The sequence below is a fragment of the Theropithecus gelada genome, chromosome 3 (assembly GCF_003255815.1).
Source record: "Theropithecus gelada isolate Dixy chromosome 3, Tgel_1.0, whole genome shotgun sequence".
In the NCBI taxonomy this organism is placed as follows: Eukaryota; Metazoa; Chordata; class Mammalia; order Primates; family Cercopithecidae; genus Theropithecus; species Theropithecus gelada.
In genome coordinates, this window is record NC_037670.1 from 159,172,295 (window position 1) to 159,244,383 (window position 72,089).

The following is a 72,089-nucleotide window of genomic DNA, read 5'->3' on the forward strand; positions in this document are numbered from 1 at the left end:
ACGAACCACTACGTAGGATAGCTTCTAAGTTAAGAAGGGAATCTCCCAGGTGGTCCGGCAAACATAACATTCCTTATCTTTCCCGCCCACCCGAAAGTTCTAACACATATGCTTCAAACCCTCGTTGGTAGTTCAAGCCTGCTTAGAAGCTTTTAAGGCCTCGTGCCAGACTTCCGGTGTTTTCATAGATTTCTCTTGTTCAGTTATTGTCGCCTCCGAATTTGTCATTCTCTCATTCCACTCCAGCCTCCCCTCCTCTGTGCAATAAGCTTTTAGGGCATTCCATTCATGACTTTTCTTCCCACCTAAAATACTGTCAGCAAACTGCCTAACGGAAATCCCTATAAAAGCGGTAAGACAAAGTAAGGATATGTTACTGCCTATAAATCGAGCACTTCAAAGGCATTTGTTTTAATCACGACTTAAGACTTTCATCCACGAGTAATTCGTGCGAAAGGAGCTTCTTCTGGGAGGATAGCGCGGCTTCGTCTTCAGGTTTCAATCCCTAAATTTCCCATAAGTAAAAGAAACATCACTTCCTCTCTTGCAAGAGTCCGCTGACACCCGTCTTCACCCGCAGGTGTTTCTCCTAACACTTTAAACGCTTTCTAGAACCTCAAACCGCTAAGACGCTCCCCGGACCCGAGGTTTTGCACCAGCGACGCTGCAGGGTTTGTTTTTCTACTTCCCTAGGCACAAGCCTGCCCGTTGGCGTCGAAGCCAACTCCTTACTGGTTCAGGTATGTGCTCGTCTCTGTAGCGAACCAATCAGAACCCCACTTCTTACTCCTGGGATTTGGTAAACGGAAGAGACCTCTCCGGTCCCGGGTGTAGGCAGGGACCGTGGATGAGTGACAGTTCGACTTTCCAATACGCAGAGCCCTAGGACCTGCCCACGTCTGGTTCGGGGGTTAGAAAAGAGCGTCGATGCCGGCGGCAGTGATGAGTCCTAGGAGGCGCTGGCTCTTCGGCGGCTCGGAGGAGCGGCTGCTGCTGATGCTGCTACTGGTGGCCCCTTTGCAGGTGAGTGGTTTTGTTTTAGAAAATGTTGCGAATGTTTCCATTTTTTAGTGATGTGATGTTTTATTTTTGGGTGCGGGGAAGGCCAGTTTCTTTGCTTTCTCCGGTTTAGTCGTTGGTGGGAGTCTGGTGCCCACTCCAGCCCTCAAGCTGGGACCCTCACTTATCGCCCCGGTCCCTTTCCCTTGTCCCTTTCTCAGAATGAGCCTCACAGGCAGTCACAGTTCTGTTAACTGAGAGGAGGAGCCCGCTTTGGTAGTGCTGTCCTTATGGCAAGAATATATAGAAGTTGGAGGGAAGAAAAACTCTATCCTGGACGTTTGAGGCACTGTATGGCAGAGCCCTTTCAATAGGAAGATCCCCTGGAAGGAAGCAGGGCGATGCCGCTGTATTTGGGGCTTTGGCAGACCTGGCCCTATCATTTTGTTTGGCAGACAGAAAAACTCAAATGCGGTGAAAAGAGAAGGAGGTGAATATATGCAGTGTTTTCATGTAGGAATCTGGAGCCAATCACAAGTTCTTAGAACCACTAGAAATAAAAACGTAAGTGTATTTTCCTCTTTTCTAAGGGACAGGGGCTGGTATTACACTAGAGAAGGTCAATGAAATGCGTAATTGCAGTTAAGTTCACAGTTAAGCTTTAAAGAATAGTTGGTTATTAGCTAACTTATTATAACTCTCATTCCTCTACTGCCTCCCTTCCAAATTACGGAAGATCTTTGGCTTGTGAGTGGTACTATAATGTTAGCTGACTAAATGCAGACTCTTTCCAAGGAGGGGAAAAAATCAAAAGCTAAGTTTCACCTGTAGGTACTAAAGTTTTTTTTATAGTTAAAGCAGACCTTATGTCAATTTCTCTTTTATTTTATTTTATTTTTTTTGAGACGGAGTCTCGCTCTGTCGCCCTGACTGGAGTGACTGCAGTGGCTCGATCTCGGCTCACTGAAACCTCCGCCTCCCGGGTTCAAGCGATTCTCCTGCCTCAGCCTCCCAAGTGGCTGGGATTAACAAGCATAGGCCACCACGCCCGGCTAATTTTTGTATTTTTAGTAGAGACCGGGTTTCACCATGTTGGCCAGGCTGGTCTCGAACTCCTGACCTCAGGTAATCTGCCCGCCTCGGCCTCCCAAAGTGCTGGGATTACAGGCATGAGCCACTGCGCCTGGCTTTGCCTGCCTGCCTGCCTGCCTGCCTGCCTTCTCTCTCTCCTTTCTTTCTGTCTTTCTGCCTTTCTTTCCTTGCTGTGTTGCTTTCTTTCGTTTTGAGACGAAGTTTCGCACCTGTTGCCCAGGCTGGAGTGCAATGTCACGATCTCGGCTCACCGCAACCTCTGCCTCCCCGATTCAGTCCATTCTCCTGCCTCAGCCTCCCGAGTAGCAGGGATTACAGGCATGCGCCACCACGCCGCGCTAATTTTGTATTTTTAGTAGAGACAGGGTTTCACCATGTTGGCCAGGCTGGTCTCAAATTCCTGACCTCAGGTGATCTGCCCGCCTCAGCCTCCCAAAGTGCTGAGATTACAGGCGTCAGCCACCGGGCCCGGCCTTCTTTTTTTTAAAACTGCCTCCCATAAGTCCAGGGAATAGCGCTTTCTTAGCCATCTTTGTGTTCCGGTAGCACTTCATACACCGCAGATGCTCCCCAGTTGGTGGTGGACTTCAGGGAAGCATAATTCAAACAGTGTCATAGTGGAAGGAGCTCTTAGTTAGAAATCAAGAGCATTGGCTTTAGTCCTGAAGCTGTTACTATTTGTGTGATCTTAAACAAATCATTTCAACTGTGACTCTTAATTTTTGCATTTTTTTTTTTTGAGACGGGGTCTCACTCTGTTGCCCAGGCTGGAGTGCAGTGGCGCGATCTCTGCTCCCTGCAACCTCCACCTCTGCCTCCTGGGTTCAAGCGATCCTACCACCTCGAGTTTTGTATCTTTAGAAAGCAGATGTTGCATTAAATTATATCTGAGGTATAAACTCTGTATTAAAAGTCTGTTTTAAAGTAAAAATGATTAGTACACAAGCAGAGTCTCATTGCAGTAAATTCTGTGCCATCTAGTAGCAAGTAAAAGTTCCCAGCTTCAAGGATATATTCTTGTTTTTTAATTTTTGATTTGTGTGGGTACCTAGTAGGTGTATATATTTATGGGTTACATGAGATATTTTGACATAGGCATGCAGTGCTATTACATCAGAGTAAATAGGGTAGCTGTCACGAAAAGCATTTATCCTTTGTGTTTCTAACAATCCAATTATACTCTTTTTAGTTATTTGAAAATTTACAATTAAATTATTTTTTACTATAGTCACCCTGTTGTGCTAGCAAATACTAGGTCTTATTTATCTTCCTATTTTTGTCCCCATTACAAGAATATACTCTTTTGTGTTCATATTTAAACCAAACCAGATTATTGTAGAAAATTTGGAGCATACAGAAGTATAATGTGGCAGAAAAATGTCACTTAGAAGCAACCACTGTTAGTGTTTGGGTAGAGCTTTTAGTCTTTCTTCCTCTTTTGCCTTCTGTGGTTGGTTGAGATTAAGAGGCACATTTTAAGTAATGATTGGTGCACCTAAATTCACTGGGCCTTCATCTTTGTGTGTCTAGTGCCTGAAGAACAGAGGTCACAAAAATGTTTGAACCGAATGGTTTCTTGAAACATCCTTGGAATAAAATCTGATATGAAAGATGTTTATATAGGTGGCAGAACAAAAAAGGACAAAAAGTATTACTTAATAACAAAACCCTTCTGCTGAAATTTGGCCACAAATATGAGGAAAACATACTGTGTAAAATATAAATTAAATGTTAACCACTTCATTAAAGCATTTGGATGGCAGAATATTAGTACTTGGTAAGCTTCTGAGACTGTATCTTACCATCACCTCCATCCTACAATATTTGATTGCATTCCTCCTTCCACCACCTAATTTAAGCATTTCCCCTCTAATTCCTCCCTTCATTTTACTTTATTCCCAGTTTTTGCTTCTGCTCATATCATCAGCAAGGTAGGCCTGAGATCTGTGCCATTATTTATGAGTTAGTCAAAGTCTGCTCCATTCAACCTCTCACTTTTTGGTAGAGTGCTTTACCATAATCTCATTTAGTCTTCCTAATAGCCCCCTGAGAGCTGTCGTTTCATGATCCTCATCTTTGTAGATATGGAACCTGAGGTTCAAAGAATTTAAATAACTTACTTAAGATCACATAGTAAGTAGCAGAGCTGGGCTCATATCTAGGTTGTTTTTACTTTAGACTTTTAGGATTTGGTGGGAACAATTTGTGTTGATAAAAAGCTACTACCCTGGGGAAGACAATGACCAGAGATAGGAAGGAGGGGTCTGTTATGAGTGGGTGTTGTCCACAATGATGATGCCATGAAGGCTGGAACATGCAACATGCCCTGAGCAAATTCACGTCTCATTACACATGTATATCTCTTTCCCGTGAGTAGGGATCTGCCTGGTATGGCTAGTTATTCTTGTAACAAGCAATCAGTAGGAAATATTAGTAGATGTAAGATTGGTAAATGAGAGGGTTCTAGTGTCTGGAAAATGTGGGTTTAGTGTCTGGAAAAAGTGAGTGGTAACGTTTGCTCCTGGTAAAAAGGTATTCTTATAACTGCAAGTACAGATGAAAAAGTTTCTACAAAGCCTTAGGAAAAGTAATAGACCATGGAACACTTTTAGGTGCAGTTGTGTTTGAACATCTAATAGTGAACTTGATATGGGGGAAGGCATAGTTTGTTAAGACAGTAAAAGCCTTAAGGAACTGAGCCCCAGATTTCATTTCCCTTGAGAACTGTTCCTTTTTAATTTGTTAAGGACATAGTTCTTTTTCTCTGTCCTCAAATAATAGCCCATCTTACTATAAAGTTAGATTCCTATTGCAGTGGGGATTAAAAGTTGCTCAAAGCCACACAGTAAGGGTTTGGACCAAGGAAAACATCATCTGAGTGTCTAGGATAGGAACTGACTATTTAATATTTAAATGTGAGCTTTGAATCTAAGTGACTCTGGTTCTATTTGTCTTATTTTATATAACTTCAACATTACATTGCTGATCAAATTTCTTGCTCAAACATTGGAAATACAAGAAAAACTAGGTTTTTAAGTTGGACTTTACCCTGTAGTTTGTCCTACTTGTCCGTGAGTTGTACCACTAGGGTCTTAGGCATTATTAATTTTCAGAACACGTGAGGAAGGGAGGAAGCAAAGTCCCAGGAGTGTCAGTTTGGAAGACAGGATGAGCCTCAGTTATGGGGTGTACTTATAACAGAGGAGCCTCAGTTATGGGAGAAATATAATGTGAAATTATATTTCACATAATTTCATATGTAGAATTATATAGTTTAATGAAGGAGTAGGAAGCAGCAGCAGATGATCATGCTACATTTGTTGAAAGTACTTAGGGATCTCGAAAATATTAGAGGGGTAACCTTAGTAAATGCAGTGCCTTGCAAGTACATCATTCCCCTATCTACAGTCCCTGTCTTACCAAAAAGAATGCTAATCTTGAGTCATAATTTTATGTTTCAATTTTATGGTGGCATTTATGGAAAGAATATTCTTTGCTTTATAGCTAACTTAGATGGAATTCCTATACATTTATAGTGAAAGGTCTTTGAAAGTTATAAGTCACCTGCAAAGTGTGTTCTTTGCATCACCGATTTGTTTATTGTCAAAGCAATTACATCCCTAGCACCTACTCCTGAGCAAGTATATATTCACCTGAAGTGTGAGGCACTATGGGGCAATTTATGAAGATGTCTCATGGAGTAAAGTGTGTCAAAATGACACATGATATTTTTGAAGGAGATTAACAGGATGAATCCCGTAGTTTTCCCCTATGATTCTATCTTGAACCCATTCCTAAATAATTTAGTTAAGCAAAAGTCAAGTACTCAGACTGATTTAAATGTCCTCAGTATGGCCTTCTATGAGGAATAAAAACAATTATGAATGGGATTCCATTACTCATGGTACTGGCCGTTCTGGCCGAGAATAAAATCTAGTGATTTCATAATGTTGGGATTGTTCTATGACGGGATGCTTAAAGGTTAAAAATGCTGCTGTCATTAGTAGATCTAAGTGTGGGATCCAGCTAGGCCAAGATCGACATATTGAGGCCTTCTGGCCTATACCTTTTTAAAGAAATTTTACATTTTTAATTTTAAATTATGGGTGCATAATAGTTGTATATATTTATAGGTATATGTGATATTTTGGTACAGGTATACAATATGTAATGATCAAATCAGGTTAATTGATTTACCTCATGCGTTTGTCTATTACCTCATGCATTTATCTATTTTTTTTTGTTTTGGGAACGTTCTAATTCCATTATTTTAGTTATTTTTAAAATGCAGTAAATTATTATCACCCTATTGTGCTACTGAATACTAGATCTTATTTGTTCTAACTATAGTTTTGTATCTGTTAACCATCCTCACTTTAACCTCCCTGCTCCTGTTACCTTTCCCTGCCTCTGGCAACCATAATTCTGCTATTGCGATATGTTCAGTTTTCAAAATTGTTAGCTCCCACATGTGATTGAAAACATGTGAAATGAATCTTTCCATGCCTGACTTCTTTCACCTAACCGTATGCTCTCCAGTTCCATCCATGTTGTTGTGAATGACAGGGTTTCATTCTTTTTATGGCTGAATAATATTCCACTGTATACATGTGCCAATTTTTCTTTATCCGTTCATCTGTTAATGGGCACTTAGATTGCTTCCGTATCTTGGCTATTGTGAATAGTGGTGCAATAAACATGGAGTGCAGATATCTCTTCAGTATACTTATTTTCTTTCTTTTGGATGTATACCCAGTGATGGGCTTGCTGGATCATATGTCTACTGCCTGTTTTTGAACAGCCCACAAACTATGCATGGGTTTTACATGTAAAATGGTTGAAATAAATTAATATTTCATGTGCATGAAAATTATATGAAATTCTAATTTCAGTGTCCATATGTAAAGTTTTATTGAAACAGATTTATCCACTTATATATTACATATGGTGGCTTTCAGCTGCAATGGCAGAATGATACGATTGTACCTAATTATGGCAGAGACGAGTGTAGCCTAGAAAGCCTAAAAAATTTGCTATTTGGTGGTTTACAGAAAAAGTTGCTAATATCTGAGCTAAGCTATAGTGTCTTTCACATTTATCTCCTTCATCTCACTTAAACAGCCATTGTCCTGGTCCAAGTCTTTATCCTGTGTTACCAGAATTATTGCAAAAACCTCTCAGCTAGTGTTCATACTCCTGGGTTTTCTGGTCTATCTCTGTATGTAAGTGCTGCCTGATCCTGCTAAAATGCATGCTAACTAAACTTTTAATGATGTCCCAATATGTATAGAAAAACAAGGCCTTTTTTGGGTCATTATTTGTTCTTATCTTTCTAGGCTAGTCTCCTCCTGCTTCTTTGTTATACCCTGTACTTAGAGTGGCCATATAATTTTCCAAATGGGACACTTAAGTGTGAAAGGGGCCCTAGTAGTAATTATGTTGGGGAAACAGGCCTAAGACAATACTGTTCTGTAATAATGATGCATGTGCATCTTTCTCCTAACTACCCTCTCTGTCCTGACCTTGCCAAAAGAATGCTAATCTTGACCCATAACTTCAATTTTATGGTGGCCTTTATGGAAAGAATATTTTTTGCCTATTAGGCAAATCAGGATGTGTGGTTACTCTAGCTATACTCCAACCAGTTTGAATGGGCTCACCATTTTTCCATATGTACCTGCTCCTTTGCCTTCACTCACTGTTCCCCTAGATTGTAATTCCTTTACTGTTTTCTGTAAATCTAAACCTTGCCTTTCCAAATCCAACTTAAAAAGTACTGTGTCCACGAAGCCTTACTCAGAAATATTCTCTCCCTTCCCACCTCTCTTTTACTAATGAAGTGCTTTCTCATAGTGTGAATTACTTTGAGTTTTAGACACACATACACACACACACGTACTGAAGACATAATTCTTGTTGGATTACATATTCCTCATAGGCCTAGCATTGGGCTATCCCTAAACGGGATCTGCAAAATGTTTGAAGAATGAATTAATTGGTCAGGCTAGGGAGACTGAGTATTTGGGGCTTTCAATTTATGAGTCATCCATTTTAATGTGATTAAAGCAGTGAGAAAAGGGTTTCAAAGAACTGAAGACTTAGCCTCAGGTTTCAACGTGATAGTGTAGCAAAATGGTTCAGGGCATAGATATAGACTTCTTGAGACTAAATTCCAGCTCTACCATTTACAGCCTCTGTTATGCTGGGCAAGTTAACCTCTCCTCCTGTTTCTTCATCTGTAAAATGGGAGTAAACATAGTAGCCACTCCATGGAATGGCGGTTGAGGATTCACAGTGCCAGGTAACACTGAAGTAACATTCATAGGTGAGCACTCTGTGAATGTTGGCTACTGTGACTAATATGATCATCTTCGTAGTACTCTCACAGGTAGGTAAGAAAATGCAGAGACCCAAGACCGAGATGTAATCATGGAAGAGCTGGAGGAAATGCTACACCAAAATCTTAGTGGGTTTTTTTCCTTGATCGAAGTAGTCTTTTTTAGAGAAGTCATGGAGAAGATGATCTCCACTTAGTAAGAAGTAACTAACCTGCAGTCTTTTGAGACACCTTTTCAGTAGAGTGGGCAAGGCACAAGTTAAGTGTCAGGAAACAAAAAGGAATGGCTAGAAGGGAAGGTAAATGGACAAAAGGAAGGGGAGGGAGGATAAGATACAGAGTTGTGTAAAAGATGTTTCCTTAGTAAACTTTTTCTTCAAGCCAGATCACACTTTAAAAAGGAAGACACCCTGGGGGATAATTCAATAACCTATATGTTTTTTTTTTAACATGATGTAAATTATTGATTAAAATCAGTACTTAATGTAAGTGCCAGTAACTTTTGCTATGGGATAAATGAGAAACCAGGTGCATGTTGGTGAGCTTTTATGAAAAACAAAACAAAACAAAAAAATAAAGCTTGAGGTTGAAAAGGAATCGTTTTTAATTTGGGGTGGGGAATATATATTTTTAGTAAGATTCCTCTTTATAAGTTGGGGTGACTATTGCCTGGCTTACTTTGTGCCTTGAGGTTTTTCTCAAGAGTACTAATAAGCCGAGCCCTCCTTCATGCTCACCTTGTTTGTTTGCATTTTATGAAATGGCTGCCTGGGTTTGGAAGGACAAGTTGGGACTGGAGATGCCCCTGTGAAGTGAAGCCAAGTAAGCCAAGATCCTCAAACCACGACTCTAATATCTCCAGTGGTGGGTTGAAGGCAGAAGACCAGGGTTGCAATTCCAGTTTGCCATTTACTGGCCATATGTTTTTGGACAAGTCAATCAGAATCTCCATTTTTTTCCTGTGGAGATTATGGCCATCCATGAGTATACTAAACTTATAGTACAAAAGTACAAGGTACAAAACTATAATGGATAATTATTCTTGGCTTCTGTTTTGACATAGATACGCTGGGATTCTTAAGCTAAAGCTTCCTAACATCTTGGCCCTGCCAACTGTTTTTACTGTGGCAGTTACTAAAACTGTCAAGCCTTACTCTCATGAGTACAATCCAGTCATTTCTGTCTGACTTAGATTCAGTCAGCACACCTACCGAGTGCCTCATATGTACCAAGCGATGTGCTAGGTTCTAGAGATACAGCAGTAAGACCTGCCTTGATGCCGCTTACAGTCTTACAGGGTACGTAGCCATTGAACAGGTAATATATCTCAAGAGATCCATCGCAGGTGCACCAAATGTGGTTGAGCGGGATGCTCTAGGAGTAGGTCAGCAGGCCTGACCTACTTCCCAATGAGTGAAGAGCAAGGGAGCGAAGTCTGTCTAAAGCAGGGGTTCTCAAAACATGGTCCTTGGACCAGCCATGTCACCATCACCTGAGGACTTGCTAGAAATGCATATTCACAGTCCCACCCCAGACCTACTAAATCAAGTTCTGAAAGTAGGCTCAAGCAATCTGTTTAATGTGATTTTGATGCACATTAAAGTTTGAGAACCACTGGCCTGGAGGAACTAACATTTAAGCTGAGCTCTAAAGCTGCATGATCTAGTGTGGTAGCCACTGGTCACATGTGGCTATGGAGCACTTGAAATGTGGCTGGTTCACATTGAGATGTGTTTTCATTATAAAATACACACCAGATTCCAAAGACATACTATGAAAAAAATAATGTAAGCTGCCTTATTAATAATTTTTGTATGGATCATGTGTTAGAATTGTATTAGTTCTCATGCTGGTAATAAAGACATATCAGAGACCGGGTAATTTATAAAGGAAAGAGGTTTTAATTGATTCACAGTTCAGCATGGCTGGAGAGGCCTCAGGAAGCTTACAATCATGGTGGAATGGGAAGCAAACATGTTCTTCTTCACATGGTGGCAGCAAGGAGAAATATAAGTGAAGTGGGGGCAAAGCTTATAAAACCATCAGATCTCGTGAGAACTCACTTTCTATCATGAGAACAGCATGAAGGTAACTGTCCCCATAAGTCAATTACCTCCCACTGGGTCCCTCCCATGACACATGGGGATTATGGGAACTACAATTCAAGACGAAATTTGGTTGAGGACACAAAGCCAAACCATATCATTCCACCCTCGCCCCTCCCAAATCTCATGTCCTCACATTTCAAAACATAATCATGCCCTTTCCAACAGTCCCCCACAGTCTTAGCTCATTCCAGCATTAACCCAAAAGTCCAAATCCAAAGTCTCATCTGAGACTAGGCAAGCCCTCTCTGCCTATGAGCCGAGAAAATTGAAAGCAAGTTAGTTACTTCCTAGATACAATGGGGGTACAGGCACTGGGTAAATACACCTGTTCCAAATGGGAGAAATTGGCCAAAACAAAGGGGGTACAGCAGGCCCCATACAAGTCCGAAATCCAATAGAGCAGTCATTACACCTTAAAGTTCCAAAGTGATCTCCTTTGACTCCATGTCTGAATGATAACTTTTGGACCTATAGGATTAAATACAAGATTACAATTTATTCCACCTATTTCTTTTTACTTTTTCATGTGGCTTGTAGAAAATTTAAAACTTCATTGTGCCTCGCATTATATCTTGATTGGACACAACTGATCTAAAGGATGACTAGAGCTTAACCTAAAGCAGGGTGGGACTGAAGTGGCAATGGAGAGAAGAGATGAAGGATGAGTGTTCTGCATGGGGTAGAGTGTGTCCAAAACTACTGAGGCAAGAAAGAACCTGACATGCTCAAGGAAATAAAACCAAAACCTTGCAGGTCACATGAAGGATTCTGAACATTTTCCTAAGACCAATAGGAAGAATTGAGGGTTTAAAATAAGATCAATTTTCAAGGAGTTTAATTGTTAGTTTGCAGTTAATAAATGAGGGCAAGAGAACTTCAACTGAATATAGCAAGACTTTCAACACTGAAGCTCCCCAACTCCCCAGGATGGTGGGGGAGGGGCAATTTGGTCAGCAGAGGAAGCAGGACGCTGCCCATCACCTGACCCTAACCCTAGGGTATGAGGCATGAGCACCCCCTACTAGAGAGAGAAGCAGTGTCACCTGGGAAGAGGTAGTTTTCAGTTCGGTTCTTTTTCAGCACAATTGATGCTCAAAGCTGAGTGGGAGTTTGAGGACAGAGCTAGGAATTCTGCAGGGCACCAGCAAATGGTTTGATGAGGGAGGGCTCTAAAGGTGGGTCAGGGAGAAGGATGCCCAGAGCATTATGGGGATTAGAGGGTCTGTCCTTTGAAAGGCTGTGTTGGAAAATAACAGGAAAGCTGGTTAAGTGGTCCAGATGCTTGGGTTCTGTCTGCTGGGTGGCTGCATCATTTATCTGTCTGCTGTATGCTGTATGGTGGCTGCATCATTTATCTGTGGCCTAGAGGAGGTTTCCCTTTAAGTCAGAGGTCATAAACTAGCAGCTGTGATATAGCCTGCAGAAGAAATGTTTTGTTTCACTCACATTTTACAAATGTACATTAGTTGCTAATATTTAAATCAGATATCAGATAAAAATACTTTTTTTTTTTTTTAATTGGAAGATCTAGAAACCTCAGTTGCTCAGTATCACAGGGCAGTGGGCTGGAGCAAAGTAATAGGTACTCCTTTTATTTTTTACGCGAATTTTTAGGAGGTTTTGAAAGGATTGTTTTAACTTTTTTAAAAAAGATATTTATTTACTTGAAGGTTCTCTGTGGTCTGACTCTGGGTCTTGCATTCACCCTAGTCTTTGGTGTCAGCAATCCCATCTTCTTTTTGTTTTCCAGAAAAGTTCTAAGAACAGTGCTGTTGGCTCAATGAGATGAGGTTATAGGAAAACTTTTACTGTTTACACAAGAGTTGCCTCCTTCAGAGAAGCATGCATGTTCCTTGCAGTTCACGGTGCCCATCACTCCCCATAGTCCAGCTGCACTCTGCTTCACACAGCTGCCCGGCCATTGTAGGAATTTGAGTTTGCAATCCATGCCTCAAACTTTAAATCACACTGGCTACAGCGTTGTGTATTTCTTGGTAAACACTGGGTAAATCAGCTCCAGTGGATGTTGATAGAAGTTTTTATGTTTGCAAGCTAATCCTCAGCAGTTTCTTTGTAAATATGCAGCAGTTAAGTGGGAAAAGTCTGTTGGTAGTACTAGGGAGGAGAGAGGAAAGTGACCTTTTGTTTTCCTGAGATAGATATACTAGTTTAGTACTTTATCATATATTCACCTGCGTAAATGTATTCCTGTGCTTCAGAGTGAGGGAAGGATGTGTATTTGCATAGTTTTTGTGTCTGCAGTACTGTTGCTCTGTTCTGGGGTGTGTGTGTGTGTGTGTATTTTTTCAGTAAAAAGAAAACAGAACTTTCTTTTAATGCAGTAAGCAAATACAGGAGAATAAGAGCACAAAGCTTGGCAGTGGGTGCCTGAGTGTCCATGTTGCTATTGCTACATTGTTTTGTCCCCTTGGTGTAGTTTATAATCAAAAGATGGTGGAAAGGTGCTTCTGTCTACAAAATTTGTCTAACTATGCCCTTCTTTAACTGAAGAGAGAATGGCTTCATTAGCTTATGGAGGCTTCTCACTTGACAAGATAAACTGAGAGTGAAGGTAGAGCAACAGTTGATACCTTCTTTTTTTCTCCATCCCCCTCCTCTGCTACCACTAACAAAACAAAATGATAAATGGTTACAAAGGGTAGCTACAGTTTTTGATAGAGCTCAGGCTTCTACTACTTGGTGGATTGGGGCTTTGTAAAAAAACAATGCAAAAATATCTTCCATTTGCAAATTAACATATACACACCCCTCCGTGTGTGTGCGCATGTGTGTGTGTGTGTGTATTCATCACTTGGTTTCTTGCAGGTGAGGGGCTCTGAAGCTTGAACTTTGTTAGACTCATGACTATTCTGCCCCTGGGCATAGGCAGTCATCTGGCAAAACACTCCCTAGATACCTTTTGTTCCCTTCTCTGTTCTGCCACCCCGATGTCCCTTCTCTGCTAAGGACAGAGACATTGGGCTCCCTCCTGGGGAATTCTCAGCTCTGTGGGATGCTCTCACCTGGGTCCTGAGCCTAGGCTCTTCTGGTTCCCTGGCACTTCCCTGCTCCACATGCACAGCAACCTGGTACTTAGCAAGAAAGGAGAATCATCATCCTAACTGCCGTAGCCTTTCAACTTCAGCCATTCACCACCTAACAGTGTTTCAGTCAAGCATGGATCGCGTGTATGATGGTGACCCTGTGAGATGGCAATGGAGCATCTATAGACATCTGATATGTGGCACTTGACATTGGCATTGCAGATCGAGTAGGGGAAATGATTGATATTCATTAATTGTGCTGGGATACTTGGTTTTCCATATGAAAAAACATACATAAGTAAAATTATGTATACCATCTAGGTTTGTGTAAGTACATTCTATGTTGTTTGCCCGACAAAATCACTTAATGATGCATTTGCCAGAACATATTGCCTTCATTAAGTAACACATGACGGTACTTGCATATCACCTCAATTTGATTTCTTCCCTTAAGTCCTCTGTTTGCCTTCCATTGAAATATAAAGCCTTATTTTAAAGACTGTTTTCCCTCCAGAATCTCTAGGAATTACTAAAGAAAGGTAGAAACTAGATCTAGATTCCTATCAATTTTGCCACTGATTGTTATTTTACTGTGGGTGACTCACAGTTTAAGTGGGACAGAAAATCTCCAGTTAATGGAAGTTGCCATGAGTGGCAGAAGACCAGGCCCTAGTTCTCGTATAATCTTTACAACCCAGTATGCAAAAACACTGGAGCGGAGATGGAGACGCCGGGCATGTAAACCAAGCATGTGTCAGTGCAGATGTGTCCACCACAAGGAGAGAGGGGCAGACCGAGCAGCCATGTCAGCAGATTCTCCGAGGACAGGGTGGGCCCAGCAGATCTTCAGGCCAGCGGCTTAAATGTAAAGAGTTCAGCATAGCTTGAGAGTTGCTGGTCTCCCTTTACTAGATTCTTCCCCTGCTAAGATGTAGCTGGTGTGTGTAGGATATCTGGAGGGTTGGGGAGGAGGAGGCGTGGCCTCTTTATCAGTGTGGTTCCTCTCACTCCTACAGACCAGATCTGTTTGTACAGGCAGCATCCCTCAGCTGCTTGCATTTGATAGCTTATTTTGCATCTGGATTTATTCCTGCTGAAAACTATCTTCAGGCAGGTGCAAGATTATTTAGGTGCATACCATATTTGGTGTTAGTGTCTCTTTAAATCATTTTTAATTTGTCTGACTATTGAACTGATGTATTTTGCATACCTTAGATTTTCTAGTGTGTGATGTAGCCTGTGGCATTGAAGAGCTAGTTGCCACCAGCCAGTGATACATGCCAGATATATGCAGTGGTGCATTGAAATAACATGTTTAATAACTTCTATATTATTTTAATAATATAAGAATGTGATACTGGTAAATACTTCTTTTTCCACCGCAGGAAAACAAAAGTGAAAAGGATGCCTTCAGTGTACAGTCAGCTGCTGGGAGCTGGAAGTTCCCAGCTACTAGTCATTCTTTCAGACGTCTGTAACTCATTATATTAAATCCTTTCTACTGTAAGCATAAATAGCCTTTGTATCTGGCAGAAACACAGCATGCCATTAGAATGAAGTGTTTTGTTATTTTATGTCATACAGTTAACATGCTATCCAAACATCAGAAAATTTAAGTCAACTAGATTCCCTGTAATGAATTATTAATATCTATAGAATATGCCTGTATGTGTCCCAGTGTATGAGTTATCACGTTTCTGACTGTTCAGAGGGATTTCAGTTTCTTTTAGAAATTGGGTGTTGTAAAGCTGTTTCTATTCCTAGGTGGTCAGTTGAATGAAGAATATAACTTAGACTTGTTCTTGTCTTTCTAGATGTATTGCTGTCCTTGAATATTAGCCCATTTGAAAACGCCTGGGAAGTTCAGCCATCAGTATGTCCAAGTACAAACTTATTATGTTAAGACATGGAGAGGGTGCTTGGAATAAGGAGAACCGTTTTTGTAGCTGGGTGGATCAGAAACTCAACAGTGAAGGCATGGAGGAAGCTCGGAACTGTGGGAAGCAACTCAAAGCATTAAACTTTGAGTTTGATCTTGTATTCACATCTGTCCTTAATCGGTCCATTCACACAGCCTGGCTGATCCTAGAAGAGCTAGGGCAGGAATGGGTGCCCGTGGAAAGCTCCTGGCGTCTAAATGAGCGTCACTATGGGGCCTTGATCGGTCTCAACAGGGAGCAAATGGCTTTGAATCATGGTGAAGAACAAGTGAGGCTCTGGAGAAGAAGCTACAATATAACCCCGCCTCCCATTGAGGAGTCTCATCCTTACTACCACGAAATCTACAACAACCGGAGGTATAAAGTATGTGATGTGCCCTTGGATCAACTGCCACGGTCTGAAAGCTTAAAGGATGTTCTGGAAAGACTCCTTCCCTATTGGAATGAAAGGATTGCTCCTGAAGTCTTACGTGGCAAAACCGTTCTGATATCTGCTCATGGAAATAGCAGTAGGGCACTCCTAAAACACCTGGAAGGTACCAGCTTTATATACCACTTATTAGAGGTTGCCAAGTGTGATATCTGGGCCTTAATCTAGAAATTAAGCTAATGATGCCCTAGTTACACAATAGACTTTCCTTCTCTATCCCCCTTTGTCACTTCAGATTTAAGAATCATCTTGTTCTAGAAATCAGCTCTCTTGTGCGTTTTCCATTCCTGTTACCCGAAGCAGCAGTTTTCAGACTTTAGCAAGCATCAGAGTCACCTGGAGAGGTTGGTGTATCACAGACTCTGGGTCCCACCCTGCGAGTTTCGGAAGCAGTAGGTCTGGGGTGCACCCTGAGAATCTGCATTTCTTAGAAGCGTTAGGTGATGCTGATACTGCTGATTGGGGTTCCACACTTTGAGAAGCACTGGTCTAAAGGACTGTATGGCTTGTTGTAGTGAAATGAAAGGAAGCTAGGAAAGGAAGGAATTGTTGAAACGGCCTTGAAAGTAAATTTGAGTTTTTCAAGTTGAGTAAATTATCTAGACTTCAGTTTTGCTCACGTTCTTCCAACTTTAAACAATGATTGCTGTGTTTCCAGACGTAGGTTTCCTGAGCAGTTCTTTTGTTTCACTCCTCTTTTCAGAGCAGGTTTAGTCATTGACTGGAAGAAAGTTAGGGGGAAGGAAACTAAAAGCATAGTTGGTTTATTTATTTATCTTGACTCTCAATTTTTGGAAATCAGCAGCGCCATAATTTTAACTACTTTATGTCATGTTCTAAATGTATACTAAAACATATTGTATTGTTACCTTCTTTTTAAGTAACATGAACCAAATGAACTCTTTTGAGAATTCAGGTTCACCGGTTTTGAGCATCAGTGATTGCACTGTGACACCTTCTGGATTTCTGACTGTTCTGCGGATTTCTCGTTTCCCTCTCTGTCTCCCACTCATCCCAGATGATTGTGCTTTTTGCATGATATGCCCTATCTGGTGTTTTCCTGCCTTTCATCACTGTCAGCAGTTAGCTTACTGGTAATAAATAGAAGACATTTCTCTACCCTTCCTTTTCATTCCGTTTGAATTTTCTATAAGAGGCTGTGACAAATAAAAAGGCTGACCTTGTATGTGAAATAAGTAGAAATAGATTATTAGTTAAAAATGAAGTCATCTTTAGCATGTGATTGTTTTCCCCTGATTTTTATAACATGACCAAGAACTAAATCATTACTTATATAGCTGACATCCATTAGTCATGCAGAGACCTAAAATCTACAGACTATTAGATACTAAAATTTTATTGGCTAGATGTGGCACTTGATATGTGTGTGTGTGCGCGTGCACGCGCACATGCGTATCTTATTTACTCAAGTATATAAAAGTTTCTGTTCTTGTTCAGGATAATTAGATCTTTAACTTCATCATTAGTGATATATAACTTCATCATTAATGGACCATAGTATTTTATTGTTTGAAGAAGAGTTGAGGCTCCTACTAGACAACAAACTGAAATTCAGAATTTCAGAATTTCTGCCAGAGGTGTATTCTATTCAACTGTGCCAACTCCTTTTTTAGAATTGGGACTCAGATTTATTGTGGCCAGGCTTCCTTCCCTCAAGAAAATGCCACTATCTCCTTCAGGATCCTCTGTCTCCACCTTCTTAGCTTGGAAGTCCCCCTTTTAAAAAGTTTCCTACTGTTTAATACCACTGACTCTTCACCTATCTTCAAATTTGTTATAGATCTCTTTAAACTCATTCTACAGCCCACCCACAACTGATTGTACACATCCCCTCCTGCTAGTGCATTGATGATTTAACTGTTTGTTGCTGTTCTTTTTGAGGGAAATAGGAACGTTTAGAAACGGTGGTAAAGAAGACTATAACCATGCTGGGGGCAAAGAGAAAATTACATGTAGAGGTTGTGTTTAGACATAGCAAAACTTACTTTTCTACATTTGAGGGAGGTTTTGAAACTATTAGCAATTTATAAAATTAATTTAATCAAATGGTGTACGTGCTTTGGAAAACAATCTGGCAGTTCCTCAGAAGGGCTAAACACAGAGTTACCATAGGATCCAGCAATCCCACACCTATGCATATAGCTGTATTAGCTTCCCAGTGCTGCCGTAAGAAAGCACCCAAACTGGGTGGGTTAAAACAACAGAAATGTGTTTTCTAGGGGCTGGAAGTCCCAAATCAAGGTGTGAGCAGGGCTGTGCTCTCTCCGATGAATCTAGGAGACAATTCTTCCTTGCCTCGGCTAGCTTCGGTGTTTGTTGGCCATCTTTGATGTTCTGTGGTTTGCAGAAGCATCGCTCCTTGGCATTCTCCTTGGGTGTGTGTTTCTTATCCACATTTCCCCTTTTATAAGGCCACCAATAATATTAGCCCACCCCCTCCCACAAGTGACCTCCATTTTAATGGGATTATTCTCTGTTAAACATTGTATTTCCAAATACGGTCACATTCTGAGGTACTGGAGGTTGGGACTTCAGCATATCTTTTTGAGGGGATCACAGTTCAAACCATCACAATGCCCAAGAGGAACGAAAGCACATGTCCACACAACAACTTGTACCTAAACCTGCAGAGCAGCATTATTCGTAGTAGACGAAAGATGGAACAACCCAAGTGTTCATCAGCTTATAAATGGGGTCTATGGAATATTACTTGGCAATAAAAGGGGAGGTGATGCTGATAACATGCTACCATATGGATGAACATTGAAATAACTCTGTTATGTGAAAGAAGCCAGCCACAAGGGATCACATATTATAGGATTTCATTTATATGAAATATCCAGAATAGGCAAATCTTTAGAAACAGAAGGTAGAGTGGTTGTTGCCTAGAGGGTAGGGAGGATGGAAGATTTTGCAAGTGATTTGCTGATGCGTACAGAGTTTCTTGTTGGGGTGATACAAAATACTCTAAAATTGATTGTAGTGAGGGTTGCACAACTCTGAATATGCTAAGAGCCATTGAGTTGTACACTTTGTGTGGGTGAATTGTATGTGAATTATATCTCATTAAAGCTGGAAAAATAATCAATGGAATTGAAAGGTAAAAGGATTTGTCATTGGCCTAGAAAACCATAGGGGAGGGCAAACATATGGAAGTGAGTACAAAGCTGAAATGCACGGCTGTGGAGTATAGAACACTGGGAAAAATGAAAGTGCAGCTCTGACCGCTGGGGCAGAAGTGGACTTACAGGGCTCGCTGGGAAATAAGCAGGCATTGGTCTTCAGGCAGCTTCCAGTCCTTCATCTAAAGGTCTTTTTTTATTTTATTTTATTTTTTTAAGTTGGAAGTATGAAACTGAATGACCTTTAGAGATTAATGACATTTTCTTTTCTTTTCTTTTTTAGACAAAGTCTCACTGTGTTGCCCAGGCTGGAATGTAGTGATTCGATCTTGGCTCACTGCAGCCTTCGCCTCCTGGGTTCAAGCGATTCTCATGCCTCAGCTTTCTGAGTAGCTAGGATTATAGGCGTGTACCACCACACCTGGCTAATTTTTGTAGCTTTTTAGTAGAGATGGGGTTTCGCCATGTTGGCCAGGCTGTTCTCGAACTCCTGGCCTCAAGCAATCTACCCACCTGAGCCTCCTAAAGTGCTGGGATTATGGTATGAGCCACCGTGCACCTGGCCATTAATGACATTTTAAAGTAGCCTTACATTATAACTCCTATTCCTATTACCATAAACAGGCTTTGTAGAAAATGTTTTTATTTGGGGGATAATTGATGTAAAACAGTGGGGTTGGTGCAGAAAGAGGTAAATTGTAGGCAATGACTTCAGTGGGAAGTATGTGAACACAGAAAAGGACATGGGCTACCGGAGAGGGAGGTCTCTATGAGAGAGGTAGAAAATAAAAACGATGGGGTTGGTGACCAAGGAGGATGGCAGAGAGTTAGAGGGAAAAAATGGCAGAAAAGCCAGAACATGCAGTTAGGATAAGAACATAGCCAAGAAAACTAATAGAGTGGATGTGAGGATCCAGATTTGTCTGCAGGAAAATAGAAGGATAGTTTGTAAGCTTGACTCTCACCCATCCTGGATATGACGACTTTGTTCCTTTCTGGCCTATAGTACCCCCTGGTGGTACTCCAGTTAATACTAACGGAGTTCTTAGATGTTGCTGTAGTTCCCTACTATGACTTAACTCCCACACCTAACATGGAAGAAACTATGTCATGTACATGAAATAGGCTGGATTGGATTTCAGGATCATTGCATAAGTTATTTATTGTCTCTAAATGCCAATCTGCATTAATAAAGTTTCTCTTACAATGTCTACTGAAAAATAAGGTCCCAAGTATTCTATTTCACAACTGTAAGAATTAAGCATAAGTGACTTTCTCAAGATCAGAAGAAATAGTATGTCATCATATTTTTTTCACATCATTTCTGTTAATTTAGTGAGATTCTAGCCCTTTCAAAATTGATTATAGATGTATTAACTCGCCAGAATAGGCGTGTTAGTCTAATATTAGTCCTCTTGTATTGCATGTCTAACTTTCCAGAGCTCAAATTACAGGGGTTTGTGTGCTTGGTTACTTACCAACCTAAAATAAAACATTTGATAGGATTTAGATGCTAACTTTTTGAGACTCCAGAAATTAAGTGAATCTCCCCAACTGTTTAGGGGGAAATAAAGATTTTCTTTTATAGGAAGGACTACTTTGCCAGTTCATGTGTATGTGTTAATGGTGGTAAAAAACAAAAGTTACTATCTTAATTGCCAGTTTATGCTTACTATCAAGTTACATGATCATACATGCCCATTTTGTGATTAATATCTGTTGTCCGAATGTAATTATTAATAGCATCTCCTTTTACTTTCAAAAGTGCCCCAGCCTGGATGATAAATTATGTGGTTACCTCACTATAAAGATGTTGAGCTGGATGTGGTGTCACGCACCTGTAGTCTCAGCTACTAGGGAAGCAGAGCAGGAGGATTGCTTGCACCTAGGTTTAAGATCAGCCTGGACAACATAGTGAGACCCACTTTTAGAAAATAAAAACATGAAAATGAAGATGTTAGCTTTCACTACTGTTAAGAATTGAATCTAGAAATGGGCATAACCAGGGTTTATATTTCTGTAAGCACAAAAGTTGCTAAATTTCCTTTCATTTATTATGAAAGTAAAAACACTTGTGGCTGCATTCATCTGATTCCAAGCCATGCTTTCTAGAGATGTTTATATAAACTCCACCCATACAATATAGGCTCTTTCAAGAGACTGGAGTAAATTTTCCCTATTTTGTCTTTAAACTGCTTGACAAGTTAAAATGTTTTACCTACTGGGAAGGAGTGTGGTAACTGATAGCATCAATGACAGCATACTGTCCTATCAGAAAAATACTTTCTTATTGTTTGAAAACTGTAACTATGGGGTGGGAAGAATTATGACCCCAGTTAAATAACTAATTAGAATATTGGTCTATGCTGAAATCTCAAATTGCTTTAAGATTTTCTACTAAGAGTATGCTAATATTACTCATCTCCTCTTAGGTCTACTCTTAGAGGTATAATCCGTGTACCTCAACAGTAAAGAGTATTGGTTCTGAACATGTTAGCTGTTTCTCAAATATTTGATATTATGACACTATAGGCAGTCATATCCTGACTGATGCTTTCTCCATTTGTGGAAAAGAAGACAGGTGCTGTTGGAGGAAACTGAAGTCTAAAGAGACTCCAGATTCCTTGGCCACGATCATGGTAATTAGTTGGCGTCAAGAACTCTACTCAAAACTCAGTTCACTGAGGCTCCACACACAGTTATCACCTAGGCTTTAAAATTTTTTTCTAAAAGGTAGCCCTTCCCTTGACCTATTCTTCGTTTGGAATACTGTGTTTTAAGAAGCTGAGTCAAGAACATCCATGGCAGGTAAACTATAAAAAGGTAATTTAATGCAACTAATCAAGTCTTAAATTATTACTGCTGTTTTAATGTTGTGGTCTGAATGGCGCACTCTAGCATAGCTATACAAGATGACCTTTCTTGAGTGCATACTGCGTGCCAAGCACAGTTTTAGACATTTTACATACACATGTTGTTTTATGTAGGAACTAGAACATGGCTCTGAACTCACTGGAAAGCTATGGTTCAATGCTGCGTTTTACTTTGCTGTTTAGTATATCCAGGTCATATTTTTTATTTCGTTTGATCAGTCATTGATCAGTAAGCTGTTTTGCTTAAAGAAACTGCTTTAATAAAAAGAAGCAAACTATTGATACACCCATTATCATGGATGAACCTCAGCTGCATTGTGCTAAGTGAAAGAAATTGGGCTAAAACAGCTGTGTATTGTATGATTCCATTTATGTGCCATTTTGGAAAATGTTTTATCGGGAAATAAAACAGATGGGTGGGGAAGGGGTAGGCTGCCAAGGGGCACAAGGAAATTTTAAGGGTTTGATAGAGCTGTTTTATATCTTGACTGGTTATTACATTATTGTATGCAGTTGTCAAAACTCATAGAACTTATATGCTAAAAAGGGTGACTTTTGCTGTATGTAAATTTTACCTCAAAAAGCCTTGCTTTATCCAGTGAACTCACCATTGCCAATTAGGAGAATTAAGTGAAGGTTGCTATATGCACCTATCTTTGCCTTTGAAAACTAACCTGGAGGGCATTTGTTATGCTTTCTCGAGGCTTCAGGAGCCATCTGGTTCTGACTTTATTTAGCACCTAAATCATGGTCATTATAGGGAACTGCCTTTTAAAGTCCTTCTTCATGAGAAGTTATGTTTAAGTTGCTGGACCATGAAGTTTTGTTTGAGAATCTTGCTATTGTTACAGGTTGAAAACTCCTCTAATAAAGTTTTTTAATTTTTTTATCCCAGAGCTATCTCTGCTTATTATCATCAATTTCGTTAGCCTTAATTGGGCCTTCCATCCCCTCCTTTTTCTTCTTGTAACAACCTAGTCTAGGAGCAGGTCAACAAGGACCTCCTGGAGTCAACACAGATGAATGGTACACTGAGAGGCAAGTGATACTGATTCGGAGCTAGATAACACTCTTGTATGAGAATTGCAAACACGGAAACCACATGTCAGTACCTAAGACAGGCTTCTTGGCTGATGGGGATGACCCTTCCCCTGTCAAATGACTTATTTATATAGTATCTCTGCTCATAAATTGTATATGCTTTTGAGATTGCTTTACTTTTAATCTGATGGTAGTTAATGCTTTCAGAAGAAAGAAGTCAAAACAAGACATACAGAATATTATATAGTAAAAAAATGCCTACTTAAGGGACTGCTTTACTGGCTTTTAGAAATATAATTACCTATGATTGTGCTCATAAGTCCAGGTTAAAAAGCAGGGCCCACTTCTGACTGGTTCAGACACACTTCTCACAAAGCGCCACCATGAAAACATCTAATGTCAATCTAAGTATCTGAAAGCATCCTGTACTGTAGCGTTCCAGACAGGCATGTGTTTCATTCTCTGTGGTTGGCATAGTCACTTCCTGTTTGTTTCCTGCTGGCGAGCATCAAAGGAAAAGCCAGGTACCAAAATGAAACACTGGATGTAGTCTGCATCTCGCCAGAGGAAATGGATTGTTTAGTCTGGGTTCAAGCACAGGACGAGGCAGTTTCAAGTTTGGAGTAAGAGTGACACACAAGACACTCTTGCAAGACAGACTTGATCGCTGAAGACCTGTGTGCAGCTGCATATATAGCAAGGCACAGAAGTGGTGAGATAAAATTAGACACTCAGAGAGGAATGGTCAGCTGGGACTAGCTGTGGGGACAGGGACTGATGAGTTGGTCACCTTTGGCATTTTAGTGTGATATTTTCAGAAGCAGCCAATTCAGGCCTCTCTTCTGTGAGGCAAGTAGTTGCCTATTGCTGTGGCTAAGCTTTCTTTTATAATAATTGATTTGTAGAACCCTTTATTTTTTAAACATTATAGGCTATTTTAACTATAAAATTAAACGTAGAATGGATTCTTCTCTCTGCCTTATTCTAAATTAGTCTTTTATTTTATCGTGTTATAATATTCAAATCACCCTAGCCCATCTTTACATATATAGTATTCAGATCTTAAATAATTAAAATTAAAAATAGGTAGATCATCTATGAGATTCAGAATCTCTTGTTTCAGTTCGTATTGGCCATAAAGGAATACAGAACTCTTATCACAGATTGTTTGTCGGTAGGGTTTGAATTGTGACTTACCTGACCAGGAGAGGGAAGTGAAGAACGAGTGGGTCGCACCTTATTTAATGAATGAGTTGACTGGAGTTGTTTCCCTTTTTTTTTCCGATTCCAAAGCATATGCACTACAGAATTGGGGTTTCTTCTTTCTTTTTCGTCCTGTAGCAAATCTTTCTGTCTCTCTGTCCATCTCTTCTGTTTTCTAAAATTCAAAGATTTTGAACACTTTGGAGAAAATCAAAGAACATATAAAGCCATTTAATTTGAATTGTTTATTTTATTGGCACTAGATGTCAACAGCTTTTTCTTCGAGGCTAAGATTCTTTTAATTCTCCTTTTTTTTCTTGGTAAGGTCATGGGGAGCACAATATTTAATCAAGGCTTCAACAGTAAAAGACTAGATTTAATTTGAAAACCCAGAGAGTTAGAATTTATTCAGTTCAGGTATGCACCTAGGGTTCACTACATCAGGTCTTGTTCTTGGTACAAGGGATACTGCACCTATATGTGAATGAGACTCAGGATCCTTTTGTGGAGCTTTTAACCTCTTTCTGCAATTTGTCTATACTGCACCTCTGACAAAGTCCTTAGGGTGTTTTCATATATAGGTTTTATGTTTTAGGATTTTTAATTAACATTTTGTTCTTTTTTTTTTTTTTTTTTTTTTGAGATGGAGTCTGTCTCTGTCACCCAGGTTGGAGTGCAGTGGCGTGATCTCGGCTCACTGCGAGCTCTGCCTCCCGGGTTCACGCCATTTTCCCACCTCAGCCTCCCAAGTACCCGCCACCACGCCCAGCTAATTTTGTTTTTGTATTTTTAGTAGATACGGGGTTTCACTGTGTTAGCCAGGATGGTCTCGATCTCATGACCTCGTGATCGCCTGCCTCTGCCTCCCAAAGTGCTGGGATTACAAGCGTGAGCCACCACACCCAGCCTAACATTTTATTCCTTATAGCCTTTAACCATAAAAGTGTTACTTATAGTTGATCAAACATTTACTAAATCTTGCAGTGGGTAAGGCTCTGTGTTCTAACAACATGGGTGATACAGAAATGGATCAAACATTGTTCCTGTTCTCAAGGAATTTATAATCCTGGTGGGGAAAGTGAGCATTTGCACAAGCACCTCTACCAGGAGGTGCTTTGGTAGATGTACAGTGTACATAACAGTTTGTCTTTGGTTCCTGTTCCTGCTATGGTGACTTAGGGGAGAGGGTTGGTAGGTGCAAATTTGACTTCCTGAAGTTAGTCCTCTACGCAGAAAATAAAGTTGTTTGACTTTCTCCCCAATTTTGACCTTGAGTTACTTCCTGGACTTATTATCCCAAACTTTCATTATTTCTTCCTTAAAATATCCCATTATTTAAATTGACTGCAGTTAGCTCCGAGGTGCTTCTACATGAAGATTCAAGACTTAAAGGCAATGGCAGACCCTTAAAGACAAGGGTAGCTGTAAAGGGAAACACCACTGAGTTCTCGCCCTGCACCTGCTCCTCCACACATTACTGTAGAACACAGTGCCTTGCCCACTGCAAGAATTTAGTAAATGTTTGTTCAACTGTAAGTAACACTGTTATGGTTTGGCTGCTAGAGTCCAGAAATTATTTAGTAATATGGTCCACTAAGTAATGACAACTGTATTTAACTCCACACCACTGCGGAGAGGGGTCGGTACAGGGTGAGAACTCAGTGGTGGTTCCCTTTATAGCCGACCCTGGAACAATATGGATTTGAACTGCATAGGTTCACTTATACATGGGTTTTCTTCCAACAAAACTTGGATCAAAAATACCACACTTGCTAGATGTGAAACCTGTGTAGACGTAGGGCTGACTTCCAGCCTTGAGTGTGAGTGGATTTTGGTACACGTGCAGTCCTGGAACAAATCCCCCACTTATAATGAGAGACGACCATAGAATTGTAGAAAAATCTGAGCCAGTTATCGAGGGATGTGATATCTAGCCACTCATTTTTAACTTTCCTATAATGTTCCAGTGAATGAGTTTATAATAGGATATTATATAAGATAGCACTAATTCAGTTTGGTTTAATATAGTTCAGATGCATTATTCTGGCCTTAGGAGCTCTGCCTGCTTAACTTTCTTAGGATGTTGAATGTAACTTATGCCAAAATTGAGTAATGAGTAATGGCTTCACTGTGGTTTTTCCTAATCTGCTGTTTTAAAATTTTAGTCACTTAAGTCTCATTGACTGATTATTAACCAGTCTGAGTATTTTAAATATTTGTAAGTAATTAGTCTGCTGTGTGAATGGCTTGAGTAGTCATTAAAGTGGAATGTTGATTTTATTTATTTATTGGAAACATTACTATTTTTGTCAAACTCTCCTTCCTTTGTAGTTGAAATATTATAGTTTCGGTGGCCTTTGTTTATTTGGCTCTTTAATTTGGTCCCACATAAAAGGGACCAAACTTGAGAGTGCCGCTGTTAAAGAGGGGACCTGGTGGATCTGGTTAGATCTGAGGCCATGGGCAAACAAGTGAATCCCATGTATGCCCCAGCCCCTTGCTGAAGACCCGGAACTTGTTTCTAAAGTCACAGACAACAACTCCTAAACGTGGCCCATCATGATTGCAGTGTGTTAGCTGGGGATCAGACAAACTTACTCATTCTCTTTACCAGTCATGGGAACACTGGATGCATCAGCAGATGTCCAGTTAGGACCCAGCCTTTCACAAGGGTAGAGCATTCATAGAAACATTCTTCTCTCTCCTCCTCAATAGTCGTGGAAATAACCATGGATAAGTCACCTGACCAGGGTTTAAATCCTGGGGATTTGGTAGTTTAAAAAGTCCATTTTTACTGCCTCAATAGTCCTGTGACTAGAGCAGGTTTATTTAACCTCTCTGGATCTGTGTACTTTTTTTTTTTTTTTTTTTTTTTTTAAAGACAGAGTCTTGCTCTGTCACCCAGACTAGAGTGCAATCTTGGTTCACTACAACCTCTTTCTCCCAGGATCAAGCAATTCTCCTGCCTCAGCCTCCCGAGTAGCTGGGATTACAGGCGTGCACCACTATGCCTGGCTAATTTTTGTATTTTTGGTAGAGACGGGGTTTCGCCATGTTGGCCAGGCTGGTCTTGAACTCCTGACCTCAGGTGATCCGCCCACCTTGGCCTCCCAAAGTGCTGGAATTAGAGGCGTGAACCATCGCACTGGGCCCTGTTTACTATTTTTTAACATCTTTATTGCATTATAATTCATATACCATGCAATTTGCCATTTAAAGTATGCAGTTAAATGACTTTTAGTGTATTCACAAAATTGTAACTCCATTACCACAATCAATATTGGAACATTTTCACTACCCTAAAAAGAAACCCAGCACCCCTTAGCTGTTACTGTCCCCTCAGTCCCTCCCCTATTCCACCCAGCCCTGGGCAACCACTAATCTACTTTCTGTCACTATAGATTCGCCTGTTGTGGACATTACATATAAATGAACTCATGCAATAAGTGGTCCTTTGTGACTGACTTCTTTTATTTAGTAGCATCATGCTTTCAAGGTTCTTCCAAGAACCTTATTGTGGTTTGCATCAGTACTTCATTCCTTTTCATTGCCAAATAATATTCTATTGTATGGATATACCACATTTAATTTATCTGTTCATTAGCTAATGGACATTTGTGTTGTGTTCACTTTTTGGCTATTATGATTAATGCTGCTATGAAGGTTTGTATACAAGTTTTATATAGACTCATGTTTCATTTCTCTTGGGTATATGCTTAGTAGTGGAATTGCTGGGTCATATGGTAGATGTGTGTGTAACAAAAGGAATTGCCAGACTGTTTTCCAAAGAGGCTATAGCCTTTTGCATACCGGATTTTACAGTGTATTATGACTCCAGTTTCTCCACATGCTTACTCACACTTGTTTATAATCTGACTTTTTATTGTTGCCATCCTAGTGGGTACAAAGTAGTATCTCATTGTGGTTTTGATTTGCATTTCCTTGATAGCTAGTAATATTAAGCCTATTTTTATGTGCTTATTGACCATTTGTATATCTTTGGAGAAATGGTTGTTCAAACCTTTTGCCCATTTTAAAATTTGATCATTTGTCTTTTTATTATTGGAGGCAGTTCTTTTTTTTTTTTTTTTTTGAGATGGAGTCTCGCTGTGCTCCCAGGCTGGAGTGCAGTGGCGTGATCTCGGCTCACTGCAAGCTCCGCCTCCCGGGTTCACGCCATTCTCCCACCTCAGCCTCCCAAGTAGCTGAGACTACAGGCGCCCGCCACCACGCCCGGCTAGTTTTTTGTATTTTTAGTGGAGACGGGGTTTCACCATGTTAGCCAGGATAGTCTCGATCTCCTGACCTCGTGATCCACCCGCCTCGGCCTCCCAAAGTGCTGGGATTACAGGCTTGAGCCACCGCGCCCGGCCTGGAGGCAGTTCTTATATCTGATAAGGAACTTGTATCTAGATTATATATGCTATACAAATTTTTCTCCCATTCTCTGGGTTGCCTTTTTATGTTCTTAATAGTGTCCCTTGAAGCACAAACATTTTTAAATTTTTATATAGCCAGTTTATTTTTTTTTCTTGTGTATGCTTTTGGTGTCATATCTAAGAAACTATTAATTAACTCAAGGTCATGAAGACTTTACTCCTATGGCTTCTTTTCTAAAAAATTTTTACAATTTTAGCTTTTGACTCTAAGTCTTTGATTCATTTTGAGTTAATTTTTTTATAAAGTGTGAATTAGGGATCCAACTTCATTCTTTTACATGTGGATATACAGTTATCCCAGTACTATTTGTTGAAAAGATTATTCTTTATGCATTTCATTGCCTTGGCACACTTGTTGGAAATCTATTGATAAAAAATATGAGGGTTTATTTTGGGTTCCCAATTCTGTTTCATTGATCTGTGTCTATCTTGATTGCTATAGCTTTGTAGTAAGTGTTGAAATCAGGAACTATGAGTCCCTTGGTTTTTTCTTCTTTTTCAATATTGTTTTGGCTATTCTGAGTACCTTAGATTTCCATATGAACTTTAAGATCAGTTTGTCAATTTATACAAAAAAGTCCACTGAGATTCTTGATAGGATTGTATTGAATCTGTATGTTAATTTAGGGATTGCTGCCCTCTTGATACGTGTTACGTCTTCTAATCCATAAATACATATTTAGGTTTTCTTTAATTTGAACACTGTGTTGTAGTAGTCGGAGTATAGTTTTGTACTTTTCGGGTTAAATTTATTTTTAGCATTTTATTCTTTTTGATGTTATTATAAATAGAATTGTTTACTTAATCTTTCATGTTGCTTATTGCTACTGTATTAAAAACCCAATTTCCTTTTCTGTATTGTTCTTGTATCCTGCAGCCTTGCTGAATTTATTAGTTCTAACAGGTTATTGGTGGGATCATACCTTTGGCAAATAGAGATAGTTTTACTTTGTCCTTTCCAATCTGGGTGCCTTTAATTTCATTGTCTTGCCTAGTTGCCTTGGCTAGAATCTTAAATACAATGTTGAATAGAAGTAGAATGTTCAGTCATTCTACAATAAAGTCCTGGATTCAAGAGCTTAAGATTAATAGTTGGTGACACTGCAAAGGCACACATCTATGAGTGGTGAATCCGAGATGCTGATAGATATGTACACCCATAGTTTCTGCTTCTCCTGGTAAACTTTAGTCAAATATGGTCACTTTTGTCACTTTTGTTATCTTTTAACAAATTAATTTTTAGAATTTAGATTATTTGGAGAAATCTATAAAATCCATTTTTCTCTCCAATTTAGTGAGCAATATGCTTACAGACTCTGGAAACAGATAAAGCATGGTCCTTGCACAGTAGATGAATATAAACAGTACTCAGTGTCCTCATGCTCTTGTGTCTCTAAGGTGCCTCTGCTTTTCTTAACCATTAAGAATAAAATAAAGGAATGTTGGTGCTAGAGAGATTATCTTCTCTCATTTTATAAATGAAGAAATAGTTCATTGGAGGTAAAATCTTGGCCAAGGTCACTCGCACATGTTCTGCCACAGAGTACTAAGAACATAAAGAGCCCTCAGTTACTAGTTAGTGAATGAGTTAGGTTTCGAGACCTCCAGAGCTTCCCCTGCATTTGGGAGTGAGTACTGTTGGATTTGAAAGGCTCAGTGGTCACCTGACTCCAAACGACAGGCTGTTGACTTCCCCTCCTGCTCTTTCCGAGGGATGTATGTGGTGGCTGTTGTGCAGCTAGCTGACATTTCTGACCTGATGGAGCCGGAAGGTGCTAAGAATCTAGAGCAGTCATCTCCCTGCTAAACAGCTAGCGGTCTGGTCTGAATAGATTTGTTCTCAGCAGCTGTAGTTTGTGATGGTAATCTTCTGTAAGGTTGCAGTGTGAGGGTGGGGGCTTGGCAGGGCAAAGGAGTATCTTAGTAACCTTCTCTTTAAATCTTCTACCTAGAAGGGAATTCCTAATAGAGAAAGAAGAGAGACTTATTGTGCTACCTTTTTTTCATGTATGTTCTCTTTTAAGCCACCCCTTTTATCCCACAACCCTTTAAAATGCTGGCAAAGGAAGAGTGTGTGTTTTTCGTTTGTTCTTTCTTTTAATTGACAGGAGAATTGGAGGTCCAGAGAAGTTACTTGCCTAAAATTGCATAGGACATTGCAGGGGGACTGGCGGGGGAGGTGATGGGACAGTACACTTACTTGGAAGAGACTGTGTCTTCCAAGTTAAGATCCTTTCCATTTTCGTAGTTGTTTGAGTGTGGATAGTTTGTGTATACGAGTTATTAGGTAGCTCTTCTAGGCCTTGACATGAAATTCTAATAAAGAGCCAGCCCAGCAGTAAGGATCCAGTGCTACAATTCTGTGACTCTTTGGCTGGTGCTCACAGTTAGGACCAATGGCTAATTAAAATGAAAAGGTGCATTGATTGCTAACTGATAACAACTTATTCTGCCACCCTCAAGTAAAGACAAACCCTTGGACTCCCCTGAACTTGTTCCAGCTAGGTCCTTTCTGTTAAGATAGAACAGGATGCATATGGTTAGCATTTAGAAGTCTATGTAATTAATAAAGGAGTATTTTTAAAGTAGATAATTTGAATACTTTCAGTTGTCTTTTAGTTTGTTGAACTTCATCTCTTTCTCAGGCCTTCCCTTTGCTCACTTTGAAATCAGAGAAACTTGAGAGGAGTTACATTACACAGTAGGTACAGACCCTAAGGTTTGAATCCGGGCTGTACCATTTACTATCTGTGTGATCATTGTTTACTTAACCTCTCTGTGCCAGAACTTGTTACATGGAGAAATAATATATCGTCATAGGATTGCAATGATGATTAAATGAGTTAATACATACAAAATGCTTAAAAGAGTACCTGGCATGAAATATGTACTCAGGATATGTTTGCTGTTTCTTGTTAAAAGTGCTTGTAATGATAAAAAATATTATTACTACCACTTCTACTACAACTACCGCTCTTCTGGTCCAAGTTGAATTATCTGTAATTCGGTTGTACTTTAAAAAGGGCTAAAGGTGGCTTGTGTATTATATATACCTTCCTTTTTTAGCAGCTGGAATGTTTAGGGACCACAGGAGAGCGAACTGTGCTCACAGGCATGCTGTAAAATCCCTTCGTGATTCCCCTTGACTGTGCTTTCTAAGCACCTAGGAAAGCATTCCTGCTGGACTGGATCTAGCTCTGGGTATTGCAAGCTCACTTAGTGTGGGAAAACCAAACACATTCTAATCAAGTGAACTAGATTTAGAGATTAGCGAAAAATCCTAATTTTAGTACCAGCCTGGGTACAACACATAAAAGGAGAAACACAGAAAACGCTCCTGGTTCACTTTCTGATTTTTTGAGATTACCTGATTCTTTGGAAAACTAGTAACACAAATGTGGGCATAGAGAAAATAATTTTCCTTCCTTTCAGATTTAGGTAGGAAACAGGAACAGATTGTCCCAAAAGGTATCTACTGTCCTGATGTAGCACTTGCTGTGAATCTCTAAGCCTTTTTTTCTTGTAATTTCTGGAAAGTTCCTGGCTTCCAGGAATTATAGCTGGAATCCCTCAGTACCTGCATATTTCAGGCACACAGTTAAATGGGATTAAAGTGCAGTTATGTAAACAGAACTTCCTCCTGAGTTGTCTTTTAACACCTAGTCTCTTCCTGTCCTGATCAACAGGTATCTCAGATGAAGACATCATCAACATTACTCTTCCTACTGGAGTCCCCATTCTTCTGGAACTGGATGAAAACCTGCGTGCTGTTGGGCCTCATCAGTTCCTGGGTGACCAAGAGGCGATCCAAGCAGCCATTAAGAAAGTAGAAGATCAAGGAAAAGTGAAACAAGCTAAAAAATAGTCTCTCCCAACTGTTGGCTAAGAAGAAATGCAAAAGAAGTGGCATAGGAGTGTGTTATGGGTGCTGAACTCTCTCTCTTTTCCCCCGATTTTCCAGAGCTAGGCTGTGGAGTAGAGTTTGTATAGGTAACTAGGTAACTTATTGTGACCCAGATAAGGCTTTAGGATGCCTCAGTGCTTATGTCACAGCCTTATGAGTTAGCTTTCCTGCTAGCCCCCTAGTCAGTCACTAAACTAGTAACTCGTGGGGTTTAATGAAGGTCATCAGTTTCTGAGATGGGAGAGCAACAAGTAGAGATGAAGTTAAAGGTATTTATCATCCAAGAAATCATTTCTGAGTCACCATTGACAGGCACTATTCCAATCAGTAGTTCACTTTTATATTTAGTAAGATTTTCTGGGGTGACAATAAGAGATATTAGATAATATACCATATGTATTTATTACTAGTCTTTTCCTCTAGGAAAAGGGATGCTTTGATAATTAAGGCCAGAGGCCCATTAAATGAGAAAGTCACAGATATATTTCTCCAAGAAAGCCAGCAACCGCCACCACAATGGCAGAAATGACAACAAGGCCCTTTAACTTGTCTTCAAGTTTAGCGACATCCTTCATTTGGCATTTAGTAGAATTCCTCTTTGGCCACAAGAATAAGCAGCAGATAGACAACTATGGCTGTTGAGGTTCTCATTTTGGTTTGTTTTAATTTTTCGAACTTCAATGTTTGGGTACCTGTAATTAGTTTAAAAATAAAGTTCCTGACAATAAAGTGACTGAAAATGGCATCCCCAAAGTGTCTCCATGTGTTTGGTGAATTTTAGGTAGGCTTCTAAACGAGTCTGACTCATGCCTTCCTGTAACAGTTGCACTTATTTCAACACAACAGACACTCGCGATTTTCTATATGCTGAAGCATGAAGCAGGGAAGGTAGAATACAGTGCGTGGAACTTTATTCACATGAGCAGAGGGAATGGTATATTGGGGCTTGTGACATAAATTTGTTGTTCATTGAGGGCAAAAGATTATGGTATGTAGCGCAGAGCAGTCAGGGTAGGCCATGACACGATTGATTGCTTATCTGTCTTAATGATACTCTTCCACACTATGTTTTTAGATGTTGTGGGTATGTAAGTCATCATTTATTTAAGCCGTTGACTCTGTTTCAAAGCAGGTCACGTATATTTCAATGATAAAGTCATGTAAAACATTTGTAGCTATAATACCTGTTATAGATATTTACCATTTTTTTCATGGTTTTTCATTGGTGGATTAGTTTATTTGTATCTACTTTATAGTACAATTGGCATTTGAAGAATACTAACTTGAAAGTATTTTTGCTACTGCTTTGTCTCCATTTGATTATTAATGCAAGACTTTTAAAGATTAGCCAAAGAAGATGGCTGAAAAGATGAACCTGCTTTGCCTACAGCTGGCCACATCTGTGATGTATAAGGACACAGAATGTGGATGCTTTACATTTATTACCTACTATTGGTTTCTCTAGTGTAGCCCCTTCATTTTAGTGGTGTAATACTCTAGAATTCAAATATCAGGGTCAAGAATGCAACTACCAGATGTTCCTAGAATTCCAAACCTATGGCTAGGCTGCAACTCATACCATTTTTGAATAGCATCATCTCTGGAACTGGCCTCTGAGTTTTCCAGCCCAAGTGGTGACCATGTCTTAATGTACCTCAAGATCCTAGAGTTGGATTCTTCCATTGTCCTGCATCTAGGTGTCTTCTTCCAGGGAACCTTCTGGCAGCATGATGTGCTTCTGCACACAAAGCAACTCTCATATCCAGTCACTTTGGAATCTCGCAGGCTTCTCAAGAAAAGGATGATTTTTGCTGATACTCTATGATACAACTTGGTTTTACTGTTTTTGAGATCTTGGCTGAAAAAATAAATGTGAACAGAGGAGACTTTTTTTTGTTTTTTGTTTGTTTGTTTGTTTGTTTCTTTTTTTGAGACAGTCTCGCACTTTTGCCCAGGCGGGAGTGCAGTGACGCGATCTCGGCTCACTGCAAGCTCCACCTCCCAGGTTTACTCCATTCTCCTGCCTTAGCCTCCCGAGTAGCTGGTATTTACAGGCGCCCACCACCACACGCGGCTAATTTTTTGTATTTTTAGTAGAGACGGGGTTTCACCATGTTAGCCAGGATGGTCTCTATCTCCTGACCTTGTGATCCGCCCTCCTTGGCCTCTCAAAGTGCTGGGATTACAGGCATGAGCCACCGCGCCCTGCCAAGACATTTTTTTAAATGTCACTTAAAATTAGTTAACAACTCCAGTACTCCAGCCTTAGGATCGCCTAGTGAACCTCTTTCCTTTGCATTGTTAACAGTGTGTCCAGAATTTCTGATGCAGGAATCTTGAAGGCTGCTTATTCTCTATCCTAATCTTGGCATCCTTCTGTTCTGAGGCTGGGACAGAAATTAGGGATTTATTTTCTCCTAAAAAAAAAAAAAGAGGGATGACAATGACCAGCCCAGCTGTGGTGGTTCATGCCTGTAATCCCAGCACTTTGGGAGACAGAGGCAGGAGGATTGCTCGAGCTGAGAAATTCGAGACCAGCCTAGGCAACATAGCAAGACCTTGTCTCTACCAAAAAAAAAAAAAAAAAAAAAGACAGCCTATCTAGGAATTAGGTCCTTAGAAGGGGCAGCCTATCCTGCTTCCAGTTTAGGCTTTGCCTGGAGCCAACTCTGCATGTCTCCTCTGCCCAGGCTGAGATGATTGTCCCACGTGCGTCAGAGTGGCAAGATAAAGGCGATAGCGGCATCAGCTGCTCCCAGAGTTTTAACTTTTAAAAAGCCTCTCAGACCAGTACCGTATCCCAGTACACCGAGGATGGTTTTTCTGAAAGAGCAGTTCTGCCTCAGAAGAGAGGATTTTGCATTGTTTGGTACCAATATGGGCCCCAAATTAACAAAATATCCTTGGTTAGCATGCATTATGTCTAACGTATTTTTCCTTGGTAAGGTGTGCAAGGAAGATGAATGTGACGATCTATTTCCAAGCTCAACCAGACTCTTCTGCTCAACATTTGCAAGTTATTTCTCATCCCAGGTTGTGACCACTTGTATTAAAATGCGGTTCCCAATGTGCACATTAGTAACAGTGGTTATTTGTCTCCTGGCCTGGGACAAGCCTCGCCAGGCTCTATAGCTTTGGGGAGTATGCTTGTTTTTTTTTTTTTTTTTTGGTGAGAGTGTGAGTCTCTTAGAGCCAATTTCTGTTGGATTGTAACTGGCCACCTTGGTGGCGGAAAGCAAAAATTCTCCCTCTGGTCATGTTGCCACCCATCCAGTCCCCTAGGAAAGAAAGAGGTCAGAGGTCAACTACTCTTTCCCCGCTCTCTACTGTGTAGTCGGAGTTACTTTCCCAGCACCTTACTGTTTTTGACAAAATGGAGTTGGGGGAAACAGCTTTACTAGCCAGAAGATTCATCACGCCCCCAGTGTCATTTCAAATTTATTTTGATGCTTTCACAAGTAACATGTAGGAATCTCTTCAAAGTTCACCTTCCCTGTCACCTGGAAAGCTTTTCACACATTCTCATTCCCTCAGAAAGGCACCCAGATTGCCTCAGCCTGGGAAATCCTGATCATGTTTCCTGGTTTTGTCTTTTGTATCACTGGGATCTGCAAGTTTGGGGCTCACTTACATGACGCCCTTTACTGTGTTAAATCCTGCCTCACCTCACAGCAGATCTGGCGGCGGCAGATGCTGTGCTATGCTGGAACCCAAGGGTTTCATGTTGGACTATGAAGGGAATTTAAACTGCTGATCCCAAGGGAATAGGGAACGCCCAAAACATAGAATAGCCATCCAATATCTCTCCAATGACAACATTATTTGGCAAAATTAAAGACAGAGCTGAAATCACTCTTTTTCCCCCGCTGTTGATGTTTTCTTTACTGGACGGTAATCTAGTTACATAGTCTGGCCTTTAAGATCCTGGGACCTGAAGTTGTCCCCCAGATTTATTGTAAGTTGCTTTGGCAAGTTTTTAAAGGTAGGCTAGTGTGTCATCACCACCTCCTAGATACACATAAGAGAGCCACGTCTGAGTCCAGGCTGGTCATTTAAGCTTATTACACTTACCCTGATTTGACACGGATACATTTTTAAGATACTGTAAATATTGTAAACATTCACAAAAGTAGAGAGTATAAATAGCACAAAGAATACTCCTATGCCCCTCACCCAACTACCAAATTCTTGTGACCACCATTAGGTACCTTCTCAGTCTCTCCCCACACCCGCCCCACTGGATTATTTTGAAATCAATGACAAATGTCAAACAGGATAGATTTTGAAAAGGAAAACAGCATAAATTGTCTCCGATTCATTAAAATGAAAGTTATCAGTAATCTGTTCTGAACTTTGACTTTTTTGGGATTCTAGAGAAACCAAACAGCTTTGCAGCCATTGCAAAGCCATTCAATTCAAATTTCGACTTGTGTATAATCTGTATTATCTCTGGTTACTGTTTAGAAGCCTGTTAGCTTGCTATGTACGACTTGTGCAAGATGACGTGGGATAATTTGGTACCTCTAACGTTAAACTGAAGTGCATAAAGATGAAAATGTTGCTGAGACTATTTTTACTACGTAATTCTGAAACAGTTCTGTAGCATTAAAATGAGTATAAATGTATTGATGTTATTATAAGTGAGGTTACTCACTATGGGAGAAGAAAGATACAGAATGGAGGAAGGTAAAGAAGGACCCTGTGGTATACTGGTCCTGGGTGAGAGGTGTTTGTGTAAGAGTGTGTGTGTGTGTGTGTGTGTGTGTGTGTATTTTCCACTCTCTTTCCCCCAAGCCCCTCCCTACTAACTCTGGCTCTGTCCTCTGAAAGGGCCTAGAAACAATAACCCAGAAACAACAAACACACTGAATTCCTTCAGTCTTGGTTCCTAAACACTATTCCACAGAAGCAGGGATGTTTGAGGAAATGCCTGCTTCTAGGTTTGAGGCAGATGAAGCATAAGGTGAACTTTGAGCACTTTTGTCTTTTCTTTGCTTGAAGGACCAAATCTGGGGCAATTTAAACTTAGAAAAAGAATGATGGTAATGAATTATAGAACATTGAATTCAAAAATAGTGCCTACGACTATAAAGGTATTTTTTTAAAGGTGGGGAGAGAAAAAGAGACAAAAATACATACTGTTTCTTTACAGAAGATTACCAGCTTCCATCGTTAATAACGGATCCAAGCAAGGACTATTATTGGATGCTAAAACCACTGGGCTTTTAGAGAACTGAACATTCGCGTAGTCTCAAGTCATAATAAACGTATTAATTACAAAGAAAAAATGTATCTTCACAATGAAGAGATCCCTTAGACACTACTGCAACCAAGGGATTAACCTTAAAATCTCCAGTGGATGGGTCAAATAGATAGTATGTGATTTTTATGCATGTCCTTGTATAAATCAGTGCGAAGTACCTATCACTTAGTCATCTTCCCAAAAACTTTAAATCTGATAATGAGAAAGCAATATGACATATTCAAAATACAGGATACCCTAAAAGACAACTGATTCGGATTTTTAAAAACTATCAAGGCCAAGAAATAAACACAAAAATATGAAGGGACAGTTTCAGATTAAATGACACTATAGGGACATAATAGTGAAATGTAATTCATGAACTTTAATTGGGTCTTTAGCTTGTAAACACTTAGAAAGAACATTCTGGGGCACTTGGGAAAATTTAAATACGTGTCTATGTAGGCTGGACGCAGTGGCTCATGCCTGTAATCCCAACACTTTGGGAGGCCAAGGCAGGCGGATCACTTAAGGTTAGGAGTTCAAGACCAGCATGGTCAACATGGTGAAACCCCGTCTCTACTAAATATATGAAAATTAACGAGGCATGGTGGCGGGTGCCTATAATCCCAACTACTTGGGAGGCTGAGGCAGGAGAATCGCTTGAACCCGGGAGGTGGACGTTGCAGTGAGCTGAGATCATGCCACTGCACTCCAGCCTGGGTGATAGAGGGAGACTCCATCACTCCTCCACCAAAAAAAAAAAAAAAATCTGTCTCTGTATTAGGTGATAATAAATATTACATTTATTAGGTATAGCAATGGTATGGTGCCTTGTTCTTAAGAGAAGCTGCTGAAAAATTTAAGGATAAGGCATCCTGATGTCAGTAAGTCATTTGTAAATGGCTCAGCCAACACAGTGTTTCTATATTTTTAGAGAGAGACAGAAAGCAAACACCAGTCATTGGTCACTTAGCAACGGGACTTGTTCTGAGAAATGGATTCTTAGATGGTTTTGTCATCGTGTGAACATCATGGAGTATACTACACAAACACAAAAAAATATGGTTTAGCCTATTGCTTCTACACTGAAGACTTGTGCAGCATGTTACTGTACTGAATACAGGCAATTGTAATACAATGGTAAGTATTTGTGTGTCCAAACATATCTAAACATAGAAAAGGTACAGTGAAAATACGTTATAAAAGATTGAAAAGTGGCACATTTGCATAGAGCACTTACCATGAATAGAACTTGTGAGAATGGAAGTTGCTCTGGGTGAGTCAGTGAGTGAGTGGTGAGTGAACATGAAGGCTTAGGACACTACAGTAGATTTCATAAACACCATACACTTTGTCTACACTAAATTTATTTAAAACATTGTCTTTCTTCAATAATAAATTAACCTGAGCTTACTGTAACTTTTAAAAAGTTTTTAATATTTCAAGATCTTCTGACTTTTGTAATAACACATTAAAACAGAAACCTTATTTAACTGCATGAAAATATTTTCTTTATACCATTAAAAGCTTTTTTTTTTTTTTTTTTTGAGATAGAGTTTCGCTCTTTCTCCCAGGCTGGAGTGCAGTGGTGTGATCTTGGCTCACTGCAGCCTCTGCTTCCTGGGTTCAAGTTACCCTCCTGCCTTAGCTCCCGAGTAACTGGGATTACAGGCATGCCACACCATGTCTGACTAATATTTTGTATTTTTAGTAGAGACGGGTTTCACCATGTTGCCCAGGCTGGTCTCAAACTCATGGACTCAAGTGATCCGCCCACCTCGGCCTCCCAAAGTGTTGAGATTACAGATGTGAGCTACTGTGCCCGGCTATAAGCTTCTTTCTGCATTTTAAATTTTTTATTTTTATTTTTTTACCTTTTAAACTTTCTTGTTAAAAGCTAAGACACAAATACCACATTAGCCCAGGCCTACACAGGGTCAGGATCATCAGTATCTCTGTCTTCCACCTCCACATCTAATTCCACTGGAGGATCTTCAGGGGCACCAACATGCAGGGAGCTGTCATCTCCCATGTTAACAATGCCTTCTTCTGGAATATTACCTGAAGGATTTGCCTGAAGCTGTCTTAAAGTTAACTAATTTTTTTAATAAGTAGAAGGAGTATATTCTAAAACGATAAGAAAAAGTATAGTATAGTAAATACAAAAAGCACTATCAGCCATTTATTATCATTTTTGGGTATTACATACTGTACATCATTGTATGTGCTAAGCTTTTGTATGACTGGCAGTGCACTAGGTTTGTTTACACCAACATCACTACAAACGCATGAGTAATGACTCATGCTATGACCTTAGAACAGCTATAAGTCACTGCACAACAGGAATTTTTCAGCCCCATTATAATCTTATATCTTATATGCAGTCCGCTGTTGACCGAAACAGCACATGACCGTGGCACATTACTGTATAGTAAATGTCATAGTTGGTGAATTGAGGAAATGATTTGTAATGTATCATTCTACTATCATCTCAGCATTTCTGTAGGTTTGAAATTTTTTTAAAGAACTAGAAAAAATAAAGTGACAAGAAAAAATTGATAAGTTTAACAATGTTGTGTTCAGTATAGTCATTAAAATATGTCTCGTTATTCTGAGTGAGGTGCCTGGTTTTTGACTTTTTATTTTTGAAACCTCAGTCTTTGTTAAGAGAAAGATAAGAGAAAGCCTTTTTCTTCTTCTTTTTTTTTTTTTTTCTTCTTTTGAGACAGGGTCTCGCTCTGTCGCCCAGGTTGGATTGCAATGGCATGATCTTGGCTCACTGCAACCTTCGCTTCCCCAGGTTCAAGTGATTCTTGTGCCTCAGCCTCCCGAGTAGCTGGGATTACAGGTGCCCGCCACCATGCTTGGCTAATTTTTGTATTTTTATTAAAGATGGAGTTTCACCATGTTGACCAGGCTGGTCTCAAACTCCTGACCTCAAGTGATTCACCTGCCTCGGCCTCCCAAAGTGCTGGGATTACAGGCGTGAGCCACCACACCTGGCCCAAGAGAAAGACTTCTTAAGTCTGTATTATCTTGTCAAGAAACAAATTGTATGCTTATTTTGTTTCTATTACCTTTGAGGCTACAGCTTGCATCAGACCAGCAATGAGCTTGTGTGCTGAAACAACAAATCTGAAAGGCGACTATGATTGCCATCACCTTGCAGTTAACAAATAGTAATGGAATTACTTTCTCTTGATGCAGAACCTTCTATTTATTCTCCTTAGTACCTTTGGGTGATATCCCTTCTTGGTGCCAACATTTGGCTCTTGAACTTAATCTCTGGGCCTCCATTTCCTTGGATTTTAGCTCCTTATAGCAGCCACCTCCCAAGTGTCCCTTGTGTCACTTAGCTCGCTGTCATGGTTCAGCTTGATTCCATGTGACACTAAAGTAGTTATCATTTCTACTCTTCCACACACCCTTGGATCAAGACTGCTGAAGGTCAATGGCCTGTCAGGCATGCTTCTTGCTGCTCTCAACAGAGTCGAATGGATTCTGTTGGCATTAAAAATTTGCCTTTGATCATGTCATAGTTGGCTATTTAAACTGAAGTCTATTTGGTTTTTAAAAAAACAAGATTCAGGAAAAATGTCTTATTTTCATGAAGGAGGCTCTACCTTATCAAGACAGCCTCACTACCTGACCTATAAATTTAATTCTTTATAAAGCCAAGTTTTAAAAAACCTCCATGTAGTCCAGAATGGGACAGTGACAAGCATATTTTCAAAGAGTCTATGCCTATTTTCTAGTTTACAAAAAATAGATGCCATCTGATAGCAAACTATAGCAACTCTTGGCCAAGATGCTAGAGGGCCACTTTCTCTCTCAGGATGAAGCCACTCCGGCTGAAGGAGTATTTTGCTGCAGAGCATTTACTCAAAAATTTCTTGTGAACTTGGCTGGGTGCAGTGGCTCACACCTGCAATCCCAGCACTTTGGGAGGCTGAGGCGGGCAGATCATGAGGTCAGGAGTTCAAGACCAGCCTGACCAACATGGTGAAACCCTGTCTCTACTAAAAATACAAAAATTAGCCAGATGTGGTGGCACGTGCCTGTAATCCCAGCTACTCAGGAGGCTGAGGCAGGAGAATCGCTTAAACCCAGGAGACGGAGGTTACAGTGAGCTGGGATCGCGCCACTGCACTCCAGCCTGGGCGACAGGGGAAAACTCCAATTCAAAAAATAAAAAAAAATTAAAAATCTCGTGAACTTAACCCTAACCACACAGTATTGAAAAGGGAAAGTCTGCCCAACCACACTGCCTTGTATCCGCCTTAGAGGAAAATTATCTGGATGTCGTGTTGAACTGGTTGGGGAATCAGACAGAGCTGGAGTTTGTATTAGTCAGATTAATTGCATAAAATCTACCCCTAGTGGGAAGACTCTTTGGAGTAATTGAACCTAGACTTTCACATATGTAACCTCTGAAGCAGAGGGGGCAAAGGCCAACACATAGCTCTGCACCACGATTGAGGCCATGTAATCCATCCCGACACTCATTCTGTAGAATACTCGTTAGAGTTCTCCAGACAGCTGCTGGTCATAGGTTAGCCAGTCAGTATTTTTATCTCTGAGGATGCCCGCGAGGATCCTGGGATTGGATTGCAGGGAATGTTACGTGCAGCAGGAATTTCAGGTACTCTCTCATGAGTCTTGGTATTTTACATAGTTTTTTAAATTTTTGTTTCTGTACATAGACACTGGGGGTCAGTATTTATTCATAAATGCCTCTGGATATTTATGACAAAAGATTGTTTCTAAAGAGGCTTGGAATTCCTTCCCTGGTGTGACTTCTTTCTCTGATTATTAACTATAGAGCTTACCCTATGTAACCATAAAATGTAAATAAAAACACAATCGATGTCCGTGGATTAGCATATGGGAAAGGGGCAGGCAGTTTTCTATCTAAAATACGAATGAATACCAAGTACTCGTTTGTCTCTAGACACTTGTTTGGCAATGTTGGCCCCACCAGTGCACCCAGATGTCTAGCCAGCATCTTGATGATCACCCTTGACTTTCCTTCTTCTGATGGTTATGAAGTCCTGCTGATTCCGTCACCTGTTACTTTGCAAATTCATTGCCTCTCCATCCCCACTGTTCTGCCTTGAGTCAAGCCCTCATCTTTTCTCTCTTTCAACATTTCAGCAGCCTACTAGCTGATCCCCTTGCCTCCACCTTTACTCTCCTCCAGTCCCGTCCAGACAGTCATCAGGGTAATTCTCCAAGGCTGTGCCCCACAGAGCCTCGTGCAGACCTTCAGAGGTCCAGCACCCCTCCTAGGCTCTGCCTTTGCACCTGCTGTCCCCTTGGCTTTGAACTACCCTCCATCACCCACCCCACCTTGCCCTCTTTTCATTGCCTGCCTAATATCTGCTCATCTTTCAGGGTTCTTAACGGTCTCCTGTGGAGCCCTGTGACTGACTCTTGCTGGATCTGGCTTGTTCATTTGTCTGTTTGCTTCACTGGCAGGATAACTGAATGGATTTAAGTCCGGGTGCCAGCCAAAGGCATGCAGACTTAAACTCCAGAATTCCCTAGAATTATCCACCTGGAGGGCTAAATTGCCCACTTTTTTAGATTTGTTCTTTAAAATATTTCTCACAACTGGCATTTTTTTTTCTTTTTTTCTTCCCTTTTTTTTTTTTTCCTTTGGAGACAGAGTCTCACACTTGTTGCCCAGACTGGAGTGCAATTGTACGATGGCACAATCTCGGGTAACGACAACCTCCACCTCTAGGGTTCAAGCGATTCTCCTGCCTCAGCCTCCCAAGTAACTAGGGTTACAGGCACGCACCATCACGCCCGGCTAATTTTTTGTGTTTTTAGTAGAGACGGAGTCTCACCATGTTGGCCAGGCTGATCTCAAACTCCTGACCTCAGGTGATCCGCCTGCCTAGGCCTCCCAAAGTGCTGGGATTACAGGCATAAACCACTGTGCCCGGCCTAAAATATTTCTCTTGCTGGCATTTGATCTGACCTGTCTATTCTCTGCAGCCATCTTCCCACCATGCCAATGCATGGAAGCAGATGTGGAAATCCTGCCACTGCTGGACAGGAAGGCAGATGAGGCCGAGTAGCCTGTCAGCTCCGAGCCCTTCTCCACAGGCAGCTGCTGTAATGGTATGGAAACAGGTTACTTATGGAGTTGCAACCTGTTTTTAACCTGTAATTATAGAGTTAAATATAATCATATCTTGAAAATAAGTGGAAAAGATTCCCTAATGTTCCCATCCTAAGAACTATTTTCTTTCTTTCTTTCTATATGCATGTTTCACTCACACATATTCTTGATTTATATTCATATTTTATTCTTGTCTTTATCATAAGGATTTCCCCATGTTGTATAGACTTCAAACAATTTTATTCTATGGCTGGACACTGTTGCATCATTTGGATAGAACTTAAATGTCCCACAGGAAAAAAAAATTAGGTGCTTTCAACGTTTTGCTGTAAGTAATGTCTAAATATTTAAAAACTCAACCAAGCTAATAAACTGCTATATTAAATATGTTTTGTATATTTTTTATGCCTTGAGAAATATACTTTCATAACAAAAAGTATTTTAAAATATATAAAGCCATTTTATATGACTAAAAGCCACCACACATCATCAAAGACAGTTCTCTCGGAAAAGGTTTCATATATATCGAACTTTGAATGATTTTGTGTGTATTTGCATAAGTGTGTGTGTGTACCTGTGCGTGTGCTCCAGGCTGAAGAAATAACAAATGCAATAGTCCTGAGAAAGAAGAGAGGGTTTAGGCAACAGATAACACGTGAGCTCAGTGTAACTCGAAGAACTTGAAGAAGGTGTTTAGGCAACAGATAACAGCTAAGGTCAGTAATGAAGGCTGAAGTGGTGTAGGATTAGGGAGGTAGGCAGAAGCCAAATTGAGCCATGGTGGGGTGAACAGAAGATGGGAAAGGTCTTCCAAGCAGAAGAGTAGCCCAGTAGTCCAAGTCCTCATTGCCACTGAAGAGCTTCTGCCATCTGAGCATGTAATCTCTCCAAGACAACATTTACACTCTTGTATAAAAATAGATTACTGTGTAACATAATCTCTATAAGAACTGTAATTCCTATTTAAAAAGAGAGTAACAAGGAGACCTCAATGTTTCTAAATGCACCACTTCTGAAAGCATTTAAATCTTGATTCTAAATTGTATCATTTAGCTACAATGAATTAACTCCCCTGGGTCATTCTCTAATGGCAAATTAAGCCAGAGCTTGGATCTTGTTTAATCCTCACAATAATATTGTGAGGTGAACATTTTTATTATATTCATCTTACAGAGGATCCTCACAAAACCTGAGTAGCAAGACACAGTCGCAAAGCTAGTATATAGCTGCAGCAAGATTCAAATCCAGGTTGACCTAACTCCAAAGCCCATGCTCTTGGCCACTATCCCATACTGTTTTTAGTTTAAAAAAATTTTTTTTTTTTTTTTTTTGAGATGGAGTCTCGCTCCGTTACCCAGGCTGGAGTGCAGTGGCTTGATCTCAACTCACTGCAACCTTTGCCTTCTGGGTTCAAGCTATTCTCCTGCCTTAGCCTCCCAAGTAGCTGGGATTATAGGCGTGCACCACCACACCTCACTAATTTTTTTAAATTTTAGTAGAGATGGGGATTTCACCGTGTTAGTCAGGATGGTCTCGATCTCCTGACCTCGTGATCCATCCACCTGAGCCTCCCAAAGTGCTGGGATTACAGGCGTGAGCCCACTATGTGCCTGGCCGAAAAAAACATTTTAATTAAAATACCCATCCAAAATTGGTCAAAGAATAAAGTGGTTCAATGAAGCTACAGTGAGCAAGTTCCATTTTCATTCTCTTAAAAAGTAACATGGTCCCACACCAGTTCAACAGGACACCGAGTGGAGCTAGAGAGCTTAGATTTTTTTTTCCAGACAAAATTTAAGTGTGTGCTTTTGAAAGTGGGAGAAAGAGGCGTTTGCTTTCCTTCTTTTCTTAAACCGTCTGCTTTGATATTTGGAGAGTTCAGAGCTTGTATATTAAAGCCTAACTGAATTATATAAATACACACATAGGAAGAGGAGAACAAAACATTTTATTTGCAGAAAATAAAGCAAAACATTGTGCTTTCTTTAGCATGGAGTATTAAAAGCCACAGAGCTCCAGCCTTTGAAAGCTATCAGAGCCAGGGCCTTCCATTAGAAGCTGTAAAGACCAATCTAGCTAGTTTAAACAGAAAAGGAATTTGTTAAAGGATATTGGGTGGCTCACAGACTCTTTGGGAAAGCCAGACAGTTAAGCTTGGAAAGCCAGTCAGCTGAGAACAAGACTCAGCCCACATCGTGGGATGGTTCCAGCAAGGACTCAATGGCCCTGCCGCTGGGCACAGACGCTGCCCGCCTGCTGGAACATCTGCTGCTGCTAGCCCACTTGGCAATGGTCTGAGAGATTGCAGAAGTGGCTACACATCCTTGTCCTCCTCTGTCCATCCACGCTCCCTTACAGAGAACTTTGAATGTCCTCCCAGCTGATTCTGGGCTCAGCTGCTGGGCCGACTTCTTTCTTCTTTTCTGCGTGTGAGTTCAAAGTCAATCCCAGATGGATTGTGAGCACGGACAGGAATGCTTTCCTGCACTGAGAAATACCTACTGCTCCCCAGTGCCAGGCCCTTGGCTCCCACAGCTGCGGCTGCGGCTGCACACACAGGGCCTTTGTGTAGTCTGAATATGCCAGTTCCCACAAACCTCCAGCTGCGATTCCCTTTTTACCAACCATTTCTATCTAAAGAATTAAAGGACGAATCACATTGCAAGGGACAATGGGTGTACAGGTTTGCTGAGAGAGCTTGCTTCCAAATCCATGAGATGAAGAGACTCATGGGCAGTAAGAGGCCATGGAGGCATTGCTGTTTTGGCAAAGAATGCTGGTCGTGATCACTTCCTTGTCTTTATTCTTCCTCAGAGTTCAACACTGGCCTTGCCCAAGTACCATGCTGAGAACTGGACCTCAGGAACTCCAACACACACGCCCTTTTCAGAAATTTGTAATTTCATCATTTCTTGACCAAATGACTCCAACCGCAGAAAGGCACAAATTTTCCATTGGGATTTATTCTCCCTTCCTCTTTGGTGGATATACTTTTTCTCTCTTTCTTGCTTTTGAAACCCCACTCATTATATGAAGTATAGGTTTTTCAAACTGATTTTAAAGTAAACTTGTTATTAAATATACACATCATGCCTTTCTGTCTTTCTAACTCCACTTTATAGATTTGAGAATTGAGACACAGAACAGTCTATGGCTCAGAAAAGCTAAATTCAATTTTTATTTGGCCTACGGGCCCTAATCTGGGCTTTGAAGTCTAAAGATCTAGAATTACCACCCTCTTCCTACCCTCAGTCTGGTCAGACTCTGATGCGCAAAGCCAGGAACCTCACTCCCCAAGCACGGGCAATCCAAGACTTCCCGTTTCTGTTTGCAATTGAAGGCCAGTAAATTTGGAGCACAGGATGGAACTGTTTCTAGTACAGGCAAATAATTTGTAATAATTAAGAAGTATGAAGTTAATGAAAAGCAATTAACCCCATGGCAAGCTCGGCCATAAATTTTACTCCCAAAGTGAACGCATGATGCAGGTATGAGCCTTGATTTCAGATAAAGAAGAGAATGTGGAGCTATTATTAAATACAAAGTAAAACAACATGAAAAATGCCAGAAGATATAAAGAATGCAAGTAGGAGCCTGGGGGCAGAGGGAGGGAAGAGCTAAGTGAAGGCGGGGGCGGGGTGGTGGGGCGGTGGTGGAGGATGAAGGGAATGGGAGACTGTTCCAGGGAGCTATGCCAGTCTGATGTGGTCTCCAGGCTGGCTGATGCTGAGTGGAAGGGACAGAGCTGGCTCCTCCCCCAGGAGACCCGAACCTGGACTTCTCCAGGCACCACTGAGCCCCCTCAGCCTCCCCACCCCACCCCTCACCCACCACAGGGAGGAGTCACATGGTGTTCTCCTTTTAAAGCAAGATTTAAAGAATTACTCCTCATTTCCTGGAACACTTGAGACCACAGGGGAGTTGGCAGAGGCAGGGGAAAGTTAAGATTTTTGGTAGAATAGGAAAGGGGCCAGGGAAGAGGGTGCCACCACGGCCCTTGTGTCTTTCCCTACCAGGCAGAGTCCTGGCAAGAGGCGTGGAGGGGCTTTTCAGGCAGCCTGTGGTTGAAAAACCAACAAAGGATGCTTCAAGTTCTACTCATAGGTCCTGATGACTAGGGAGGGATTTCTGCCTTTAAAAGATCAAAACAGGACTTGCTCTTAAGCCACCTGAGGGTAGCTTGAATTAACACCTGATATGATCACCAGGTCTTCCCCAGCCACCGAGAAAACAGAACCCTTGTTTCTGTCACGGACGTTCGAAATGCCTTTCATAAAAAGTCTTTACTGAAATCATTAGAGATAAAATGTTAACAGCACATACCACAAAGGAACAGAGAATTCTGAAGACATTTATTCACAGCGGAAATGTAGTCAGCCAATGGAGGTTCCAGTAGAATTATTGGTGGCAGATTCCTTCTTGATTTGACAGTGAAAAAAGGGCTAAAGAGGAGGAGGGACTGTCTTTTTTAAGAAGGACCTGGAAAACTAAGTTATTGACTAGCTGATGATGCCAAGGGCTGGCGTTGTTTATCTTCAGCTGGGGTGGAGGAGAGAGAACAGTCCACCTGCAAGCTGGGTGTGAAAGTATCTTGTTGCGTTGGGCTGTTGGAGATCGATAACCTTGTACATGCTTTCGTGGACATTTTGGTGCTTTCTTTTGTAATGCTTTAAAAAAAAGTGTTACTGGAGCATCCTCTAGCATCGTTATTTGAGATGTATATGTATAATGAGACACTTGGCAACACGAGCGAATGAAGTGGAAGGGGACTGGGCACAAGGCGCTCAAGGTTTGGATTCCACCCCAGGCTCTGCTACCAACTGACTGAATGACCTGCAGCCCATTACTTCATCTCTGAGACTTAATTCCCCAAAGCAGTGGCTCTAAGTCAAGGTTTTCTTCTTTCTAAATCACAACACTTTCTTTGAAAGCAGGGCTGCCCAGTGGAAATGAAGGAGGGGCCCCAGGACTCTGCCCATTCAGCTCCCCACATCCTCTCCATGCCTGTGTGGTGCCTCATCAGAACCCTGGGCTGATCTGAACTGCACTGGCTCAGATAATGACTAAACACCCCTCCAGGTCGTCAAAGAGTAGCTGCAGTTGGAGGAGCATCACTGACCACTCTGGGAAGCTGGCAGTCCTGTTTCAGTATGTGGCACAGGTCCCACGAAACTTATTCTGCTCTTGGGTTGAGCGTGGCAGCCAGGGAGCTGATGCTGGTGGGTTTTAGGGTCCCCCAGGGCGTGGATAATTTCTTTCTTAGCTGCATGAGCTACTGAAGACATGGAAGTTCTAAGAATTTGTATTAAGAATTATTTGATTAAGAATAGCTTCTAATCATTACATCCTCTACGAACAATCACATAACTTCCTGACTTCCAGTCCAGGCCCTCCTTGCTAGCCTAGGCTGCCTCTTGTTCTTTTCTATTTCTGCCATCCCATTGGAGCCTGAAAATAAATATTGTTTGACACTCCGTGTCATAGATGACTTCAATGGTCAGAATAAACAAGTCTTCTGTATTATCTAAGTGGAAGTATCACGCCTCCACATCCTATTCCCATCAGATGCAACAGAGAACAAAGAGGAAACTGTGATCTTCTCCTATACCTGCCATTAAATTGCTGAGTAGCCTTGGAGATACTTATGTCGAGCAACTTTTCAGTACCCCTGTGTCCCTTCTGTTGTCAAAAAGCCTTTACTGAGCACCTACTCGTTGGGAAAGCAAATTATTAAGCACTAGATGGAATAAGAAGTGACATAAAACATGAGAAGTAATGAAACTGCTCCTTTAAGCCTCCATAAAAATTAGAGTCAGGTCCAAAGCCACACCACACACAGGGGGGGAAGCCCTAGAGACTCGTAAGTGTGGGAGTCGGGTGAGAAAATTGCATTTCAGCAAAACGGTCCTGCCAAAAGATATATAGGGAATCAGAAAAGACGAAACTCAAAACAAGGCCAACCACCTGAGTGCTGTAGAATCCACACTAGGAGAGCTGAGGACCCAGTGCCTCTCCCCTAAGAGAGGCAGCACTGAGCAATGGGAAGAACTGGGCCTAGGGGCTGGGGACTGAGAGACCCCAGGGGCTGACACAAGTTCTGCACTCAACTTCCTAACAGGCTCTGCAATGAGGAGGAGAGCCTCATGGTCTTTGAGCACTCCCTGGTCCTTACAGTCTATAACTCCCTCCTTCATCAGCCTTTTTAAAAGAAAATTAAATGTCCTCAGAAGAGTCACAAAGCCACTCGGCATCCTTCCCTTCATTCTCTGCATGCATTTTCATTTGTCCCCAGATTCTTCTGGCCATCTTCCATGTTGATAGTTAAAAGTCATCAGAGCAGTCCCTGATGGTGCAAAGCCCTACCTAAAAACACTGTGTGATAGTAACTCGCATTTGTGTGGAACTAATTCTGTACAAGCCCTGCTTGAACACAACTTTATACATATTTGCGTATAAAGTAGGTACTAATATGATTCCCATTTTGCAGATGAGAAAACTAAGGCACCCTGCAGTTAAATAAGTTGCTCAAGGTCACACAGGGACAAGTAGCAAATAGCTGGGCTTCAAAGCTGGGCAGTTTGTTCTGGAGGCCATGTGTTAAGCCATCATGTTTCACCACCTCTCCGTAATATGACAAATCATAATGGCAAAGCCTCAATAACATATATGGGAATTTCTTGGACATTCTGAACATGGAGAGTTTTGAGCCCTTATGAAAGAGCTGATGCAACAAGGAAGTGGGTGGTGGAGTGTCTTAGACTGTGCTAAGGGGCCTTAGAGGATATCACAGCTATTGTGTACATGCACTGCTGCCACTGTCTATTTCTCTCTAAAAATTAACAGCTACAAAGACACTTGATCATTTTCAGCTTAAAAAAAAAAGGCCAGCAGCTATAGGAATCTGGAAATAATCCCCAAACTCAAGGGACTGATGCACTGGTTTAAAAGGGGTTGACTTTAAAGCTGGTATGTGAGTTGACTGAGGCTATTGGCGGGGATGCTAACAATTTGTGGAATGCATTTTTGGAAAGAATTAGGGGGAAAATCATGTTGTGTCTTACAAACCAATAATTAGGTATACAGCTCTAAGGGGTGAGCATTAAATATCAGGTTTTCAGAATGCATAGTTTTTAGGGGAATCAGTTTGCCTTTCTTTTCTTTCTCAGATCTTACCCTAAGGATCAAATTCAAGCCATACCGGATGTGCCCAAATCATTTCCATCTGACGCCCAGGACGACCCAGAAGGCCTGGCCTTGAGGAGCAGCTCCCAGTGAGAGCTATTTGTGAAGGAACCAAGCTAGAACCACGTCAATTGTTTCTGTTCAGCCTGGTCCTAGCCCCACTGGTATGGTCTTACTGACTTTCTTCTGACAGCTGAGTTTTTAAAATGGGCTGCTTTACAGTGTGGCCATGGATTAAAATAAGAAAAAAGAAGCCCTTCATTTCTATTCTATTTCCCTCCCACCCCCTCCCTTTCCAGCATATAAATAAAGTGCTTCTCACAGAACAGAAGCTTACTGACAATAGATGGGGAAACTGAGGCACACAGAGATTGACTCATGTGTCCAGTTCTGCTTAATTTTTGTGTAACAAATTAAGAGACATGGAGCTCTCTGTCCAGAACAAAACCCCAGGTAGTTAACGGGGTGTTCAATCAAAAAGAGAACACTGGGCTTTTATTTTTATTTACTTATTTCTTAAGAACCCCTTTGTGGCTGTTTCTGGGAAAAGTGATTGGAGCCCACCTGCCTGATCCCAGGTTTTCACTGCTCCCCAAGACACAGAGAGAGAGCTGTTTAGTTCTGTATTTACCTCCACTTTGGCCAGATGTGATCAGACAAAACATGCCTGGCAGAAAGGGTTTCCAGCTGCTCCCAAAGGCAGCTATAGTAATTTCAAGGGTAGAAGTTGGACACACTCGTGTTTACCAGGGAGGTCAGTGTCTAAACTGAAAGGAGACAGGGAGGTGTGACTGACAGCCTCAGGCACTGGGCAGGACACACACAAAATCCTGCCTCTGCTCAAGGGGGCTGGGGGAGGGGACCTGCAAGGAGTGGCTTGCTCTATCCTGAACAAGCGTTTTACCCCAGGAAGGGGCCTTAGAGATCTCTGCCTCCAACCTCCTAGTTTATTTGTATTATTTTTATTTTTTTATTTTAAATACATAAATTTTTAATACCATGAGACATACTATTCTTTTTGTTGTTTTTTTTTGTTTGTTTGGTTTTTTTTTTGAGACGGAGTCTCACTCTGTCGCCCAGGCTGGAGTGCAGTGGCACTATCTTGGCTCACTGCAAGCTCCACCTCCCAGGTTCGTGCCATTCTCCTGCCTCAGCCTCCCAAGTAGCTGGGACTACAGGCACCCGCCACCGCGCCCAGCTAATTTTTTTTTCGTATTTTTAGTAGAGACAGAGTTTCACCGTGTTAGCCAGGATGGTCTCAATCTCCTGACCTCGAGATCTGCCCGCCTCAGCCTCCCAAAGTGCTGGGATTACAGGCGTGAGCCACCGCACCCAGCTGAGAGATACTATTTTAAAGAATAAAATGCTTCCATCAACTCAGATTCTTTGTTTTTGCTACTTAAATCGAGAGACTTTGTAGTGACCTGTTTTTTCATGTCACACAAAGCAATATGGTCAGTACTGGTCACATTCTAGTGTCTAGAAATCAAACAAATCACATTAAGAAGCATTGATTGAGCCCAATACAAGGAAAATTGCCAAGTAGTGTATCCCTACAGTGGTTTGTAAACTTTCTACTTTGAATCATTTTAGCTTAGGAGGAGTTACAACATGAGTCTAGAGGGTGTGTATGTGCCCAGCTTTCCCCAGTGATGACCTCATACATAACCATAATACATATATTATTGAAATTGGAAAATAACCCTCTACTTTTACAGATGAAAGAATGCAAACTCAGGGAGGCCAGGCAACTGGCCCCAGGGCACACAGTGAATGAGGTAAGTTGGTGTCCCCAGGCAGGCACACCCTGGTTGGTAATATCAAGGCTTTGTTTGAGTCCAGTTTCTGCCACGGATGAGCTGAGTGACGTTGGACAAGTTCCTTAAACTCATCTATGAAATGGAGACAATTATAGTGTTTTCCTTGGGGGATTGTTCTGGGGACTGGGAAAAGGTGTGTGCAAGATTCTTGGGACAGTGCCTGACGTGTAACAAGAATCCACCTGCATTGGAGGCTTGCTTTGTTCCGGTCATTGTTCTGCGTGCTTTATATGTTACACTATTTATTGCAACAACTCTAGAACCCATCATTATCGATTCTTTTACCAATGAGAAAACTGAGGCACAAAGAGGTCAAAGGCCTAGTGAGGGGCAGAGATGGGGCCCAAAGTTTGGCTGAGTTTTGGAGCTCCTGGCCTTCCTTGGTCAAGGCTGAATGAACAGTGCTGCTGCAGTTGCTGTAAGCATGTTACATCTCACCTGGATGCTCTGGCTTCCTGTGGTGGCTTCTCTGAGCCACCTCCCTAGTGGCATCTGTGCCTGAGTTTGGCTGGATGTGCAACCTCAGGGCATTTAACATTGGACCACCATGAACTTTACAGCTAACCAGATACTGCACTGACTTTACTCAACTCTTGGGCCTTTCAGGAGCTCAGTAATTATCCACTAGGAGGCTCCTCACCTGCCCATCACTAGAAACTCCGTTCATTACCTTTCTCTTTTTCTCCACCTTTTGTGCCTCCTTAGTTTTAAAAGACTTTGTTATCAAACAACCTGTATTTTCAAATTAGTTGATCCATGCTTCCATTTTTAAAAAGTTATTCCAAGATATGTGCAATTGCCAATTAGAGATACTGGGCAGCAACAGATAACCATCAAACTTGGTTCATAGAATTTTAGCCCAAAGCAAACAAAATTTGACATTTTAATGAGACCGGGCAGGCTTAGCAGGCAGGGGTAGGACTTCAATGTGACTTTTAAAATACTGAAAATAGTTTGAGGACTCCTAAGGGTTTAGGAATCCCAGGGACTTAATCCAGTCCCCAAAGATTCTAAAGATTCCGGAAAATCCCCCATAAAACATAAATACCCTTTATTATATGTGCTTTATGTTGGCCTAAATCCCTTTTTCAATATCTTAATCGCATTCTACCTTACAGTTTGATATTTACATGAGAGTCTCTAAAATTCAAGGAAATCCAATTGCATTAAAATATTTCTATGCACATATGGTACCCAGGTGCATAATAAAGGTAGACATCATTATTTTAAAAAGAGTGGCATGCAGTTTCTTCCCTGGTTATTCAATCTCTATCTACCCACATAGTTTCCAGCATTTTCCCTCTCCCATCCAGCTTTTAGCCCTACTTGCCATCTTCCTGTCCTTGCTATTAAGTTGGTGGTTCAATAAACTCTTACTAAACATGTGCTGCATTACTCCATGTTTTCCAGAGAAACAGAATCAACAAGATATTGATTCAATACATACACATATATATTTGGACATATACATGTATGTGGAGAGAGACAGAAAGAGAGAGAGACAGAGGTTGATTCATTTTAAAAGAAAGTGTGGGAACTGCAAGTCTGAAAGTTTGCAGGGCCAGACCAGCAGGCTGGAAGTTCTGGCAAGAGGTGACATTGCAGACTTGAGTCTGAAGGCAGAATTCCTTCCCCTTTGTAGGGCCTCAGTCTTTTCTCTTAAGGCCTCCAACTGATGGGATGAGGACCACCCACATGATGTATGGTAATCTACTCAAAGTCAACTCACTTAAATATCAATTATATCTTTTAAAATACCTTCACTGCAACATCTAGGCTGATGTTTGACCAAACAACAGCGCATCATGTTGTAGCGCCCCCAATATTAACAAATAAAATCAGCCATCACATGGACAGGCACTGTATTAGGTGTAAAGATAGAGTATAATGATAAATATAACCTTGTCCTTAATCTTGAGGAGTTGATGATCAAGTGGAGAAGGAAAGGCAGGAAGGAATCATTTTGGTAAATTCCATATTGAGGTATAGATGCAAACCTGACAAAGGAGTTTGGCCTTGGGCCAGCATGAGAAGGCTACACTTTATCAGGTGCAATTTGAGCTGGATCCTGAAGACTGAGAAGAGGCTCACTCCAAGGAAAGGTGTCCCGGTGATGGAGAAGCAAAAGGATTTGCATTACATGGGCAACTGTGAATGGCTAGATGCACTCATGTAAATAGGCAAGTTTTCTGAATAACTTGCCTATTTCAAATCACATTTAGCCATTCCTTGTTACAACATTCCTTCACAAAGAGTCATTTAGTTCAACAAACTCATTGTGGTCCTCTTTTAGACAGAAAGCTTCTCTTTCTCAGAAACGTAGCTGAGTGATAGTATTTTCCTTATAAGAAGAGATGCAGATCAGCTCACTGTAGTTGTGTCTGACCTCAGGGCTCTCCAGAAAGCAACAATTCCTTTTAATTCCTCTCTTACCTCTTTTCATGCCCCAAATCCCACACACATACCTCAAATCCAAAATAATTCAACCATAGCCTTGTGCATTGATGTCACAGGGCTTTCCTCTACTGAGAGGTTGAGCACAAAATCTCTTTAATTCCCTACTGCTTTCAGACTATGAAATGATGTCTGTTGGTGAATTGTTTATACATTCCACCAAAACAAGCCAACAAAAAAACTGAATGAAGTTGGCTCTTTTTTTCTCTCTGTGGATTTCAGAAAATTCCAGTATGTTGCCAATTAGGCTTCCAAAATGGATGAACAATCTAAAAAAAGATCTAGACAGCAACATTATGTAGAGGAACAAGCACTATACTAGGAATCAGAAAAATGAGTTTTTGTTTTTACTTGTTTAAAACCCATTTATGCCTAGTGTTCCATTATTGGAACATTGAGCACGTGGGAGGTATTTATATCCTACTGCTTAAGGTCATCGCCAAGGTCTGATTGCAAAAATTCAAAAATGGCAACCTCAGGCATAAATGGGTTAAATGTTCTCTTATTTTAACCCTTACCTAAGCTGTGTGACCTTAGGAAAGCACACGGCCTCTCTGAGCTTTGATCCTCATCCAGGTGGGCTTCACGCTTTCCCAGGTCCTTCCAGCCCCCTGATCGTCTTCCTTCCTTCCTCCCTTCCTTCCTTCCTTCCCTCCCTCCCTCCCTTCTTCCTTCTTTCCTTCCTTTCTTTTTTTCTTTCTTTCTTCCTTCCTTCCTCCTTCCCTCCCTCCCTCCCTCTCTCTCTCTCTCTCTCTCTCTTTCTTTCTTTCTTTCCTTCTTTCCTTCTTTCTTTCTTTCTTTCTTCGTTTGTTTGTTTTGAGATGGAGTCTCTCTCTGTTGCCCAGGCTAGAGTGCAATGGCATGATCTTGGCTCACTGCAACCACCACCTCCCGGGTTCAAGCTATTCTCATGTCTCAGCCTCCCAAGTAACTGGGATTACAGGCACCCACCACCGCGCCCGGCTAATTTTTGTATTTTTAGTAGAGACGGGTTTTCCCCGTGTTGGTCAGGTTGGTCTTGAACTCCTGACCTCAGGTGATCCGCCCACCTCGGCCACCCAAAGTGCTGGGATTACAGGCGTGAGCCACCGCGCTCAGCCTTGTGTTCCTTTCTTTCGCCACTTATTTATAAACTTACATTCTTGAATAGAACATCTTTATTCTGCTTTTCCAGTATTTTAAGGCAGTAAAAAATATTTTTGGAAAATACTTAACTTTACGAGTTGCCATATACATGATTTTTACCTAAGCCAGGACTGAAAATAGTTAATTTTTGTAGTTGACCATTCATGTGATGTTCTTTCTTTCCATCTGAAAGTAATGTGGAGGAGGTGACATTAACATAACGAAAGCATGGAAGAAATAGGAATGTCAGTCTTTGATGCTGAGCTTCATAACTCTTCCTTCTTATATGTCATTGCCAAATCGACGTTGGCATTTCAAATGGCTTTGGGATAGCACACCGGCTTGAGAGGAGTTGAGGTGAAGCCTCTCGTTTTGGTTTTCCTGTTGAATAACTACACTGAAATTCACCAAGATAGAGTCAGTGGTGGGCTTTAGGCCACTGAATTAAACCAAGCTCGCTGGCCCCATCTAGGGATGAAAAGCATTTAGCCCATGTTCTAACCATTGAATTAGACATCAAAGGTCCAAAGTTCTGAGACTGACTTAGAATAACCTTTTACCTCCAGGCGGCACAATCTCCAGAACGTTCCTGGAGGATGAACTTTTGGCTTTCACCAGCCTGCCTGTTAAGCCATCCACCAAGGAAGATGAAATGTCTGACCAGACATCACTCCCAGGTGGCAGTTCGTGCCTGTTTCCTCTCACATGGCCATCATGGGACATCATTCTGGAAATCATTCTGCAGCTGTATGAAACCAGGGCCAAAACCCATTCCCCTACCCCAGAAGCAAGGGAAATATGGATATGGGAGAAATGAAATTGACTGACTATTGGTGATGGGGTGCTGTTGTCAAGGGTAAGGACTGGGCAATACTTCTAAGAGACTGAACACCTTTTGTTTTATCAAGAAAACAATGAAAGACCCAAGGCAAAACAAGCAAGAAGCAAAATGGCCAATAGTTTGTCTCCAGCCAGGTTTCTGTAAGGACCAGGAGGAACAGCCTCCCAGGAGTCAGGGAGACAGATAGGCTGTCTTCTTGTCTAGTCACTGTGAGATGACAGGGTCACAGGGTCACTCAGCTTTGTTTGTAGAATCCTGAGCCCCCTAAATCCAGTCTTGGATAGGAGGAGGGGGGAAGGAGCTCTACGGAAAGGGGAGCCTTATCAAGATTCTGGAGGACCCGCAAGTGGCTCTGGCCCTGGGAACAGCCACTCTGCCATATTTGCTAAATACCTGTCACCGGCAGAATCCTGCTCTAGATGCTGAGAGGAGCTACAAGGGCTATGAAAGTTCTCTCCATTCATGGAGTTTGAGGTATGAATCGACACAAAGTTGGTCTGTAAAAATGCATGTGACCATGCATTTACCGTCCCCCTCAGCTGCACAGAAAGCTACGCTGATACCCCTGCCACTCAAGGGTAGGACACATCTACAACTTCCGAGTTGGAAAGCACCCTCAGTAATCCCCTGGAACAATCCTCTCCCCGATTTACAGAAGACACAATACCCAGAAAAGGGGAGTGGTTGCCCCATGCAGTTGGGAAGAGGCAGCATGGGAAGAAGAACTCCAGGCTGCCGGAGCCCATGAGGGGTCCAGCCCGGCCCAGGCCGCCTGACTCTTCTTGTGAGTTAAGGGAAGGGAGCAAGAGAAGTCAGAATCCGACCATGTGAGTTTTAATCCCCTTTGTGATACAGTCTGTGCTTGCAAATGGTTAAGACAGTGTGTGGCTTTGCCTGTTTTTCTGCCCACATGCTGACAATTTTGTTGAACAAAATTACAAGAATAGCACAAGGATAACCTTTCCCCCGCCCTCTGCATGTATCTTCCCAACATTGTTATGCTCGCCAATCTTGTGCTATTAGATCAGCTTTCTTATTGCATCTATGCATTATGGAACATTCTGGTTACAAGCCTGCATGCTGGAGTCAGACTACCTGGGTTCAAATCCCACCACTGCCTCTGCTGGCTGTGACATCTGGCAAGTTCCTTAACCTCTGTTTTCAGTTTCCTTGCCTGAACAGTAAGGAAGGGGATCAGATCCTCTCAGAGGTGCTGCTCAGCCCTGACATGATTGTGCTTTTATTTATTTAAAAAATATAAAAATGATGACTGTGCCTATTAGAGGCAGGAATGGAACAGAAAGAGCAGGCAGTGGTGAGAGAAAGATGGATCAAAGAGCCTTTCCCTTCAGCTATAAACCAGCTTCTCTTGTTTCTCTTTGCCTTGTTTTTTAGGTATCTCTGACTGCAGAGGAAGAACACGGGAACTTTGAGTTGTTATTACTGAGGAAGACAGGATGATCAGGAATTTGACCAGGAAGCCCAGGTCACATCTAACATCAGTGAGGCAGTGACTGGTTAAAGGCTTGATGAGAACTGGCTGTCTGGCCCCAGGCTGCCAGGAATAGCAGGGGTGAATGACCTATAGAACCTCAGGCTGTATCAGCTTGGGTGGACTAAGTGATCACCATGTCCCCCTAGAAGCTAGTCTGGAAGCCGTCCACAGGGGAGTCTGAACTAATGAACCAGGGCCACTGGGGATGGGACCCAGGAATCTGGATTTTAACCAGCATCTCAGCTGACTCTTAGGCTTCAGGTTTAGAACCACTGATGTGGTCCATTCTTCTCACCGGCAAACAAGGACCAGCTCTTTCTTTTTTCTCTGCTTCTTTCCAGACAGAAGGTGTTCAGGGTAGAGAACTAGAGTTTGACCTCAGTGCTGCTTCTTCTAAGCCATCGTGTTCAGAGAGCTAAGCATAAGGCAGAATGGAGGTGAGAAATTGCTCGGAAATTCTCAAAGCCCAGGCAAAGGTAGATTTGATTTCCTTTTGCATGCTTCCCTGAAATATGTTAATTCTGGTGTAAACATGGTCTGAGGTGTTACTAGGGTGAGGAGAAAGGCGTGCTGAGAAAGGAGGCCCTTACTCTCATAGGCCTTTCCTTGCAGGTCACAAGATGTCACCGATGGGTTGTTCTGAAAACATCTGCCCCCTGCCACCCCCGCCAAGCAGAGTCCTACCCTCTTACGAAAGCAGTTTCTCCGAGGTCAAAGGCTGAGAACAAACTGCAAATAAAAGCATCAATCTCCTTTGCAGCTGACTCACTTAGGTCACCCCAGGGAGCAGCCAAACCGCTGTATAAGGGAGGGACAGCTCGATTTGAGGCATGTATAAATTAGGAAATGTGTAGTACTAATGGAAAATTAATAGGTTGTTTCATTTGCAGAGCTGATAGACAAATTTGGCATTCCGTGTGTTCAGACCTTTAAATATTTATAACCGAGAGCCTACAGGAGTACTGTTTCTGTAGAGACTTTTCGGATAGAGTATTGTGAATTTCAAAGAGCCCTTTGCTAAGCCTATCTGCTATTTCATTCCACTTTTTTTTTCCTGTAAATAATGGCTAAAGAAATTTTCCTGGGTCACCTTAGTAAACACTGTGTGGTAGTACTTTGAGTGTTGTAGGGCCCTGGGATACACCCACTACGCAGGGCTAACTACCCAGCAAAGAAGTCCCTTTGAACAGGTGGAAGGGCCAAACCTGTCGCAATTTAACTTTGAGAAACCATAAGACCTCACTGCCGATAGACTTTGTCTGAGATGGGCCCTGGAGACCCCTCTGAAAAGTATTTCGGGAAATGTGAGCAGTTCATGTCCTCTTAGAAAAACTTCAGCTACTTCTAGGGAGTCATGAGCAAACCCCAAATTGCAGAAAGGGGCTTCTCAGGGATTTTGAGACTTTGGGGAGTTTGAGAACTTGACCTTCCCAGAGTACCCTCAAGAGGGGTGAACAGATCAAGAACTGGACACTCCATGGTAGCACCTGCAAACCCTCTTCCTCACACCCAAAGGGAGTGCTTGGCCCCCACTGGGACTCCTTGCACCCCAGGGAAATGGGTCCAGGAGAGTTAAGCAATTCATCCAAAGTCCCACTAGAATGAGTGGCAGGGCTAGGGTTCAAACTCACATCTGCCAAACCTCAAAGCCACACTGCAATGTAATTATGAAAATAATATGATACTTTTAGTTACTGAGGCATGCTTCACTGAACCTCAGATTCCTTATCTATCAAGCCGGGCTAATAACACCCACACACAGAGCTAAGGTCAGTGTCAAATGAGATGATATACGTATGTCGAGCACCCAACATTGTTTCTGGAACATAGAAGACACATAACATAGGATAGCTATAATTTTTACTGTGGTTGGAGAGTAGAAACAAATGAGTGGGTTAGGGAAAGAGTGCACATTATTGTCTGTAACCCAATACAGAGAAAGATCAGTGATCTTTGGGAATTGAAAAGAAGTGTTACAAATTGTCACCCTATCCCACTCTGACATAACAAATCTTTAGATCAGCCAAGCAACAACAAGAATGATTGTTAGGGATGGTTGTAAGAGAATGGGTGGCGATAGACTCAAGACTGTTTTGAAGAGTGAAGCAACTTGCCGAGTTGCAAGTACAAATAATAAAGGGACAGCAAACAAGAACATAGGAGCCAATCTGCCGATACCAGAAATAGATGATCTCTGTCCTTCATTTAGCATGTAACGAGCAGCTACCACATGCTGAGAACTGTGCTGGTAGAGATCTGTGTTCCTCTTAGGAGGGCACTTCTGGTGCTAGATGCAAAATTGGACACTGTGGGATCACTGACATGTCTGTAATGACAGGGAAATACCATCCTAACAGATCCAGGTAAGCAGAGGACAGTAACACGGCTAAAAAGTGTTCAGTAGTAACAGCTGCTTCCACTGTTGACCATTCTTCTGAAGCACAGTTATATTTATTAGAAAAGTTTTTGCAAATATGATTTTACTAAAGTTGCAACATTTGATGTTAAATTCCAGTGGGATCCACTTTCCTGGTAATGTGTCCAGATCCCTTGGGGGAGCACATGGTTTCAATGAGTGCAGAATACTAGAACACTAGAATGATGTGATTATTTCTACCAACCAAACAATGAATTATTCCTACCAAACAAACAATGAAAAAAAAAGGGCTTTGTTTTGTTTTTGGTTCTCCTGCACTTATGTAGCTGTTGGAGTCTGTAGAAAGAAATAGCAGAAAAATGTTTTGCAATTTCGAAGAGTACCTGTGGCCAAATGCTATACCATTCAAAGTTAGAAGTCGTTTTATGAAGTGAGTCAGTAAATTCAGGCAGTAGCTTTCTAATATCTCAGTGTTCTGTAAGCCAGTGGTTCTAGTATTTTGAAATTCATTTTAAAATTAGGGGCCAGGAGTGCTGGCTCATGCCTGTAATCCAAATACTTGGGAGGCCGAAGTGGGAGGATCACTTGAGTCCAGGGGCTAAAGACCAAGCCTGGGCAACATAGTGAGACTCCATTTGTACAAAAAACGAACACACAAAAGAATTAGCAGGGCCTGGTGTGTGTGCCTGAAGTCCTAGCTACCCAGGTGGCTAAGGCGGGAGGATCTCTTGAGCCCCAGTTGAGGCTGCAGTTTTCCACAAAAGAAAGGACTTTTTCCGCCTTAACAAAAGGAGGATAAAAACATGAACTAAGAATAAAAGAGCCTCCTTTCCAAGTAAAGGTGATAGGTAGCCTTAACCTTGTAGCATATTCCAGCTAGGTTTTGGCTAGTGTCTGCATACTTTCCTTCAAGCGTATGCTGCTGGACTGCATTTTTTCACCCCCCCCTGCCCCCCGCCTTCATTTAGGTGGGGCCATGTGACTAGTTCTTAGCAATGGAGTGCAGAAGGGATGCATGCTTGCTCTGGGTCAGGTGGCTAGGTGCAGGTGTGTCCTCTCTACCCTCCCTTCCCAGGTTCTAGAAGATGTCAGAGCCCCTGAATGGAAGGAGTTCAGGTCCCAGAATGACCACTGGAGCAGTCCTCAAGCTCATGGACTGTGATAGGACTGCAAAACAACCCTTTATTGTGTTAAGCAATTGAGATTTGAGGGTTATATATTAGAGGTGCGTTATTATTTAGCTTAACTAGCACATCCCAATTCATGAATACATTTATACATTTATTTATTATATTTACTCTATGTGTTCACTTTTCTAACTGCTCTGTGAACCAGTAAAAACTTTATTACAGACAAGTTTGGGAACCACTGCCATATGGCCTGGATTTAGAAGTTCAAAATACAGAAGAGTAGAAGTTAGTGAATCATACCATCGAGAATTATGACTGGTTTTTTGTAAACTTTTTTAGTTTTAAGGACTCTAGAATAAAATGTACTAGTTACTCTACATTAAAAGGCCTATTTGTAGGGACCATCAAAGAATCACATATGTGAATTGGTGCAGAAGAGTCAATGCTACTTGGTCTGTACCACACCATCTAATTTGATCTTAGCCTATCAGCATCCTGATATCTGCTAAAGCCCTAGTGAATTTTCTATTTCAAGTGTAATATTTAAGGTAACACTACCAAGTGCTCCTAGGAAAAGTCACACAAAAAATAAGTGATCTAGAATGTAACATTATGAAGATTTGAACAGGAAGGAATCAGATATTAATTTTTTAGAAAACAGCCCCTAGACTGGGCATGGTGGCTCACGCCTGCAATCCCAGCACTTTGGGAAGCCAAGGCAGGCAGATCACCTGAGGTCGGGAGATCGAGACCAGCTTGACCAACATGGAGAAACCCTGTCTCTACTAAAAATACAAAATTTAGCCAGATGTGGCGGCGCATGCCTGTAATTCCAGCTACTCAGGAGGCAGGAGAGTCGCTTGAACCCAGGAGGCGGAGGTTGCGGTAAGCAGAGATGGCGCCACTGCACTCCAGCCTGGGCAACAAGAGCAAAACACTGTCTCAAAGAAAAAAGAAAACAGCTCCTAACTAATATATAGACATAGAGATAGATAGATAGATGATAGATGATAGATAGATAGATAGATAGATAGATAGATAGATAGATAGATGATAGCAACACCAGTTAAAAAAAGAAAACCCTCAAATCACTCCAAACCAAAGGCAATATATTTTAAAAGGATACAAAGGGCAAATGAAATATGAGATTTATAGTGCCTGAATGTCAATCCTTAGTTTGACTCTGAAAGTATTAATGATAGGTAAGGTTTTGATAGTCATGTGTCCTAACAAGTTAATAAATCAACACACAAAAGCAGCATTTTCGGTTTTTTAGACTACTTTTCAGTAATGTGACCAAACATGCATTGTGAAATCAGTCTGAAACTAGCCTCTTTTGTGAGGGTAATCATACATTGCCCAATATCTAAAACATTCCCAGTGCCTTCAAGGGCATAGGTGCTAATGGAGGCCTTTGGAGAGGGTTTACAACATGCACAAACACACACACACAGTCTCATTACATTAAAAGTGACACCTCATTTTTTTCTAATTTCAAATTTTATTTTAAATTTGTGTGGGTGCATAGTAGGTGTATACATTTATAGGTACATGAGATGTTTTGATACAGTATGCAATGTGTCATAACCACATCACGGAGAATGGAGTATCCATCCCCTCAAGCATTTATCATTTGTGTTATAAACAATCCAATTATATCCTCCTTTAGTTATTTTAAAATGTACAATTAAATTATTATTGACTATAGTCACCTTATTTTGCTATCAAATAGTAAGTCTTATTCATTCTTCCTATTTTTTTTGTACCCATTAACCATCCCCACCCCTCTTTCACCACCCCCCCATATCATTTTTTGACCAAATACCATTACTCAATTTGGTGACAGTAAGGACCATTCACCTGACCATCTCCCCAAGTAGAACCATACACGGACTATGGTGCACATTCAATATTCTTCACTGACAGCCATTGGTTGATTGAACGACCCCTTTAATTTATGAGACCTTGGTCTGAATGACTTATAGTTGTTTCCACAACCTCAAACTACCTTCTAAGATGTGAAGGAGGTGGTGTGAGGTGGACAGTACACTGTTTGGAGTCAGATATTCTGGCTTTCTTATTTGTCAGCTGTGTGTCCTTGGGCAAACAACTCAACAGCTTGAGGCCTTGGTTTCTTCACGCCACAGAAGTTATACAGAGTCTTGGGAACGTTTTGAGCATAAATGGGATAATGTATAAATAATATGATACATGGTATGATGATTTATTATTGTTATTTAAAGGGATATACATAGCCTGTGAAAATAACATCAAGATTTACAAGCATTTGGATCCATGAAAGTTAATTGGAATAAGTTTTTCTCTTTGCAAAGTAGACAGCTCTTATTTGTTTTATTAGTCCTGGAATGCTGGTTAAAAACTCAGTCACACCACTACAACTTGAGGGATTAATAAAATGGGTGACAATTTGAAAAAGACCTTTACAATTTCCAGCTTTTTCTTTACCATTCACAAAGGGCAGGAATGCTATGGAGACTGAAATAAGCGGGAGGTGGAGATTTAAAATGGAAAGTACCATGACAGGCATCTGAAGTTTCTTTTGGATTAGGCTTTGATTAAAGAATGGAAAATATTTTTGCAATGGAAATTCTTGTCATTAAGCCAAACACCTTTGCTGGATTATTTTCCTCTTGGGAGAGCTGACGCTCCCTCCCAGGCTGGCCACCCTATCTCTTTAGGGACTGACATCACATCTGTAACCAATAATTTCAATATGGATTTTTTGAGCCCTGTATTTCTAGGAATTATTATTAGTATTATCTATTTTATTTTTTTGAGACAGAGTCTGGCACTGTCGCCCAGGCTGGAGTGCAATGGCTTGATCTCAGCTCACTGCAACTTCCGCCTCTCGGGTTCAAGCAATTCTCTTGCCTCAGCCTCCCAAGTAGCTGGGATTACTGGCACCCGTCACCATGCCCGGTTAATTTTTTGTATTTTTAGTAGAGACGGGGCTTCACTACATTAGCCAGGCTGATCTTGAAATCCTGACTTCATGATCTGCCTGCCTCGGCCTCCCAAACTGCTGGGATTACAGGCGTGAGCCACTGTGCCCGGCGAGGAATTAATTTGTAACAATAGATTGGTATAGGATTAAACTACCCAGAAACAGTTAAGTATCTAAATGTCTTCCTATGTGACCAGTCTTTTAATTGCAGAAGAATAATACAGTATTTTTTACATTTCTACAAAATATATTTATTTGTAGAAAATTTGGAAAATGCAGGAAAACATAAAGGCTAAAGTAATAACCACACATAATCCTACTTCATTTTTGAGCCTAGCTTTTCAGTTTTTTTTATATGTATGTACATATATTTATACACATCTATATGTATGTTTACATGTGTAATATGTGTAATACATGCTTTGAGAGCTCATATTTACAAGCTACTAGAAACTGGCTTTTAAAAAAAAAAAATGGAATCTCGCTCTGTCACCAGGCTGGAGTGCAGTGGCACAATCTCCGCTCACTGCAACATCTGCCTCCAGGGTTCAAGTGATTCTCCTGCCTCAGCCTCCTGAGTAGCTGAGATTATAGGTACCCACCACCATGCCCGGCTAATTTTTGTATTTTTAGTAGAGACGGGGTTTCGCCATGTTGGCCAGGCTGGTCTCAAACTCCTGACCTCAGGTGATCTGCCCGCCTTAGCCTCCCAAAGTGCTGGGATTACAGGCAGAACTGGCTTTTTAATTTAGTATATCATGAACATTTCCCCATGTTATTGATTTTCTACTCCAGAATGATTGTAAAAGGCTGTAGAGTGCCCCATGGCAGTGGGTTTTGCTGTGGCCTGGCCACAGGGTTCAGGAAGCCCTTCCCCAGGGCAACACTGGGTTGCACTTCCCTGCCTGCCCTGCTCTGTAGGGGAGCACGTGCTCTATGCAGGGCATCCCATAGAGGCACCCGCCTGCTCTGCCACCCCCCAGGTCATGCTCCCTGTGCTGTCCCATGGGGTCAACCACACCAGCAGTCGTACCCTCTCGTGCCTGATGATTTTCACAGTCTCAAGGGGATGGGGAGGGAAGGGGAGGAGGCTTCCCACAGGGGCCGCCCTGCATGTGAAGAGTGCCAGTGTGGCCCAGCAGTGAACCGCCCAGGCTGGTGTCAGGCTGACTGATTTCTGAATCCCTGCCCCACTGTACACCAGCTCTAGGCCCTCCAGCAAGGTCTCAAACCTCTCCGGCTGAGATAAGGTGATAATGAAAGTACTTACTTCAAAGAGTTGTGAGAATTAAGTAAGAAATCCATGCAAAGCGTGTGACACAGTGTCTGGTAACCAGGAGGGGCTCAGTAAATGTCAGCTGGTGTCACTGTTACCTCAGGGCTCCTGTGAGAGTGAGGGAAGTTGCTGGGAGGACAGGTGGGGTAAGGTACAGAGAAGAATCCCAAGAAGAAACAGAGTCTAGGGAGGATGCTGGTGTCAGTGGTGGGAGGGACTGTGTGATGTGAGTTTCACGTGTCAACTAGGGCAGGCCGTGGCACCCAGATATGTGAATAAACATCAGTCTAGATGTCACTGTGAAGGTATTTTTTAGGTGATTCACATTTAGATCATTAGACTAAGAGTAAAGTAGTTATTCTCCAGGATGTGGTTAGGCCTCTTCACAAAGGCCTTAAGAAGGAAAAAAACCAGAGGTGCCCTAGAGAGGAATACATTCTGCCTTCAGACCAACTTTGGACTTCAGCAGCAACACCAGCTCTTTGCTGGTCTCCAGCCTGTCTGCCTGCTGCGCAGACTTCAGCCTGGCCAGCCCTCATAATCACGTGAGCCAATTCCTTAAAATCAACCTCTCTCTCTCTCTCTCTCTCTCTGTATGTCTCTCTCTCTCTCTCTCTGTCTCTGTCTATCTCTCTCCATATATATCCTATTGGTTCTGTTTCTCTGGAAAACTGTAACTAACACATGCTGTTATGTAAAATGTAGAAAAAATAGAGAAAAGTAAAATGGAGACAATGAAGGGTCAGGCAAGGTTGGTGGAGGAGGGAAGAGAAAGGGATCATTGTACATATTCAGAGCACGAATTATCTCCCATTTATCTTTGTAGCCTTAATGCAGTTCCTGGTGTATAGGTACCAAATAAAGGAAAGAAGGAAAGAAGGAAAGGAGAGAGGGAGGAAGGGAAGGTGGGAAAGAGGAAAAACAGAAATTCCCAAGACAGGCTTGAGGCAAGATTCTGCTCTAGTTGTCATTCTCCCTTTTTAATTCTTGAAACAATGCCTAGAGTATTCCTTTTCAGCATACTCTAAAATCAAACAACAAGCACAGATCTCTTACCATTTCCTCCAGACCTTTTGCTTCATCAGACATCTCTCTCATCTATCTCACTTGGAGGTCCAGCCAACAATATCTTCTTTTTAAAATATTTAGTCTGGAATCTGTCTTGGCACAGCCATAATGCCCTGCCTTGATTACGGACTGGTGGAGAGATGGGACCCAGAAAACAAATGCCCCAGATTACTGGGTAATGACATTCCGGCCACCAGAATTCTTCCCTGTGGTTTCAATTGGATACACGCATTGCATGCACTGTAGTCACCCACAAAGCAGCCACATTCCTGTGCAAGACACTGGAATTGTGTCTCTGGGAAAATGTCCCACCTGGGACAATCCCTGGAATGCCTTCTAGAATTAAAGTAGACACTAAAGATGATGGGTTATCAATTTATTATTTTAGTTTTCTTCATCCTCAGAACTCAAGAGTGAGTTTTCTCTTTTGTGGAAGAATTGCAGGATTCTGGGGAGACTTTGATGCTCAAAGGGATTCTTCCCACCATAGGGTCAGAGAATCGGTCTTTTAGCTAAGATCTGACGTGTATTGAAATAACAAACTACCCCTGAATAAAAGAGCACTCTGAGATGGAATCAGACATGCCTTCGAGTGGGGTTTACATAATAGAGGGAAAGAAGAGAAAAAAGTCGTTAAAAATCCAAGAGGAAAACATGCCTGAAAATAAACTTTATGCGTTTTATAATTTGGACTAGGACAATTCTCATTCACTCCTTTCCTCTTTCATTCAAGGATTTATTGACAGTCTATAATATAGAAGGGACTCAGATATACATAACTTGGGAGAAGGGTAAAGGTACAAAAACAGAAAAGGAACTTTAAATCCACCTTTCACATTGACAGATGCAGGTCTGGTGATTTCACCAAATTACTTCCTAACTAGTCAGCATCAGGAAATAAGTGACATTGGTGTTCATTACCCTCCTTCTCACTTTTCATTCCTCATTTCCTAGACACCCTGTGGACACCCCTTGGGTAGTTCTATTTAATGTCTGCCTAGAACCTACACTTCATGTTAATTTCCACTTTAATCCAAACTTAACTGAGTTAGCTCCTATTCCTTCTCACCTGGATGGTGCTCTGTAAAATAACCATAGTAAACAATTTCCTTTTAAGGGATCTAGTTGGAAACGTGGATGGCCCCCAAACATGCAGTTCCCTCTGACTGTGGGGAAGGTTGGGAATGACTTGCTGCCTCGGTGACTGAAAGCCTGGGGCTCCGGGACATGCAGCGCCTTACACCAAGCAGGATTTCTCAGACTGTGTTTTGTGGGATATGAGTTTCAGGAGAAATTCACAGGTATGCTACAAAGAGAAACTTTTTAAAAAATTGAATGAGTGTGGAAAACATGACATAATAAATCCCCCCTAGGAAATCCCCAACCCTCAAATTAGTATAATAAAGGCTTGATATCCTTCAGTAAAGAAACTCATTGATTTTAGTTCAGCTTAATAGTAATTCCAGGTGGGAAATAGATTTTTTCCTATGGAATGATGGTCCACAGCACAGTAGCTTAGAAAATGCACGCCCAAACTCATGAAGTTAAGAAAAGGAAATAGAAGTGGTGAGATTTCAGATGACTCCAAACAGCAGAGAGAAAAAATGTCTTGAACTGGGGAGGGTTGGTGATATGGTTTGGGTCCGTGTCACAGCCCAAATCTCATGTCAACTTGTAATCCCCAGTGTTGGAGGTGGGACCAGGTGGCAGGTGACGGGATCAGGGGGATGGATTTCCCCTTTGGTGCTATTCTCCTGAGAGTGAGTTACTGCTAGATCTGGTTGTTTAAAAGTGTGTAGCACCTCCCACCTCCCACCTTTCTCTCTTCCTCCTGCTCCAGGCATGTACTATGTGCCCGCTTCCCCTTCATCTTCCGCCATGATTGAAAGTTTCCCGAGGCCTCCAAGCGTCATGCTTCTTGCACAGCCTACAGAACCGTGAGCCAATTAAACTTCTTTTCTTTCTAAATTATCAAAATTTTGTATTTCTTTATAGCAGTGTGAGAATGGCCTAATACAGTTGGTTTAGAGGAGAGGAAGAAGTTCCAGCCCAACTGCATGGCACCCCAAGAACATGCAGACCCATATTGTAGATACATCCCACGCTCCTTCATCTCCCAGCGGACTTGTCCTTCCTCTGGCAGGTTCTTCCCGGTCCTTTCAGGTCCCTCCTCTTCAAGTTTGTCCACTTCTCCATCGAGAAGACTTAACTCTGCCCACCTTGCTCTCCTCTCAGGCCACTCCTGTCTGCCTCTCTGCATACCGGTACTGATGCAAGGCAGGTTCTTGGCTTTGCTCAGGAAAAAATTCAAGAGCGAGCTGGCAGTGGAAGGAAGCAAGTTTATTGAAGCAGCAGTGTCACTGCTCACTGACTGCTCCTTGCCCAATAGAGTTAGCCACAGGCAGTTTGCTCAGAGGAGCAGCGTATGGGCTGTTGGTAAGCAGTATTTATACTCGTTTTTAATTAAATGCAAATTAAGGGGTGGGTCATTCAGAAATCTCTAGAAAATGGGTGGTAACTTCTAGATTTGACCATGGAAAGGGATGACAACTTCCGGGTGTTGCCATGACATTTGTAAACAGTCATGGCACTGGTGGGAGTGTCTTATGCTGATGGGCAGCTAGGGCAAGTAGAGGTTGCTTTCTTGGTGCCACTTGCTGGTTCTGGGCACCAAAGGGTTGAAAGAGGTGTCACTTGCTGGTTCTGGGCAGTTTCCTATCTGGTCTGGAAAACAAGTCCTGCCAGTCTCCTACTTCAATACCAGCTGTACTTTCTCCTTTGCCTAGTAGGGGAGCAGCTGCATTTTCCTTATTAGTTGGCTCAGCTTCTTTCCTTCAATGAGTTGCTATATGTTACCCATGGAGGAAGGCTATGCCTTGTTGCAAAGATTCCACAAATATAAAACTCTAGCTTCATTGTAAGATATATATACTTCAACTCTTTAGAAAAATAAATTATAATAAACACACACTCAAATTTGACAAGCAGCAGATTTTAACATGCTAGAGACCACCACTACAGTGACTTCTACTACTGGGTGAGCTTGGTTAAGTTCAAACCCGGAAACAGCATTTCTCTCTTGAAATATATTTTCACTCTTGTGTATATATTTGAATGTCTTATACACGTGTCTTTGAACAGATCATGTAGGTCTGCCATAATCTGTTCCTGAATTTGGGCCTGTGCATGTACCCAAAAGTAAACCATTGCAAGTATACACCCTCTGTTAACATGGGAAAGACCATGCTCCATTAAATTGCTAGGTAAGGCTTGGGTATATATGGTCAGCACTGTGCTATCTTCTAGGGTGAAAATCAGTGATCCAGTACAAGTGGACATGTTATGCATTTTCTTATGGCAGTATCATACTGTAGTAGTTTTAATGAATTAAGTTTTCTTGCCTTCAAGTTTACAAATTTTATATGTGTGTATATATATATATACACACACACACATATATATGTGTGTGTATAAGACAGAGTTTATGCTTATATTTATTTTTCTCTGCCCCACAAGTGGGAATGGGATAATTATACTTACAATAAGAAATGTATCAAGATAAAAATGACAAGTCTGACCAGGTCGAAGGCCAGTCAATGAAGGCCATGTGTGGAAAGTTTTCTCGTAAAGTCATGCAGAGACAAGGAGAACATTAATAATTATTTGTCATTGGGGTTCACCTTTTATGGAGCTAAAAGTTACTGGATGTACTTCAGGCAGTAAAAATTTGCAAAATAGTTCTATGATGCCTGCCAAGTTACAATGGTATTTTGAAACAGAATATAGTGAGAATAAAAATAAGGTTATTGGTATCTTACAGTGTGTCTTGAGCTTACTGTACCTAGAAAACTGAATATGAACTAAAATTAAATCTTACAATAAAAAGTCACATCCAGCATGACTCTAAGTAGATGTACTCTGAGAGAAAATGGAATGTACCGTCAGGGGTAGTTTTGTTAAACAATCTGTTTAAACAATGCAACTGGCTACTATAAAAATTCAACCACTCTCATGTCTCATAAGATACTAGCTCAGATGCAAGAATTATCACCCAGTGTGTTTAATGAATCAATTAAAAGGCTGAAATTTTGTGAAATTTTGATAACTCTGGTGGACCAGACTCTGTGTTGCTTGCTTTTGTATTGTAGGTTTATGCAGGCAAATGAGAAAGATTTGTTATTTTTTAAACTCTTGACATGTACATGACAGAAGAAGAAATTTTTAGATGTTTAAATCAGTTTTTAACACACCTTCAAATAAATTGGCAAAAATATAAGCTAGCAATATGGACAGTGTGAAAACAATGGCAGGGAAAAAATTCAGCCGGAAGGGTTCATGTCAACACCATGACCAAAGCGAGTTCAAATATTCATGGTAGGTAGAGTGGACATGAGCTAGTTATTAAAAATATGATAGCATCTTTCAAAA

General features: G+C 41.3%; 1 protein-coding gene across 3 annotated transcripts; it reads left to right on the plus strand.

Moving 5' to 3' along the window:
• Nucleotides 1–867: 867 nt before the first annotated feature.
• Nucleotides 868–33,306, plus strand: BPGM (bisphosphoglycerate mutase). 3 transcript variants are annotated; one of them, XM_025379432.1, is made up of 4 exons: nucleotides 868–1,023; nucleotides 1,221–1,345; nucleotides 15,395–16,056; nucleotides 32,336–33,306. In XM_025379432.1, the coding sequence occupies exons 3-4, from the start codon at nucleotides 15,456–15,458 to the stop codon at nucleotides 32,512–32,514; spliced, it is 780 nt and encodes a 259-aa protein (XP_025235217.1). In that variant the 5' UTR covers nucleotides 868–1,023; nucleotides 1,221–1,345; nucleotides 15,395–15,455; the 3' UTR covers nucleotides 32,515–33,306. The 3 variants fall into 3 exon arrangements, with proteins under 3 accessions (XP_025235217.1, XP_025235215.1, XP_025235214.1); XM_025379430.1 differs by lacking the exon at nucleotides 1,221–1,345 and adding an exon at nucleotides 12,287–12,609; XM_025379429.1 differs by lacking the exon at nucleotides 1,221–1,345.
• The last annotated feature ends 38,783 nt before the right edge of the window (nucleotides 33,307–72,089 follow it).

What these genes read in the sequence shown, in the direction of transcription:
- BPGM (XM_025379432.1), top strand. Translation starts at nt 15,456, where the DNA reads ATGTCCAAGTACAAACTTATTATGTTAAGACATGGAGAGGGTGCTTGG. An exon ending in ACTCCTAAAACACCTGGAAG is followed by an intron (nt 16,057 to 32,335) that starts GTACCAGCTTTA and finishes CCTGATCAACAG; the next exon opens with GTATCTCAGATGAAGACATC.